The 72,089-nt window shown below is 38.1% G+C and overlaps 3 protein-coding genes across 6 annotated transcripts; 1 reads left to right on the forward strand and 2 right to left on the reverse strand.

Moving 5' to 3' along the window:
- Positions 1 to 17,095: 17,095 nt before the first annotated feature.
- Positions 17,096 to 20,810, forward strand: LOC142615837 (uncharacterized). Of its 2 annotated transcripts, none has more exons than XM_075788692.1 (3): positions 17,096 to 17,406; positions 17,572 to 19,489; positions 20,406 to 20,810. In XM_075788692.1, the coding sequence occupies exons 1-3, from the start codon at positions 17,221 to 17,223 to the stop codon at positions 20,570 to 20,572; spliced, it is 2,271 nt and encodes a 756-aa protein (XP_075644807.1). In that variant the 5' UTR covers positions 17,096 to 17,220; the 3' UTR covers positions 20,573 to 20,810. The 2 variants fall into 2 exon arrangements, with proteins under 2 accessions (XP_075644807.1, XP_075644808.1); XM_075788693.1 differs by having other exon boundaries at positions 17,581 to 19,489.
- Positions 20,811 to 21,053: 243 nt separating this feature from the next.
- LOC142615838 (protein SUPPRESSOR OF PHYA-105 1) lies at positions 21,054 to 31,591 on the reverse strand. Of its 3 annotated transcripts, none has more exons than XM_075788695.1 (8): positions 31,434 to 31,589; positions 29,021 to 30,569; positions 28,141 to 28,298; positions 26,249 to 27,101; positions 24,171 to 24,317; positions 23,287 to 23,604; positions 22,627 to 22,686; positions 21,054 to 22,001 (listed from the first exon to the last, which is right to left on the reverse strand). In XM_075788695.1, the coding sequence occupies exons 2-8, from the start codon at positions 30,533 to 30,535 to the stop codon at positions 21,810 to 21,812; spliced, it is 3,243 nt and encodes a 1,080-aa protein (XP_075644810.1). In that variant the 5' UTR covers positions 30,536 to 30,569; positions 31,434 to 31,589; the 3' UTR covers positions 21,054 to 21,809. The 3 variants fall into 3 exon arrangements, with proteins under 3 accessions (XP_075644810.1, XP_075644809.1, XP_075644811.1); XM_075788694.1 differs by having other exon boundaries at positions 31,377 to 31,557; XM_075788696.1 differs by lacking the exon at positions 24,171 to 24,317 and having other exon boundaries at positions 31,434 to 31,591.
- A 15,539-nt stretch (positions 31,592 to 47,130) lies between these two features.
- On the reverse strand, positions 47,131 to 50,463 carry LOC142616319 (uncharacterized). The gene is made up of 5 exons (XM_075789195.1): positions 50,056 to 50,463; positions 48,766 to 49,413; positions 48,139 to 48,323; positions 47,584 to 47,711; positions 47,131 to 47,465 (listed from the first exon to the last, which is right to left on the reverse strand). Exons 1-5 carry the CDS (start codon positions 50,461 to 50,463, stop codon positions 47,131 to 47,133), a joined length of 1,704 nt encoding a protein of 567 aa, XP_075645310.1.
- Positions 50,464 to 72,089: the final 21,626 nt, after the last annotated feature.

Consider the following 72,089-nt stretch of genomic DNA (forward strand, 5'->3'; position numbering starts at 1 on the left):
TCGTTTTGGGTTAGGGTTTTGAACAAGCCCCACGCACGCGTGTTATAAATATGCGTACGTAGCTTAAACTTTGCGTACGCAGGTGCTTGACCAGAAACCTTAATTCAGATATTTGCTTTGATTGGTTTGCTTGTTTCACATATTTCACCCTTGTCTAAACCCTTTTCATATGTATGCAAGTACATGAGTCTCTGTTTTGCATGCTTTATTTGTTTTTTATCCCTCATATGCTACATTAGGGTTTTCTTTCATTTTGACACCATGCCATTCATTCATATGTCCATTCATGATGCCATAGGTGCTGAGATACTACAAGGTAAGTAAGGTGAGACATGCATTCACATGAACATGCATGTTGTTTGTTTAACCTTCCTTTGGTATATGTGTATGAAGTTAAGGCCTTGTTCATAATATGATTTGCTTACTATTGATGATATGTTTGCTGCCATATTTAGGGTTGTTGCCTTATTTAGATGTATGATAGGGTTTTTACATGTTAGATGAATGCTAGGGTTTCTTATGCGTGTTTGGCTCTCTTTTGCTCTGCGGATAGATAAGTATGGTTGTTTAGGGATAAAGATACCATGTTGTATGCTAGATGCATGAATAGTGTGTGTGAATTTAGAATATAAGTGTTGAATTAGTTTTTAATAGGGTTAAGATATAAGACATAATGATGGGAGGGCAACCTTAGGGTTAGGCAATCTTGGGTACCTAACACCTTTCCAAGAGCCTACCTAAACTCCAAACCCATACTCTGGTAGTAAGATCAAAGGTCATTCCTCAAGAGGACACTATATATATGGTTTTTAGACCATTGCAAAAACTAGGTGGCGACTTCTCTCTTGTGTCCACACAAGCCAACATATCCTCATGGGGTTTACTCATGGCCTCATACAAGCACCGCTAGAATTTGGTGGACCTTTTCAATCAAATCCAAGTCCTAAAAATCACTACTTCTCAAGGTTTGAATGCTATGATTGGGTCTATAAGTACGAAGCTTACTATTTCCTACTCCGACAAAGATTTGACTAAGAAGGGGAAGTGCCATAATGACCCATTGCACATCACTGTAGATGCCAAAGGCAAGAGGATACCAATGGTCTTAATTGATGATAGAAGTGCTCTGAATGTGTGTCCTTTAAAAATTGTGAGTTGCCTAGGCTTGAGCATTGAAGATTTTGTGCAATCTGATCAGCATGTAAGAGCATATGACAACAGCAGAAGGGAGGTTTTAGGGACAGTGACACTAGAGCTCACCACAGGGCCAATGATAAAAAAAGTGGAATTTCAAATATTGAACATAGCGTCATGCTTCAACATGCTTTTTGGGCGACCATAGATTCATGATACAGAGGCTATGCCTTCATCCCTATACCAAAATGTTCGATTTCCACATGAAGGAGCTATAGTTATTATATATGTTGACATTTTAACCGTACCAAAGCCCATTTTTGGTATTGATTTTGAGAAGGAGCTAGTAACCCTAGATGGTTATAAGATTAAGAAGCTTGGTTTTGAAAGAAGGGAAGAAGAGGTTGAAAAGATACATATGGATTTCGATCTTTATAGTAATAACAATGTGGTAGTAATGATGAGGAGGATGCTTTATTTTCCAGGGATAATCCTAGGGAAGATCGTGAAAGAGGCAGTTGTTCAAGTTCCGATGATTCCCATGGCCACACCACCTTTCGAGTTAGGTTATAAACCTATGAATGATCACTGTTTCACTATCATCACTATTGCAGTCTCTACTATTATCTTCTTCACTGCTGATATCTTCATTATCATCACTAGGGGCTTCTCCCCCTTCACCATTTTCGTCATCCATTCTTTCTTTGTATGGTTCTTTAATGCATGTTGGCTAGCCTCCTAGTACTCTTCCTCTTCTATGTTGAAGATTGCATCTCCTAACAGTGTAGTCACTACATTAGGATCTATGTAATCTGACCAATCAATAGGGACCCAATTTGTATCTTTCTCCCTTAGTTCTAGAAGCTTATTGTTGCAATCAAGAAATAATTCAAATCTAGGTGGGTTTAGTTTTCTTGAGTATTGAATTGGGTGAGGAAGTTCTTAAGACTAATCTTGTAGAAGCATGGAGATGTGGAGGAGTGGACTCTAGAGAAGGAGAATTTGGACACTATGGGAAACTTCACGCCAAGGTTTCCCACAAGGATTTGCACAAATTGCAAATTCTAGGTTTGGGGAAGAAGAACAATGAAGAACATAAAATAAAATGAAATTCTGAAGAATTAGGAATTGTAAGAAAATTAAAAGAAAAAATAAAGAAAGTAAAGAAAATTGGTAAAGAAAATAAAAATATTTTTTGATGAGGGGTGAAGACGCTCAGACCGTCCCTGGATGGTCATCACCTCGGCAGCCGTCCAGGAGTTAGCATCAAGACAAGGCTAACGAGCAGGGCCGTCCTTGGGTGATAGCAAAGCTACATCCCTCATCCAAAGGATGCACACAGCCCATCCCGAGAGGACTCGTCCACGTAAAGACTCATGGACGAGGCTTTTACACTTAAGAATTATTAAGCACATTTTACCATTCCGTAATACACGCATAACTTCCGATGACCGTTGTGTGAGAAAATGCAACTATCAGGTGGTTATGGGAGTTATCCAAGAACCCCGGACCTCCTGAAGTCCAGGGGAGGTTACAATTTCAATAACTGCCCCTAGGACACTATATAAACAGCCATTCAGACCAATGGGAGGTACGTTGAACATTTTCTCAAGAAACTGGAACTCCAAAGATATAGAGAGAAAATTGACTTTACCATCGGAGGGTTCTTGGCCGATGATTCCGGTCACCTTTGATCGTTTTCCTTTGTTTTTCAGGCCATTAGAGAGCGAGTGGTCCTTTCAAATCTGGAGCATCCAGCCTACTGATTTTCCTTGCATCATCAGTTGGCGTCGTCTGTGGGGAGAGAAAGACAAAAAAAAAGAAGAGCACTGTTCACTGTTCTTTCAATCGACTGTGTTTTTTGTTGTCAAGGATTAGCCTTTCCCAGACAAATGGCTGAATGGTTCGAACGAGATCAAGGGCTACTAGCCCAGGCCACCAGGAGAGTAGGGATGCTTCTAGCAACCCTCTTCACGATCGCAGGTCAGCGCCTGTCATGCAACCGCCTTCTATTCAACATATACAATCCATGGCTGCCGCTATGGCAGAACTGACACGTCAGAATCAGGAGTTGAATAGGGAGATCAACCTCAGGAGGTAGCACTAAGATGGGCACGCGGATGGACGGACGCCGAGTCAGGAAGGTGGAGGAGAAAATGTCGAGTCCGAAAATCAGACAAGGGGTACCGCTTCAAGAAGAGTGCCACACTTGGAAAAAGAGATGGACCAGATGAGAAAAGGCATGGATGAGATAAGGGAAAACATGAGGCGGGCGAACCCAGTGGATGATATGGTTCACCGAACGGACTCCCCTTTCACGGCTTCCATCAACAGTCACCCCCTACCTCCAAAATTTAAAATGCCTTCTTTGGATTCGTATGATGGAAATCGTGACCCGTGCGATCATATTGCTACGTTCAAGACGACCATGCACCTTCAAGGGGTCCCGGACGAAATTATGTGTAGAGCTTTTCCCACCACACTTAAGGGGCTAGTGCGAGTGTGGTTCAGTAAAATACCCCCAAACTCAGTGGGATCATTTGAAGAGTTGAGTAAGTTGTTTGTCAATAATTTTATTGGAGGACAGCGCCACAAGCGTTCCTCTTCTAGTCTGCTGACTATAGAGCAAAGGGAAAATGAGAGTTTGCGATCCTTTATCACCCGGTTTAATAGGGAGGCCTTGACGGTGGATGAGATGGATGACAAGTTATTGCTGGCCGCTTTCCACAATGGGGTCAATTCTGACTTGTTCATTCATAAGCTCTACAAGCAGGAACCACAGACTATGGTCGAGCTCGTCCATTCGGCCCAGAATTTTATGAATGCTGAGGATGCTATCATAGCCAAGAAAAGAAAAAGGGCAGAATGCTCGGAAGTGGGTCACCATCGTTATGCAGATCAGGGACCTCGTCCAAAGAAAGCTCGGGTGGACGAGAGGAAAGATAAGGATGGTAAGAAGGCAAGTTCCTCCTCGAGGAATCAGCAATACACGCCCCTGACTATGCCACTAGAACAGGTTCTTATGCAGATCAAGGATGATCCGTCCTTGAAGTGGCTAGATAAAATGAAGGGAGACCCCAACAAGCGTAATAGGAGCAAGTACTGCCGCTTTCACAGAAACCACGGGCATGACATGTACGAGTGCTTTGACTTGAAGCAGCAGATAGAAAATCTCATTAGACAAGGAAAACTGAGGAACTTCCTTGGACGAAACCAAAGAGATGAGAAAATGAAAGCCAAGGTGGAAGAGTCATCACGTCCCCCACTAGGAGAAATAAGGGTGATTATAGGAGGAAACTCGACAACGCAGTCATCCAAGTCAAGGAAGACATACCTGAAGGTGGTGCAGAACATCCAGCTGTCCGGACGACCTCCTAGGACGAGGGAAGTAGACCAGCAGGCCGTTACGTTCATGGACGAGGACGCAGGACGACTTCATCACCCCCACGATGACGCGATAGTCATCACCCTACTCATCTCTGACTACATGACCAGGAAGGTGTTGATAGACAATGGCAGCTCTGCAGACATTCTCTACTACCCCGCATTCCAGCAAATGAGGCTAGGACGAGATCAGCTTTGACCAGTGAACTCGCCGTTGGTAGGATTCGGAGGAATGAAGGTGCAACCGGTGGGCACCATCACATTACCAGTGGTCGTGGGAACACATCCACAACAGATAACCAAGGAGGTAAATTTTCTTGTTGTTGATTGTGCATCGTCATATAATGCAATTATTGGAAGACCAACTTTGAATAGCTGGAAGGCGGTAACCTCTACCTACCACTTGTCCATCAAATTTCCAACTAAGCACAGAGTAGGCCAAGTACAAGGAGATCAGTTGGCCGCCAGAGAATGCTACTTAGCTATGCTGGCAATGGACGAGCACATGCAGGCAATGAGTATAGACGGGAGAAGGGTCGCGGCGAAGCCCACTGAAGTATTAGAAGACGTCCCTTTGGACGATAACCAGCCTGAGAAATTTACTAGAATTGGGGCGAGCATGGAAGAGGGGCCAAAGCACGCTTTGGTCCGGTTTCTAAAGAAAAGCCTCGATGTCTTTGCATGGAGTCATGAGGACATGCCTAGCATTGATCCGAGTGTCATTACCCATAGCCTGAACGTGTGTCCCTATTCAAAACCAGTGCGTTAGAAGAAAATGATTTTCGCTCCTGAGTGAGACAATGCCATTAAGGAAGAAGTACAGAAGTTGGTCACCGCGGAGTTCGTCCGAGAAGTTTATTATCCAGATTGGTTGGCGAATATGGTCATGGTCAAGAAAGCTAACGGCAAGTGGCGAATATGCGTTGACTTCACTGATTTAAACAAAACTTGCCCCAAGGATAGTTACCCATTGCCACGCATTGACCAGTTGGTGGACTCGACGGCAGGTCACAGAGTGCTTAGCTTCATGGATGCTTTCTCAGGTTACAACCAGATACAGATGGATGAAGCGGATCAGGAGAAGACCTCATTCATTACGAGCCAAGGGTTGTATTGCTACAAAGTAATGCCCTTTGGTTTGAAGAACGCAGGGGCGTCTTACCAAAGGCTGGTTAACCATATGTTCCGTCCTCAAATCGGGCGAAATGTGGAGATTTATGTAGACGACATGCTGGTAAAGAGCTAGCACTAGGATAAACATCTGGACGACCTTTAAGAGACTTTTGATACATTGCGTCGGTACAACATGAAATTAAATCCAAGCAAGTGTGCTTTCGGAGTTTCATCGGGGAAATTTTTGGGGTTCATGGTGTCGCACAGGGGAATTGAGGCAAATCCGGACAAAATCCAGGCGATACTGAATATGGAACCACCAAAGCATATCAAGGAAGTCCAGTCTCTTACCGGACGCGTCGCCGCCCTTAACAGGTTTGTCTTGAAAGCTACTGATAAGTGTTTGCCTTTCTTTAAAGTCCTTAGGAAGGCATTTGAATGGACGGACGAGTGTCAAAGGGCCTTCCAAGACTTGAAGACATATCTCATGACAGCGCCGCTGTTGAGTCCATCTGTACCTGGGGAAGAGTTGTATTTGTATTTGGCAGTGTCTCCACACGCAGTAAGCTCAGCGTTGGTCAAAGAAGAGGGGAGAGTCCAGAAACCGGTCTATTACACAAGCCATGCAATGAGAGGAGCAGAAGAACGATACCCGATGATGGAGAAACTAGCCTTTGCATTGATCACGGCTTCCAGGAAGCTGAGGCATTATTTCTAGGCACACATCATCAACGTCCTAACAGACCATCCCATAAAGAAGGCAATGAACAAGTTGGAAGCTGTTGGACGGCTAGTACAGTGGGCTGTTGAGCTCAACGAATTTGACATCAGATACCTCCCAAGGAGTGCGATAAAGGCGCAGGCATTAGTAGATTTCATCGCAGAGCTCACCCCCAGCCAAGACGACTTGGACAAGGATGAAGGAATTGAAAGGTGGGTGATTAATGTAGACGGATCATCTACACTGTATGCAGGAGGGATTGGAGTTATACTGAAGTCCCCTGAGGGTGACAGGCTGGAGTATGCAGCTCATCTGCAGTATCAAACTACCAACAACGAGGCGGAGTACGAGGCTCTACTCAAGGGATTGGAATTGGCTAAGTCCTTAGGGGCAGAGTCGGTAACAATCAGAGGAAATTCTCAGCTGGTCATTAACCAAGTAAATGGAATGTGTGATACTAAGGAAGATCGAATGAAGAAATACCTCAACAAAGTGAAGTGACTTGCACGAAAATTTTCAGCTATAAGTTTTGTTCAACTACCTAGGGAGGAAAATATGGAAGCAGACGCCTTGGCAAAAGCAGCTTCGGTAGGGGTTACAGACGAGTACGACAACACCGATGCAAGGAAAATCAGTAGGCTGGATGCTCCGGATTTGAAAGGACCACTCACTCTCTAATGGCCTGAAAAACAAAGGAAAACGATTAAAGGTGACCGGGATCGCCGGCCAAGAACCCTCCGATGGTAAAGTCAGTTTTCTCTCTATATCTTTGGAGTTCCAATTTCTTGGGAAAATGTTCAACGTACCTCCCATTGGTCTGAATGGCTATTTATATAGTGTCCTAGGGGTAGTTATTGAAATTGCAACCTCCCCTGGACTTCAGGAGGTCCGGGGTTTTTGGATAACTCCCATAACCACCTGATAGTTGCATTTTCTCACACAACGGTCATCGAAAGTTATGCGTGTATTACGGAATGGTAAAATGTGCTTAATAATTCTTAAGTGTAAAAGCCTCGTCCATGAGTCTTTACGTGGATGAGTCCTCTCGGGATGGGCTACATCCCTCATCCTTTGGACGAGGGATGTAGCTTTGCTATCACCCAAGGATGGCCTTGCGCGTTAGCCTTGTCTTGATGCTAACTCCTGGACGGCTGCCGAGGTGATGACCGTCCAAGGACGGTCTGAGCGTCTTCACCCCTCATTAGTTGCCCCCTTGTCCAGGGGTTATGCAGCGTATCAACAGGCTTTAGGACGAATCTTTTTTTATTATTATTATAAATTTTAGAAGCGTTCCACGTGTCACACATTCATAGGTGGTTGGTCATGTAGGTTTACTTCTTCGAGGCATATGCCACGTGTCGCTTTTTCATCGGTTCCGTCATTGCGATTACCGAGACTTTTCTACCTATAAATAGTGGTTTCCCTCTCATGCCCCTTTCACTTTTTCAAAATTTCTGCTTTGACACTCTCGTCCGTCGCTTCGTCTAAGAGTATCCTCATCGTCCTTAGTATCCTTCGTCTAGAGCCACGTACTCTCTTTACTCTAACTCAAGCTTTCCTTTTTAAGTGCTAGGACGTTCTCAATGGCCTCCTGTTCGTCTAGCGACAGTGTGGTCAGGGCCATAGACGAGGATCACGACTCCTCTAGTTATAGTACCTCTAGCGATGACAATAGTAGTAGTGGTCACACAACTGAGGAATACACATCTGGTGTTCTTGGAGTTCCTGTAGAAACCTTTCAAGAGAGTATTAGGATGAGGACAGCCTCTGGGGCTAATACCTCGACAAACATCCCATCGTCCTCTCCTTTAGACGAAGAAGAAACAGTATATAGTTGTGCCATAGAAATTCCTTCAAAGACGGACGAGAAGAGGTTAGACGCTCTTAGGAGTTGGTTCTAGATTCCAGATGATCTGAACCCTAGGTTAGCCGTCCGAGGGGAATGGTGCTGTTAACCTCGTCTTGGGATAGGTGTTTACGAAGCTTACCTGTTAGGGGGGCTTTAATTTCCTTTAAATGCCTTTACGAGGGAATTGCTTACCCGACTGGGCTTGGGGGTTTGTCAGTTTAACCCCAATGCGTGGAGACTTATTGTCTCTATGCAAGTCTTGTGGAGGGAGGTGTTTGATGGGAACCGTCCTATCACCGTGGACGAGTTCCTGTATTGTTATAAACCCTCCGAGATAGGTCAATCTCAAGGCTTCTATCAGTTTACAGCTAGGGGCAATGACTGTAGATTGATTAAGTCTTTGCTCTCGTCTGACAGAAACTGGAAGACAGAGTTTTTCTTTGTCTCCGGTTTCTGGGCGGGGCATCCTAACAAGGTTGGTAGAGATACATTCCCTCCTTATACCGGAGAATTAGGGAGCCTTAGTCAAGAAGGTATGTCGTGTTTTTCCTTCACTTTTTTATTTATTTATTGATTTTGTTGTGTTTTATCTTTAAACAATGGTCTAATCTTAATGTTCCTCTTCTTTTTACAGCTGCTAGGCGTCCTTCTTTGAGTAAGTTCCACCCTGATCGCGTCCACAGGGCTCGTCTACACCCCGAGAGAGATTTTCACTCGTTGGTGACCCTTCGACGTCTACATAGGTGGGGACTTGGCCCTGACCCGTCCATCGAAGCCCTCGCGCACGAACTAACCGTCCGTAGACGTGAGTGTTTTTATTCTTTAAAACGTGTGTATTTATTTTATTTATTTTTATTTTTATTTATTTTTTTTTTTTTTGTTGCTATAATTCATTTATTTGTTTTTATTTTTAGGAATGGCAACCATGAAGGAAAATGAGGGAAAAAAGGTGGTCGAGGAAGTGGCCAAGCCTGAAGCTCGTCCTGCTGCTGGAGACAAGAGAAAGAGCTTGTCCAAAAATTTGGATCTGGGAAGCTTGCCCAGCCGTCGGGGGAAGAAGGCCAAGCATGGGTCGTCTAGGCCCGAGGCTGCGAAGACTGAATCTCCTTCCCCCCTGCCGTCCGTTACAATCATCGACGTAGACTCGTCTACACTTGTTGGCGTTGCCCCGTCCAAGTCCTATGCTCCTGCTTCGTCCCAACCTTCTCAAAGGGTTTCTACCAATTTGTTGGAGAACGAGGATCTAGCTTGGGAGCGATTCCAAGAGGTTGTGACAGGCGAGGACGTGGCTGCGTGCTACGACATGTCTTTAAAGGAGTTTGAGCATTCCGGTGTTCATGACCTTTTTAAGGTGACATATAGCAAATAGGAGGAGGAGAAAATTGGATGAGTCCAATAATGATCTATCTCAAAGATGGAAGGCTTCCGGAAGACAAGGATGAAGCGAAAAAGTTAAGGGTCAGGGCAGCCAAGTACGTCCTCATAAATGAAGTGTTGTACAAGCGAGGTTTTTCCCAACCTTACTTAAGGTGCTTGGCTTCTGACGAGTCAAACTATGTTCTAAGGGAAGTTCACGAAGGAGCATGTGGAAATCATTAAGGAGCAAGGTCGCTAGTCCATGAGATCGTCCGTGCCGGCTACTACTGGCCTACAATGCAGGCAGACGCTAAAGCCTATGTCAAGGTATGTGACCAGTGTCAGCGCTATAGTAATGTACCTAGACAGCCGTCAGAGTACCAGACCCCAATGATGGCCCCATGGCCCTTCGCACAGTGGGGACTGGATATTCTAGGCCCTTTTCCCATGGGAACCCGGCAAATGAAGTTTTTGGTGGTAGGAATCGATTACTTTACCAAGTGGGTAGAAGCCGAGCCTCTTGCAGCAATCACCCAGCAAAACGTGAAAAATTTTGTATGGAAGAATATTCTATGTAGGTTCGGAGTACCCAGGGTATTAGTATCGGACAACGGACATCAATTCGACAACGCACCCTTTAGGGACTTTTGTAATCATTTTGGGATCAAGAATCACTATTCCTCACCCTTTCATCCATAGGCAAATGGATAAGCAGAAGTAGCGAACCGATCCCTGCTGAAAATCATCAAGACTCGGCTTGAGGGGGCAAAAGGGATATGGCCAGATGAGCTACTAGGTGTTCTTTGGGCCTATAGGACGACTGTACAAACTCCGACAAGAGAGACCCCCTTTAAACTAGCCTATGGAAGTGAAGCTGTCATACCAGCGGAAGTTCATATGGCTAGTCACCGAGTGATGGAGTACCAGGAGAAAGAGAATGGGGAACAACTTCGTCTTGACCTCGATCTTGTTGACGAGGTAAGAATGGATGCGGAGCAAAGGACAGCAAGGTACAAAAACCTTATGGCCAGACAGCGTGATGCCATGGTAAAACCTAGACAGTTCGGTGTGGGGGACCTTGTCCTCAAAAGAGTCTCCTTGGCGACTATGAACCCAGCTCATGGAAAATTGGGACCCAATTGGGAAGGACCCTACAGGGTAATCAACTGCAAGAGGCAGGGGTCTTACTACCTGGAAGCTCTGGACGGGCGGAAGTTAGAGCATCCCTGGAACGTGGAACATCTGAGGAGGTACTATCAGTGATAAGCAGGGACGAGGGAAGTTAGTGGCAAAGTTACAGCTATGATTTGCGTGTTCGCTTATATTTACTGTTGTGTTCTTACTACTATTATGGTGTGTTATGAATAAAAAATGCACTAGTTCTTAAACTTTTGCACCGCTTACAGACCAGCTTATGAAAGACGAGGTTATGTATTTTTCTTAAGTATTTTAATAAGACACTAGCTTATAAGCATGTGCCACGCTTGTGAACAATGTTCATGTAATAATATGGTTTGGATTTCTTATGTATTTGATGCATAGATCTAGTTTCCATAATAATACCCACAGAAGGGAAAAAAGTCCAAGACGAATAGAAATTTTCGGAGGCAAAAACATTCATCCAAAGCTTTCCTTTAAATAAGGATAAGGCAAAGAGAAATAAGCTAAGGCATACTCGTCCAAGCATTCCTTTAAATAAGGATAAAGCAAAGAGAAATAAGCTAAGGCATACTCGTCCAAGCATTCCTTGAAACAAGGATAAAGCAAAGAGAAATAAGCTAAGACATACTCGTCCAAGCTTTCCTTGAAATAAGGATAAAGCAAAGAGAAATAAGCTAAGGCATACTCGTCCAAGCATTCCTTGAAATAAGGATAAAGCAAAAAGAAAAGGCCAGGGCCCACTCGTCTAAGAAAGAAAGTAGGCATTAAGGCATAGCATTCTAAAGACGAGCAGCTAGTCAGGACGAGTAAAACAAACGTTATGAACTCCTTGCGAGAAGACGAGTAATAATGCCTAAAGGACAAGCAAAAGTAATGCAATCGTCATTATCGTCCTAAGTGGGTCGTCCATAAACAAATCGCGTAGACGATCATTCAACACTTAGAACATTGTAAAAAAAAAAAAAACTAGCATAAATGGTGAAAACAATGTATGATCTCGTCCATGAAACAACGGCGACAGATGAAAACAGATTCATTAAGAATTAAAGAGGGTAGATGACCACCGTCGAAAAACCCTTATAAACTACGCTTTAAAAAAGGCAATTGTCAATAAACTCGTCCAGAACACTCTGGACGAGGTAATTGTACTCTAATACATTTTAAGAAAAAAAAGAGAGGTTCGAAAACAGCGGACCAAAAGAAAAACAAGATGAACTACAACACTAATTTAAAAATTGTCAAGAAGGGGGAGCGTCAACATTGGGATCGTCCTGGGCTGGTTTGGTGGAGGCGTCGTCCTCGATATTAACATCGTCTGAACCTGTTTGGAGAAGGGAACTTGTAGTAGCGCCGAGATTAAGTTTAATGGAGCTAAAGTCAACTCCAGGAAAGTTGTCTATAGCGTCCATCCTAAAATCCTCGAACCCTGCTGCATAGTTAGTGTCCAGCAGGTCAGTAAACTCTTTCGACGCCTTGAACTCCTCCACTGCCTCGTCCTTAGCTTTCTTGAGAAGGAGACTCAGCTCGTCGTTCTTCTTTTGAAGAAAGTCAAGACGGTCGTCCTTCCTAGCAACATCAGATTTCAGCTCGTCCACCAAAATGCTCAACCCTTTAGCCTCGTCCTTGGCCTTGTTCGCCACCTTAGCCCAAGTCCTACAATCGTTCTTGATCTCTTCTATCCTCTTCTCCAGAAGGATCCTCGTCTTATCCATCTCTGTGGCCTGTCTGGACGCAGCTATGAACTTCGACATTGCCTACATAGAAGACGAGAAAGTTTAAGAGAAATGACATTAGATAACATAGCTAAAGAGGACGAACCAAAGGCGCTCACCTTAAAAAGGTCATGAACACCGGAATGCTCAAACTCCTTCAAAGACATGTCGTAGCACGCAGCCACGTCTTCGCCTGTCACAGCCTCTTGGAATCGCTCCCAAGCTAGATCCTCTTTCTCCAATAAATTTGTAGAAACCCTTTGAGAAGGTTGGGACGAAGCAGGAGCATAGGACTTGGACGGGGCAATGCCAACAGGTGTAGACGAGTCTACGTCGACGATTGTAACGGACGGCAGGGGGGAAGGAGATTCAGTCTTCGCAGCCTCGGGCCTAGACGACCCATGCTTGGCCTTCTTCCCCCGACGGCTGGGCAAGCTTCCCAGATCCAAATTTTTGGACAAGCTCTTTCTCTTGTCTCTAGCAGTAGGACGAGCTTCAGGTTTGTCCACTTCCTCGATCACCTCTTTTCCCTTATTTTCCTTCATGGTAGCCATTCCTAGAAATAAAAACAAATAAATGAATTATAGCAACAAAAAAATAAATAAATAAATAAATACACACATCTTAAAGAATAAAAACACTCACGTCTACGGACGGTTAGTTCGTGCGCGAGAGCTTTGACGGACGGGTCAGGGCCAAGTCCCCACCTATGTAGACGTTGAAGGGTCACCAACGAGTGAAAATCTCTCTCGGGGTGTAGACGAGCCCTGTGGACGCGATCAGGGTGGAACTTACTCAAAGAAGGACGCCTAGCAGCTGCAAAAAGAAGAGGAAAATTAAGATTAAACCATTTTTTAAAGATAAAACACAACAAAATCAATAAAAAAAAAAAGAGTGAAGGAAAAACGCGATATACCTTCTTGACGAAGGTTCCCTAATTCTCCGGTATAAGGAGGGAATGTATCTCTACCAACCTCGATAGGATGCGCCGCCTAGAAACCAGAGACAAAGATCTGTCTTCCAGTTTTTGTCAGACGAGGGCAAAGACTTAATCAATCTACAATCATTGCCCCTAGCTGTAAACTGATAGAAGCCTTGAGATTGACCTATCTCGGAGGGTTTATAACAATACAGGAACTCGTCCACGGTGATAGGACGGTTCCCATCAAACACCTCCCTCCACAAGACTTGCATAGAGACAATAAGTCTCCACGCATTGGGGTTAAACTGACAAACCCCCAAGCCCAGTCTGGTAAGAAATTCCCTCGTAAAGGCATTTAAAGGAAATCTAAGCCCCCCTAACAGGTAAGCTTCGTAAACACCTATCCCAAAACGGGGTTGACAGCATCATTCCCCTCGGACGGCTAACCTAGGGTTCAGATCATCTGGAATCTGGAACCAACTCCTAAGAGCGTCTAACCTCTTCTCATCCGTCTTTGAAGGAATTTCTATGGCACAACTATATACTGTTTCTTCTTCGTCTAAAGGAGAGGACGATGGGATGCTTGTCGAGGTATCAGCCCCAGAGGCTGTCCTCGTCCTAATACTCTCTTGAAAGGATTCTACAGGAACTCCAGGAACAACAGAGTGTATTCCTCAGTTGTGTGACCACTACTAATACTGTCATCGCTGGAGGTACTATAACTAGAGGAGTTGTGATACTCGTCTATGGCCCTGACCACACTGTCGCTAGACGAACAGGAGGCCATTGAGAAGGTCCTAGCACTTAAAAAGGAAAGCTTGAGTTAGAGTAAAGAGAGTACCTGGCTCTAGACGAAGGATACTAAGGACGATGAGGATACTCTTAGACGAAGCGACGGGCGAGACTGTCAAAGCAGAAAATTTGAAAAAGTGAAAGGGACATGAGAGGGAAACCACTATTTATAGGTAGAAAAGTCTCGGTAATCGCAATGACGGAACCGATGAAAAAGCGACACGTGGCATATGCCTCGAAGAAGTAAACCTACATGACCAACCCCCTATGAATGTGTGACACGTGGAATGCTTCTAAAATTTATAATAAAAAAAGGAGAGAAGAAAAAGAAGAAGAAGAGATTCGTCCTAAAGCCTGTTGATACGTTGCATAACCCCTGGACGAGGGGGCAACTGATGAGGGGTGAAGACGCTCAGACCGTCCCTGGATGGTCATCACCTTGGCAGCCGTCCAGGAGTTAGCATCAAGACACGGCTAACGCGCAGGGCCGTCCTCAGGTGATAGCAAAGCTACATCCCTCGTCCAAAGGATGTGCAAAGCCCATCCCGAGAGGACTCGTCCACGTAAAGACTCATGGATGAGGCTTTTACACTTAAGAATTATTAAGCACATTTTACCATTCCGTAATACACGCATAACTTCCGATGACCGTTGTGTGAGAAAATGCAACTATCAGGTGGTTGTGGGAGTTATCCAAGAACCCCGGACCTCCTGAAGTCCAGGGGAGATTACAATTTCAATAACTGCCCCTAGGACACTATATAAACAGCCATTCAGACCAATGGGAGGTACGTTGAACATTTTCCCAAGAAACTGGAACTCCAAAGATATAGAGAGAAAACTGACTTTACCATTGAAGGGTTCTTGGCCGGCGATCCCGGTCATCTTTGATCGTTTTCCTTTGTTTTTCAGGCCATTAGAGAGCGAGTGGTCCTTTCAAATCTGGAGCATCCAGCCTACTGATTTTCCTTGCATCATCATTTTTAAAAACTAATGTGACTTATTTTGACATCTAAGCATTAAATGACCATTAAAATTTAGACACATCAGGATCTCATTTAATTTTTTAACATTAAACATGTCAATTGTGCAAACTATTTGCCACAAAGGTATTTTCTATTAGTGAGTTAATGGTAAGGATTAAATTGACTACAAGTTGAAAATAATAGGTACCAAATTGATATCTACCAAAATGTAGGGACCAAATCGACTGACCCAATATGGTGTTTTCGCTTTTGGTTGTGTGTGTGTGGCTTCTTGGAGGGTTGGATTTGGTCATTTGGGCTTCCTTCCCTCTTGCTTGAATTTAAGATCTTGACATGGGTTTTTTTAACCTTAGTGGGTTGAATGGACCATTTAGTCTTTTGGATGAATTTTTGATGTTTCAAGACCCATTTTGTGTAAACAAGGGTTTTGCACATTAAAGAATAAGTCTACCCTTTCGGTGCTAATATTGGCTAGCCCATAGATAGACATGGAAAAACGGGTCAAAATTTTCTGATCCGACTCGACCCGTCTCGAAAAATACTTGACCCAAACTCGATTTTTTTGACCTGAAGTAAAAATGGGTTGATCATGAGCCGACCTGAACCATTTAAATTTTTTTTTTTGATAAAAAAAAATAATGAAATTAAGACAATGTTGGTTTAATTATTTGTTGTGAGCTTTAAGGAAACAATTGAGACATTTACATAATTGCATGCAAATTAATTGAAAGATGAATGATTGAGCATTCTATAATGAGTAAAGATTTTTAGATATCAAATAGCAAAATACATGCCAAGATAATCTGGTTGCAGTACAGTTAAAATCATAGATTTAAAATTGTAGACATGTGTGAGAAACATTCACTAATGTAAAAATAGTGAAGCCAAAGTGTTAAATTAACGTAAATTATGAATGCTTAGACCTATTTTTTTAACAATTTATGTCTAAAATAAACGGCTTTTTAAAGTAAATTATGATATTTCCTAGGGTGTATGTTGCTTAACAATGATATGATATTCATAAAAAAGACCATGTATAAATATGTAAACAATCAAACTTTAATTTATATCTCAAATTGAAATAAAGTGCCAACCACAATTTACAATAGATTATAAAATTAATTTTCAAGATGGTACATTTCTTATATGTTTTTATTATTTGTCAAATGAATTATCCAATAAGTCATTTGTAATTTTTTATTTATTTATTTATTATTTTGGATTGTTGATATTATGTAGAAATAAAACTTGTGTATTTGTTTTACTTATCTTTGTGGTATTTTGTTTTAGATAGCAATGTTAGAATTTGTATAATTTTAAAATTATTGAATAAGTATTAATAGGTGTAGTTCATTTTTGATATAAGTGGTGAATTCAAAGTAATACATTTTACATCAAATAATTTGTTGCATGACTTTCCAAATGGCAAATATATACTGTTTTCTTTATTAAAAAAAATTCACGTGAAAAATACGGGTCGACCCGACCCGACCCGACCCGCAACTGATTGACTTGAACCCCTCTTTTTAACCCGCTTAAAATGACCTGTAACCTGATTAACCCGACCTAAACCCAACTTGGCCCGACTGGCCCGTTTTGCCATGTCTACCCATGAAGAGTTATTTATTTAATTTCTTTTCTCAACCGTTGTCCGATAAATATTTTTCAGTTCTAGATTGATTTGGAGGAAAGTTTTTCTAACTTCTGAAATTGTTAACTAACTTCTGAAATTGGTCCAGAGGAAAACTTTGTTTTTAGTGGAAAATTTGATAAGATACATTTACCAAACGCGCAGTCAGTTAAAAATGAAAGAACAGGCGCGTAGATAATTATTAAATATCCGTTGGAACGGTTGGTCGGTTGACCGACACTTTACTATATTCAAACTAGAACATCGAATCTCGCGGAACAAACATAGGACTATCCACCACCACAAGTGTTGTTGCATCCATTACTTCCTAACAATGAAATAAGTTTTAAGAAAATTTTCATAGCTACAGTTCAGATTTTGCCTAATCTTGTTCATCAAAATCTCTTTTTTGATTACAGTGAGGTGATTTCTTTCTAGTTTCTACGGAATTTGCCAACTTATGTTCGAATTTTTTGAGGATTTAGAGGAATTTTGTCATCATCGATTAACCATTTTGGCGGTGATACCTTCACAGCTACACTTTTTCTTAGAAGGAGCTCAAATTTCTCGGCTTGCCACCGAGAAAGAATTTTGCACATTTGATTGTTGTCATCTCCATTACCATTGCACATTACGATACAAACTGGTTAGTGGTATCACCATTTAATTCGTTTCTGTCGGGTTTCATTTTTTTTTTTCCAACATTCATTGATTGCTTTGGTCTCTCCTGTGCGAATAAACCATGGGATTTCTGATAAGTACATATGATCAATCTTTGTTAACTTTGAAACCCTTTATCAAATCTGTGTAGTTTGATCAGGGGATGGAGCAATTTCGACAGATTGGGGAGGTACTAGGGAGCTTGAAAACTCTAATGGTTTTCAGAGACAATATCCAAATCAACTCGAGGCAGTGCAGTTTGTTGCTTGATATCTTCAGTTTCGCATATGAATCAATAGCAGAGGAGATGAGACAAAACTTGAGGTTTGAAGAAAAGCACATGAAATGGAAAGTCCTTGAGCGGCCTTTGAGGGAACTCCAAAAGATATTCAAGGAAGGAGAAGCCTATATTAAGCAGTGCTTGGAAATCAAGGATTGGTGGGCTAAAGCCATTACCCTCTATCAGAACACTGACTGCATTGAGTTTCACATCCACAACTTGCTTAGCTGTATTCCAATTGTCATCGAAGCAATTGAGATTGCAGGAGAGTTGTCTGGTTGGGATCAGGATGATATTCAAAGGAAGAAACTTGTGCACTCGAACAAGTACAAAGGAGAATATAAAGATTTGAAACTTTTCCAATGGAAATTCGGAAAGCAATACCTCATTGCTCATGATTTTTGCAATCGAATTGACACAGTTTGGAAGGAAGATAGATGGATGCTTCTAAACAAAATCCAGGAAAAGAAAGCTTTGGGTGCAACAAAGTACGACAAGCAACTCATTAATCTCCTTTTCAGAAACTTAGATGGATCAGAGCCTCTGAATGGAAAACTCTTGCCAACTTCAATCCTTGTAGGGTCTAAGGATTACATGGTGAGGCGGCGGTTAGGGGGTGGCAGTCAGTACAAGGAGATCCTATGGTTGGGAGAAAGCTTTGCCATAAGACACTTTTTCGGGAATATTGAACCTCATATTCCAGAGATTTCTTCATTATTGTCTCTTTCCCACCCAAATATAATGAACTATTTTTGTGGCTTTACAGACGAGGAAAAGAAAGAGTGTTTTCTGGTTATGGAACTCATGAACAAAGACCTCTCCAATTACATCAAAGAGATTTCTGGCCCAAGAAAGCGGAATCCATTTTCTCTTGCTGTTGCACTTGATCTTATGCTTCAAATTGCAAGAGGAATGGAATATCTTCACTCAAAGAAAATTTACCATGGAGATTTGAATCCTTCTAACATTCTTGTCAAAGCAAGAGCCACCTCAACAGAAGGTTTCTTTCATGCTAAGCTTTCAGGGTTTGGACTATCCTATATTAAAAATGGCATCCAAAAGAGCTCTTCAAATCAATGTGGAACTGGAACCCTCCCATTCATTTGGTACGCGCCTGAAGTTCTGGAAGAGCAAGAACAGACAGGAAGTGTTGAGAATTCCAAGTACACAGAAAAGTCTGATGTATACAGTTTTGGAATGGTTTGCTTTGAACTTTTAACCGGGAAAGTTCCTTTTGAGGATAGCCATCTTCAAGGAGACAAAATGAGTCGAAACATTAGGGCAGGGGAGAGGCCACTTTTTCCATTCTATGCACCAAAATATCTGACCAATTTGACAAAGAGATGTTGGCATACTGATCCAAATCAAAGGCCAAGCTTCTCATCCATTTGTAGGATTCTTCGCTACACAAAACGGTTCCTAGCTTTGAATCCTGATTACAATAGCCAGCCTGACCCACCAATGCCATTGGTAGATTACTGTGACATTGAGACAGGGCTTTCGAGGAAACTCTCTTTCTGGGGGAGTTCTGATCCATTGCCTATAACACAGATCCCATTTCAGATGTTTGTTTATAGAATTGAGGAGAAAAAGAGAACAAATACAAGCCTAAAAGATAATTCAGAATCAGGAAGTGATGGAGCATCAGCTTGTGGGGATGAAAATGTGACCATAATGGATGATCCAATATTCTTGCCGGCAAATGAAAGGAAGGCTTTAGCTTCACCTGATAACAAGAAAACCTTAATGTCAAGGAAATCTTTAGATTTGAAGGCAAACAAACAAGCAGGTGCTCTTCTTGTTTATTCACTCATAACTATTTCTCTAGAATAATTTAGAATAATATTAAATATTTGGAAGAGTATAATGCTTATAATTCCAGGAATCACAACAGATTTAACAATCTCTGAACAGTTATTTCTTTAAATAATACACCTTTTAAGCCCATCATTTCAAGTTCTTCATCTATGTAATATGGAATTTGACACTAGGAGAAAATGCAAAACAGTGCCAACTAATTTAGACAGACTATAAATATGCTGGCTATCCACTTTAACCTGCAGCTGAGTAAGAAAATATCGTGTAAATGTTTTTCATTACAACATATCAGATGCAAGTTGTGAAGAACTAGAATTGTTCAAAACTCTGCAACAACTACTTTTGTGAAAAAAAAAAAGTAGAAACAACTTGTACTGCTTCTAAATTGGTTTTGTGATAGATTTTCCTTGTAAAAGGTCTGGGAAGGACGAACATAGTAGTCTATGTAATTTTTTTTTTTTTTTAATGTCTTGCTCTCTGGCATACGGGTACAGAAAGCAGTGTCTAATTTTTTATCAGAGGAGTCACTTTGTTTACATGTTCTCCTATCATCACTTTATTGAACACAAAGTAAAGGAGAAAGATTCAAAGAATGCAATTCTATCAAAGATATTCTAGAATTATGCATAGAATGTATACTGAAGTTTATGTGGCACCTAGTCACTAAGTTAATCTGGCAGTCAAAATTTACTCGCATGCTAAAACGATTTTACTGCTTCAATGTTCTTGGTCCTGTTTATTACTTTGCTATGACACTAAGCAATCACATTCCAGCAGTTTTTGCAATCTGAGATTGAGTTTCAGATGCTTCAGATATTAACTTATTCTGGCACTGGAGACATTCTTTTGAAAACATTATCCATTTTCATGTGGATTTTGTTATACAGGAACACCAAAAGGACGATCAGTAAGGCCTCCACAACTTTCTCCTTGTGGGCGTAGTATGAGAATGAGTTCAGAGGGCCAGCTGATGGTGATTAGTCCAACAATGATGAGTCCAAGAATGCGTAGATCATCATCTGGTCATGCTGCCTCAGATTCCGAACTCCCATAGTCTTAAATCTCTCCAAACCATTTACCTCAGCAACAGCTTCACTCTTTTAACTGTTAGACATCACGTTAATTGTTAGATTCTCAGCCAAAAAAAAAAGTAGTGAATTGTTAGATCAGAAATGTTTGGCCGTAGAGTAGGGCATTTTTACTCAGATTATAATATTAGATTTTGAAAAGATGTACAGTTCAGTATGCCCTGAGCAACTCATTACATCTGTATTATTCTTTATTTTGTGTGAAAAGGATTTTATTTTTATTTCGGTTTTTTTATTCATTGGAGAGGGAGAGAGAGAGAGAGAGAGAGTTCAACACAAAAAACAAAAGAAACTACAATGTGGGGATTAAGTCATTGAACTGCTGTTAAGCAGAACAATTGCCAAAAATGAATGAGCAAAGTTACATATCTGCATTGACATGCTAAATTGATGTCACATTTTTGGTAAGCATGTATCATATCATACAATAATTGGCTAAATCACAAGTTAATGCGGAGCTAATTAAAATGGATATGGTATAAAAAAAACTTCCTTTATCAGGAGAGGCCACCCTAGTAAAACATTTCTCACTCCTTGAAAATTTTAATCGGAAGACTAAATATACAGTTCTGAGTAGCAATCATGGTATAACCTAAACCTTTCTTAATAATTAAAGATAATTTACATTTCTTTTCTGCTACTGGTTTGTTGGCAAGGTAACTGCTTGTGCAGGATACACGCCAATTGAAAAATTATTGATACCACAGCTTGCGAATTTTCTCCAACTCCAGCGAACCTTGTAGAGTTTTCTAAAAGATCTCTGGTAAAAATGATTGGAATCATTCATTGAAGAGTACTATGATCTTTATTCACTTAGCTTCTAATTTTTTGAGGTAGTGCAACTCAAACCCTGGTTTTGTACCAGCTATGCCCATATCTTGTCAACTTCCACTAATCTCTGATCTCAACAGTAAGGGTGTAACGTGGAGTACTCATCAAAGTGCAACAGCCAGAATCAGCAGGTTAATGGATTCCTTTGTCCTGTGCAATTCCATGTGGATGCAAGACATCTATAAAACGCAACTTAGAAGGCTCCATAACAGCTGTGTTCCCTCTCTTAGCCTTCAACCGAAGCCAATTTCTGGTCCAACTCATTTCCAACCAAAGAGGACTTTAGATTAATTGTTGTCACTGGTAAGATAAGGTGATATGTTTGAGGAACAGAACTGATTGCTATTACAAACATAGAGTGAACAATGTTTCTCACACCATCTGCAATAGTTTCATGCTTCCACTTGAGTTAGCAGCAACAACCACGTTGGACTTTTTTCCCCAACAGACACTAGAAACAAACTGTCCCTTATCATCACCAATATCATTTCCAGAAACAGGATCAGTTGATCCAAATTTGTAAGAAGTGATTGGCATTGGCAGAGATCTATAATAGCTGTATACCTGAAAAACAAAGAGGAAATAATTGCAGTTAGAAGTTGAACATAAGACCTTGATTCTTGCAAAAGAAAATAAAAACAAAAAAGGTCATGAAGGATCAATGTATCTTCTGGCTATTCACAAAGGAATGACATCTCTAATAGGAAAGTCCATTAGTATTGCTTGATGGGGTGTGTATCATCTGCTTGTGATCAGTATTATAGATCTTATACTTGGATAATATTTAATAAATTAAATGCTGGCACCTAGCCCACATCCTAGAAGCAGTTTTCTAATTCCCTTAAGAGAAAGGATCTTAGGAAAAAGGTAGCCTGTCAAACCAAACAGATTTTTAGATTTCTATTAAAAAAAAAAAAAAAAACCTGCACTCAAGCGCTGCAATTTTAATGGTAATAAATGTATCCATTCTCATAAGTAATAATTTAAGATGTTAGAATGCCAAACTCCCAAAAGACGAGGGATTTCGATAGTTCTTAGTTTATGATGACTACAAGATCAGAATTTTTTTGCAATGAGGCAATACCGCGCCTTTTTTATAGTCACTCCAATATCAGAGTGCTTACGCCACATAAAGTCCTATAATAAAATTAACATTATCAAAGTGAATTTTGACATCAAACAATTTTACCTCATTAGTTTCTGAGCCACATACTATGTATCCATCCAAAACGGACAAACCGACAAAATTCTGAGCAAGCAGTAGACAAGGAGTTAGAAATAATAATTATATAGTGAATGCTCAAAAAGAGATATAACATACAGAGACTACCTATACTGATACAGATACATACACATTCATGTTCATGTGTGCGCACTTGTGCGTGTGATTGTGTCTAATGGATAGTCTATGATGGTGCCATCCCATCCAGATTGATAAGGCCTCACTCATTTTCACCTAAAAGGGCGAGTCACTACAATATTTGGGCCATTTAATTTATCAAGGGCCTTTTATATAAGTGACAAGGTGAAAAGCATGAATCAAATACTTATTTGTCAATAATGAAATGTACTTTTTGGCCAAAACAAGTACTTCAATTCCTCTTTCAAGTATAAAGAAAGAATACTCAACTAATTCATGAATAATGAGGAAGATGCACACCTTTAAGTTTTATTTTATACACACACACACACACACACACACACACACATATATATTATTTCTATTTTTTTATTTGAATGATTTGTATATTTAAATGATCAGCTGGTATATAAGAGGAGATGGCCCAAGCACTCTTGATGGGGAAGCACCTCATCATAGATTCCATTATTATCATATAGAGAAACCAACCTTCTCATTAGTATGACCAACAAAGGTTAAGCTACAAGCAGTGGAGGACAACCCAATTGAGCTAGTTTTATTTAGATCCCAAAGCTTCAAAGTATTGTCAGTAGATGCAGAAACAAGGGTTTCTGAATCTAAAAATTTTACATAGCTGACAGCTTTCCCATGATCAGCTAATGTGCACCAAGGGATTCTTGTATGCCGAAGATCATAGCAGTAAATCTTGTAATCAGCTGATCCAAAAGCCAATAGATGAGTAGAGTAAGCCGAGAACTGAACACAGCAGACATTGGCCGGGTTCCAAATGGTGACAATAGAATCTTGCTGCACAAATAATCATATTAGAACCACTCCCCTAACTTTGTATAACAAATTCTCTCATAAAGATTATTACAGTACTTTTAAGCAATAGTATGAGTTCAAATGATAGAATAACTAGGACCCTGAGGTCAGTAAGGGAACCTCAAATTTGGCACTTAATCATACTTGATACCAATGATCAACACTGATTTGAAAGGAAATACATAATCATCAATAAGGTTCCATTGAGCGGTTACTCCAGTTGACCAACTAGACCAAAAATGTCTATCCTATGTGGGTCTAACAAATTGTGATGGATAGCCCCACATGTAAAAATGCTTGTAGAAGGCAATGAGGAGAGAAAAAACTTATTTCTTGCCCAATCTAACATAAATAGGTGGCTATGGATGTGTGTGTGTTTCTGTGTGTAACACACAACTCCTACGCTTGGGGTTCTCTTTCCCCCCTACCCTCTTTCAATTTTGAGTATTCTCAAGAAGGATAAATAATCAGCAATTGTAAATTTTAATTCATGGAAATACTAATATCAAGCAAGCTAAGCCATTATTAGATGACACGAGAGAGCGTGCCTCATTAATGCTCCACAGTTTCACAGAACAGTCATCACTTCCGCTTGCAAACTTTGTGGGGTCAGATTGAGAAAAGTCAACAGACCAAGCCCTCTTTTGGTGTTCCATGTATTGAGAGAATCCTTGACCAGTGCCTGCATCCCACATCTGGATTCCACCATGCCCATTAGATTACAAGAAAATCACCAATAGTAGTTGTTAAAGAAATTAAACTCAAATAAAAGGTCGAGGATAGAAATATTACTGGTAAAAAATAAAAAATAAAAAACTTTTGGTGACACGAAATAAAAGACAAGGATCAATATTTCCCTAAGTGAAGCATCTTTCAAATGGAAACAGATGGCAATAAATAGTTTTGGAATTGAGTTCCTCATCAATCATCATGCATATATTTCCTAATATAAAAAAACTACAGCCACATACTAGTACCCATCTTAATCAAATGTACTAATGCAGTGCGTCACTCAGTAAAGTTATGGATACAGACCTGCTCCAACATCATATTGAACTTAGGTACACTCTTAGAGACATTCTCTGACTGCAGGTAGTCACAAAAAGCACCAGGGAAATTATGATAAGGTGATCTTCTTTAATATGGCTACTCTATTACAGGGCTCCAAGGTTTCCTTACTACACTTGGTTTAGGTTTTCTTTTAACAGTACCCTCTTAAGGATTGAGAGCCTATACAATGACTACTATTGGACAGTTGTTTCACACAGTTCAATGTACAGTTTTCTCGTTATTTTGACTTGAGGCTTCATACATACTTCCACAATCAGATCACCATTCATAGAAAAATGACTAACACACTTCTAAAGCCTAGCAAATGACTCTACTCGTGATGGTGAACCGCTTGAAGATGCTACCTTCTGCCGATGGTCAGGAGTCTTTCGGAGCTTAAATTGACACATCCTGATAACTCACATGCAGTTCATATAGTCAACCAATTTATGATGGCACCTTGATCCACTCACTATGCAACAGTTCTTCACATTCTCCGATATCTCAAGGTCATTCTATTCCATTAACTTTACTTCTCCTCCCAGTCACCTCTCATGATTCACACTTACACTGAGGCAGAATGGGTGGGAGATTTTACAAACAGGCACTCTTCTATTGTCTTCTGGCTTCCTACTTAGTGATTCTATTATCTCATGGTATAGCAAAAAAGCGGACTATGGTCGCTTAGTCTAGCACTGAAGCAGAATATAGGGCATTTTCCGATACTACATCTGAACTTCTATGGTTATACTGGCTTTTACAAGATAGAAGTGTCTGTTCATCTTCTCCCACTCCTACCAACTATGGTAACAGTAATGCAATACATATAGCGCCAATGATATTCTTCCATGAGTGAACCAAACATATTTAGATTGACTACTACTTCATTTGTCATTATCTAACATTACAGCTTCACTACATTGCCTCTCATGTCTATCATCATCTACTTTAGGACATCTTAAAGTTTTGCTCCATTGCTTGTCATAATTAACTGGATGAATCTTCACCAAATCTCATCCACTGGGATGGTTTTGGGATCTAGTATCCAAACTCAAGCTAGTCCCTTGAAATCCATTTTAGAGTTTAAGGAGAGACTGTTAGAATATTAGGTTTAAATCCCTATTGGGCTCATGCCCAATTCACTATTGTACTACACTAAGTTTAGGTTTCTTGAATACACTAGGTTTAGGGCTTGTGTAGTGTACAACACTAGTTAGGATAGAGAGCCTAATATAAAGATCAGATGTAATTTAATTAGAATTTATTTGAGAAGACCAAATATAATTAATTAGAATTCATTTAGTGTCTGGGTTCTTTGTCCAACAGAACAATGGGTTCTAATTCAGTTTTTTTTTTTTATAAATGAAATATAATAATTTAGAACCCTATATAACTCTGACAATTAACAACCAGATAAAAATAATATATAGTGCAATGTTGATGTGAAAAAATTTAAACTATCAAAAGCCAAACACTTCCACTTTATTACTATTATATAACATCTATCTCACAGGTGAAAAGTGAAAACAGTATAAACATATATAACAAGTAAAAACATTGTGTGAGGAATACACACCTGAACCACACCATCATAATCTGTTGAAGCCAGATAGTTCTTGATGTAGTTGTTCCAGCAAACACAGCTAAGCTTTGATTTATTTGACATCTCAACAACAGGATAATGGATATCAACAGAGTCATCTAAAAGAGCAGAAAACTCAAAAATCTTGATTTTCTTTGATACTCCGGCTGCTGCAAGGTAGTCCTCATCACGGTCAAAACTTAAAGAGCAAGTCACATTTGCAGAGTTGAGAAGATCTCCATTTCTTAATGTCCCACAAACTTCAAACTTGCTATAGTGACAAAACTTGCATAAACCTTCAAAAAAGGCTCCAAGCCGATCAATGCTTTTCTGGTTTCTGCTTGGTTTTTCATGTTCATTTTTTACATGTGTCCACCTTTCTCGGTTATTTAGCAACTCTTTATCAGAGCGTTCTGCAATGGCATTTTCTCTAAGCTGGATTTGGGATCTCATGGAGAAGTAAGCATCCTCTAGCTGACTGATATTTCTCATCAATCTTTCTTCATTTAATTTTGAAACTGAAAACGATCTTGATGACACACCTGAATTTATAGCATCTAGAAAAAGGAACCCTGATTTCCCTACATTAGGAATTTCATCCTGTCCCCAAGAAAAAGCTGTGGATGTCCCTATTAAGTGCCTTCTCTCAGCCAATTTAATATCTTCTTCTAAGCATTCTATATCTTCAGCTAACTTGGAGGCATGATTCTGTTTCTGTTCTTTCAATGAAATTAGGAAATGAAGTAATGGCTCTGATTCACCATCCTCAACAGAACCAGATACTGAGAAATCATCCCCAGAATGCAATTCTTGGGATCCAAATATCAGTTCAGACTGGAGTATTTCCCTGTGGCACAGCAAATAAAAAAACTTCTAAATCCACCACATTAAAACATATGTAATGGACCAAGAAATACCAGGATTTATCATCAAATCAAAGACATTGCAGCAGTTGATATCCAAAATTTAACAAAATTAATCAAACAAAGTTGCAGCTTGTAAAATTATATTTTCAAGAAGTGCAGGGGAAAGTAAAATTAACAGATAGATGGTCAAATAACATGTTTTCCAGTCAAAAATGTCAGAAGCCTTCAATGGATGGTTCAGCGACTGATAAACATTTCCTCATAAGGGTCTATAGATTCACCTGGCTAGAACAGCAACTGAACATTATCCTACCCCTAAGCTGTTTTTCTTGAATCCATTCTACATCTATTATCATGAAGATTTTCCAGGTGGGACCTAGCACTTGTCTACAAATTCAGGGCCTTTGTTCTTCATCATGCTGGAACCCGACACAATAGCTCTAATATTTTCAGCCACATACACTATATAGGTTTGAGTAGGAATATTCTGCATTTAAGAATATGAATAACTATTTGGATTACAAGTTGAAACCCTCAACCACTTTAGCTGAGCATTTGAAGGTCTCCCATTAGAGGATCGTCGATGTTATAATATTAAATGAAGCTAAATGTAAAATTAACACAATATATCTGAACTACATATGAACTTAAGAGGTTAAGGACTCAAGATGCTTCGGCTTCATCATTGGTTGGCAGAAGTGCAATTATACCGCATACTAGTAGCTTGAGTTACTAAAATATTAATGACTAACAAGACCTAGATACTTTTAATCTAGAATTAGGATAGGTTGCTAAACACACCTCAAAGACAAACACAAAAAAAGGGGGGCACTCACAAGGGGGGGTGGGTTAGCAAAAATTGTAACTTCAGGTGCATATCTCTGATATTTAATGTGGTACCAATGTATTGAAATATTCATACTTCAATGATTACAACCTCTACATTTAACAAAATGTTTAGAGAAGTTTGAAATTTAATGGTAGAAGGTACAATAACTGAAATGCTGCATATAATGATACCTAGTTGTTGGACGAGATGAAGGTTCAGGATGAAGAAGCCAAAGACAAAAGCCCGCCTCCTTGGGATTTTCTGAGAGAAAATTTGGTGGAAGAATCCGATGGCGCAAATCCAACATCACTGCAGAATGTGCCTCGCTTGATTCAAAAATGCAGAGCAACTGATATAAAAAGCTGCATTAGTATTAAAATAGTATTTCAATTCAATTTTTAGGATGGAATCTTAAGAGAAAAATTAAAATTTAAGAGAACCAAGTACCAAAAAGAAAAATAGAGAACTAATGAATAGGAATATGAAGCAGTTGAGTGAATGAAGATTGATGCATTTTCATTTCTTGTGCCAAATCTATTTATAGAAATTTATATTGCATTCATACTCAAGCTAGAAATGCCTCTCCCAAAGTGCACTAATCAATCATATCCAGGAGATATTTTACTTCATCAGGGTACTTCAGGATTTAACTCATTTACATTTGAATGATATCACTGCTACTGCAGATGAAATGTGGCTTCAAATATTCAGCAGGTGCTCCCAATCCACCCCTTCTACAGGCCCCATGAATGAATATATCTTACACCATGCCAAGATACAAATAGGTATATCTTGGTACGGGTACATAATAATATCACTGTACAGATGCTATATACCAGAAAAATTCAGTCTTAAAAGGTCCTCATAACCAAAATCTCATATCAATTTTAATTTATATAATGGTTTTCGTACACAGCAAAGCAAGTTTATATTTAACATACTTGGCTTAAGCATCAAGTTTGATGCAAAAATAACTTAACAAAGAAGCAATAAGCAATACTCTAGGATTTTAATCTTATCTTTCAACAAATACGTAACTACAAAAACCAATTAAAAAAAAAAAATTCTCACCTCAAAAAAAAGGACACCAAGACCATAGATGTTTGATGAAAATGTGCAACCTCTCTCATTGAGATCCTCTGGACTAGTATACCACTTCTCTTCTGACTGAACAGTTGCAGAAACATACTGCTGTGCTGCCAGTGATTTATTTTGGTAGCTGTGAACAGTTATAGGAATAGTCTGCTGTGTAGCCAGATATTTATTTTGGCAACTGGAATTGTTTTGAGACTGAAGTTCAGTGTGTCCTGAATCTTCTGGACCAGTGATTGAAATTTCAGTCTCTTTCATTGATTTAGTACTTAAGCCACCATTAGTCATGAAGTAAGGCTGTTGTTTAATAGAATTCATTTCCTCACATATTCTTCGCTGCTTTGCACCCAAACTAAGGTAGGCACGCTCCTCTTGTTCCAATGGCCTTTTCCGAAATGATTCTTGACACATCAAACCCTCTAATTCTCTCACAGCTGTTGAGGAACCAGTGTATTTAACTCTACTTGATCGCAGTATAAAGAAACTAGATGGCCATAAGTCATTTAAGACAACTCCTTGAGAGTGTGCGAAATCCACTATCTCCACAATCTGCCTGAATATAAGCACGCTTTCAGCTTTGTTTAGTTTACTACGCCCAGGTTTAAGCCATTCCCTTAGGCTGATCCCATCATTGAACGGTTCAGGACCAGACCTATTAATTCTATGCATGGAAGACTGACCATTGTTGGCACTTAATTTTAATAAAGCACTAGAAGCTACCTTAGTTACATCATGCAACTTTTCATCGTTCTGGTCCCCAATTGCACCACCAAACCCACTGCAAGCCTCTGGGGCTCCACAGATAGATCCCTTTCCTGCCAAGGATTTCTTTACAAATAGCTGAGAAAAGCTAGATGTTGACAAGGCTTTCAATCGAGCAGGAGTAGTAGATAGTGAATTGCTTGAGATAATCTTGTCTTCACTAGCCCTCATATATGCAAAAACTCCCTTTGGTGCAGGATCAAGTAACTTGCTCGACAAAAGCTTCAGACTCCTCGGGTCAGAATTCATAGTTACTAACTCTTCTCTGACTCTCAACAATACTTGATCCTTGCCAGTAGAAGCCAAATCACCCTGTGAACCCTTACTTCTAGACCCACTTGCTAACTGATATAGATATTGCCACTGGCCCTGCTTAGCTTTGCTGGGGCTACTAACTAAATCTAAATTTTGGTTCCTATAATTTCCCACTGTTAACTCTTCCACAACAAGCCCTGTATCAATTGTAGAACTAGTAGTCAGAGGCTCAGAACCATCTAAAGAAGCTATGCATCTATTTAAATCCTTCCCCTCCAAGGCAGCCAAACAATCATTTTCTGATCTCTCCAGCCATTCACCTCTCACAGATAAGCAGGTCACTGGTGATCTCAAGAAATTTTGACCCTCTGGTTTCAGGGAAGGATCAAAATCTTTTCTTTTAAGTTCTTCATTTCCTACTGCATCATTTACAGCCATTTCCTCTGCAGCTCGTTTCATACCGTCGGAACACACCATTTAATTAATATGAATGATTTGTTGTGCAAACGACCTACTCAATGAAAATTACAAGAATTAGACAAAGGGGGGGGGAAAGATGAACTCATGGCTGAAATACAAGAATTAGAAAAAGGGGGGAAAAGATGAATTCATGACTGAAATTTAGGATGACATCCAAAAAAAGAACAACAACAACAATAACATCAGCTCCAAAAAAGAATAACCTAAAAGGGAAGAGGGGTGAATTCTAAATCAGTTGAATCAATATCAACACAAAATGAAATAATGAATTAAAACTATTCAACTAATGGAGAGAGTGAGAAGCATAAGTTGTATTTATTTACTGTGAAAGTGGAATTTTTGCAATTTAAGCAGACCCATTAAATCAAAAAGCACATTATGCTTTTGGAATGGCATAGAAATATCCATAACTGATAATACATGAATTAGTAATCACACTCCTCTTAAAGAACAAACATTTTTTTTTTTGATACTATGCAAACCAATTAAACCCCACTTTGAATTTGCTCTTCAAAGCATGAGAGAAAGCAATTCAACTACATATCCTTTTTTTTTTTTATATATATATTTTATAAATTCAAATAAAAATCACTACAACCATTCCTTGAACTTCAAATTAGAAAAATATACAAACCACATAACCAACATCATCATTACTATAAAAGAGCATCCATCCAACATGAATGCTTCAATCTTAAGAGCAGAAAATAAATCCTTACTTCCATTTTCTGTAACCAAAAAGTGTAAAAGAACAACCTTTGAAAAAAAAAAAAAAAAAACAAGCACACATAGACCAATGAATTAAACGCAATGAAATTCAAAAAAGTAAATGCAATACCATTAAAGAAAGCAGCAGCTGAGAGAGAGAGAGAGAGGGAAGCAAAGACAAACTTGCCTGAAATAGAAAAATATCTTCCAACACATAAACAAGTGAAAGAATGTTGTTTGTTGCAACAAAAGTAAAAAGAGTCTTATCGGTATCTTTAGATTTTTATTAGTTTTTGTGTGATACTTAAAAAAAAAAAAACAAAGGAGAAGGGAATTTTCTGAATTTACGTATGGTCCATATATTTTGAACAAATATTACTTCGTACCATTTTTATTATTATTATAGTAATTTAAAAGTAAATTAAAACAGCTATGCATATGCTTAGCTCAGAGAGACTTGTGTTGGATCTGATTCTGAGGCTACAAATGAAAGACCTCATTTTATTTTTTTCTCGGCTAATTCGTCTTCGCCTTACAGTCCACACGTTGGATAACAAGTTTACTGTTAATGGGTGGTAGCGTTTTATTAAATAGCACTCAGTCGGCCTTTTATTTACTGTTTATGCCATTGCTTCTTAATTTTCCCCCCCGGACCATACCTCCCGTGACGTGACAGGGCCTTTTCAAGGCGAGTTCCAATTTTATAACCACACAGACGCATCTTTTATATGGCAACTCATGTTGCTTCATTATTGATATTTTTATAATTATTTTACAATAAATTTTAGGTATTATTAAATTATTATTAATTTTTATTTGAATTCATCATTAACGTTATTTTTTTTAACCTACCTTTATGTGTTGTCACCTTTACATTTTTAACCTTTACATTGTGAAAATGAGGTGGACAACTTTATTTTTTTCGTTAATTTTATGAAGAGGTTTGTATTGTTGTACTTTTTTTCCCTCTAGTGAAAGAGAAGTAAAGGAGGGTATGGATCGGATTGAAGGATTTTTCCAATTCGACTTACCATGGTTTGGTTAAAAAAAATCTAACCCACTTGGATAGGGATGGAACCACAAGTTGGACTTTTATTTATTTTATATTGAGCAATTACCAACACAAATAAGAGCAAGCATAGCACCAAACCAACACAATTTAGTGTTTTTCTTCCTTCCATCAAACCACACCTCCCAAGTTTCAATAGCTAAAGGTCTTTCTCTCTTTGCACTTTTGGGATGTGAGTGAACAAGACTCATGCCTTTTCTTGCTTTGCCCAATGGTTTCTTGGCTGGACAACCTAGATTTTGAAATCTCTCTCTCTCTCTCTCTCTCTCTCTCTCTCTCTCTCTCTCATGGAAGGTTCTAGTGCCCATGGAAGGTTCTAGTTTCCTTTGATCCTTTTCAAATCCTTTATACATAGGGTTTGGGCCTATTTTCTATCATTCCCTTACACAGGGTCTTCACCCATCCATGGGCCCATTTATTCTCATATCCAAGTTCATTATGTAGGAGACCTCTTTTGGGCCATTTCTCTTCTTCTTATGGCATTTAGGTCACCACTAGGCCCACTATTACTCCATTCTTCTTATGGCATTTGGGTCATCCTCAAGCCTCACTTATTGCTCCATTCTAAGGCTACCTTCACTAGAGACAATTCTTAGTCTCATTCCCCATTCAAGGGAAATTGGGTCATCCTCAAGCCTCACTTATTACTCCATTCTAAGGTAATTTAAAATCTTCCGTTAAGCTTTTTTCTATATTTAGTCATTCCAACTAGGACATAGGTCCAGGTGCCGTCTCATTTAGGGCTTAGTTTGTTTGACGTTGGGCTTAATTTGATGGCCCAAAGATATATGAAATTTTTTGTATCAACATACAGTTTTACTGCCTAGATTGCTAGATTGAAAATTAGAATGCTCAAATTGGCAATTCCCCCAAGAATAAATTTGTCAATTGGAACCATGAATTATAGAAGAAAAAAAATCCGAGTTCCAGTTATTCAACCTCTTTTTTATGTGCTCAAGTGCTGAATTATTTATTTATTTACTGGGTATCGGATCCAACCCATAATGGAACTCTAATTTCTTCTAGAAGACGCATTAAAAATTAAGAGTCTATTTGGATAGGCCGTTTTAAAAAGTGCGTTTTGAAAAATAGCGTTTTGAAAACACAATTTTAAAAACTACAAATAAGCGTTTGGTAAAAAGTCCTATAAGGACACAAATTGATCCACAATCCAAAAGACTTGAACAATGGTCCAATTGGCCTACAACAATAAATTTGTTAGAGAGTGGGTTTAACACTGAACGTTCAACAAGTCAAATGAGAATCAAAATAGGTTAGTTTAGTGTTGGAATGACTAAGATGAATAAATTGAAAAGAAAAACACTCATCGATCAAGTCTGAGGATGGTATGTTCGTATATATATCTCTCAGACTTATACAAATATTCAAGTTCTTGGTTACAAAGAGGATTCTCCTTTCTTTCTCTCCGATCCCCCTTTCTGTAAGGGAATCCTTTCCCTTTTATACTCTTTCTCCTCCTTTCATCCTAGCCTTCCACTTATTGATTAAATAACTCATCTCCTAGATACTTGTCCCATCAGAACCTTCTTGAAGTCTTTTATGAGTAGCTGTAAGGCTAGAAGTCATTGTTCAAACATCACCTCCACATTAATGCAGCTAGTTGGTTAGGAGCAAAGCATTCAATGTGGTGGTAGCAGCTTTTTTCCCAGATATTTCTCAATTCTCCATTGACTTTCCTTTCTTCAAAACTTATCCTCCTTCCAAGCATGGTTGTCCACTTCCTAGTACTTGTTGGGTGGTCCGACTTCAGGCTTCCGCTCTGTTTCCCGAGGAGGTTTGTCTCCTTAGACAGCATCACTTGCTTGTCGTGATCAGCTTTTGTCCTCAGCCTGATAACCTACTCGCCTTTACTAATACTTGTTTGTCCTCAGGCTTTTTGGCATCCTTGGACACAACCTATGGCTAAATACCCTTATCTGAGCCATTTATCCCTATAATAGCCCCTCGAAACTCTATTCTTTCTTTCTCTTGAGAGAAAAATGGGGTTTTGATCTTGTGTTACTATACTTCCCACACTCATGATGTTTCCACCTTTGTGAGTGTCTTTTCACTTGCAATAAGGATGCTCTTGACGCTTTGGCATCTGGGACACTTCAACAATTACTCCACACGATGCCTTGTGCCCCACGTTCTACGATGTAATGAAAATCGTACGGTAGAGATTCCTATAGGGATTCAAGCGGGAACTTTCCCACTTACTTTCCCCTCCTATATAAAAAGCTCGAAGAATCCAAATGCCTCACTTTTTGAATCTTCAACTCTCAAGAACCAGTCCGAGGTGTTTTTTTCCTATATCTTTGTAAGTAACCTTTAGCCCACCTACTAATTATTAGGACCTTTCATTCCTCAGCCTTTTAATTTTCACCTTATTCTTCTAACATCCCCCACTCATGTCTTAAATGGGTAGATTTGCTAACTTGGTAGATATCCCTGAAGGCGTAGAGAGCTTTAAGGCCCGTTATAACATACCAGCTGGGGTTTCTATCTAGCATTGCCTTCAAAGAGAATGGCATGCCTTGAGATCAGAAGGAAAGGTGGTAATCCTATGATTGCCTTTATAGAGGGAGGGATGAGGTTCCCTTGATTGCCCACAAACTTTGCCCGACCCAATGTTCCCCAAACATGTTTAGGATACTAGGTAGTGTAGACGCCCTTAATGAAAAGATGGGTGTAAACCTCACCCATCACAATGTTAACTAGGTGTATAATTGCCAGCTCCTTAAGAGTACGGGGTATTACATTAAAACTAGGGTCCCTGAAGTCAGACACATCTAGTGTCTTCCCGAAACTAACAAGGGCATTGACCAAGATAATCTGATTGTCTCGGGTGAATGGCACGATGGACTTCATTACCTAACATGAAAGGGGAAACCAGGTGGGTTACTTAGGTTTAGGTTCCTTGTTTTAACAATGCACATTTTAAACTAACAGTTTCTTGTTCCTCTTCTTGTAATTCGTAAGCTAACTTTCCTTTATTTACTGCATTCCCTTTCTAATGACACCTTCATTTTTGGGATTTTTGCAGATAAGAACTTCACAGCCCCTAATCTCAATTTAGTCAACGAACCCAATTTGACGAGGATTCTTAAGTCCAAGATTTTTCTCCATATAGACAGGTAGTTACAAGCAGCTCATGTCATCCTTGGGTACAAGTCGATATCCACAAGCTTCCAGTCTCCCAAGTACATCATCAAGGCGAAGGATCTTCGGATTCATCAAATTAACATCATTATACTCGGTTTTCTTAGCGGCCCTCCTCCCGCGGGCACCCATCCAGTTGAATTGGCCGCTCAACAAGCTCCCGAGGAAGAAGTGACCTCTTCAAACCTAGCTCCCGAGGAAGAAGCAACCAAAGTAATAGAGGTTGTAGACTCCACCGAGGATTTCGATGAGGACTTTGGAGTTTTTGACCAGTCCTTCCTTACAGAGTCCCCCTTGCTACCTTCCCTTACTTACCTTTTACGCAAGTTAGTAGCAGTCAGGAGCCGTCCAATATCCCTGAAGCCATGGTGCTCCAACATAAGCAAAAAACTAGCCTCCTCGAGCTTTTAGAGTCACATGTTGGGGGATCTACCCCCAAAGTGGCCATTCAGACCCGACCTCCATCTCCCCTCCCCGTCCATACTTCCCTCTCTAAACCAGCATATAAGAAGAGAAAGTGGGATAAAAAGGGTAAGAGGGTGTCCGAGGAGGGCGAAGTTATCCCCTTCAAAGAGCTTGAACCCCAAAAAGAGGCAAAAATAACCAAAGGGGTGCAAAGGAAGTCCTCAACTGAAGGGTCGATCACAGAAAGGGTTTTTGACCGTTTCCCTAGGGTTCCAGTTTGGAACCCTCCCCTAGAGTTGGACAGTGCCCCTCTCCCCTTGGACTCCTCCATCCGAAATTTTCAGAAGGGGAAAGTTGGCTACATGGCTGACGCCTTGGAGCAGCCCCTACTTCTACCTCAAGATATGGCCGACTTAAGGACACTAAAGAAGCACGAGGTGTTTCTAACCTTGAAAAGGGACCTAGCCATGGTAAGCCTTTTAGCTCGTTACTTTTACTAAGTTTACATTCTCTTTACTTCTCTTAGAGGATTTATTTTAATGTTTCCTTTTTTTTTTGTAGGCAATCCAAACAACAAATATTGCCAAAGAATGGGTAGATGATGCCTATAAGCAGTGGAAGGACGAGGAGGGACAACATATAGCTACCGTCGAAATTCTTGCCATTGCTGAAAAAAGAATCAAAGACCTCAACACCAAATTAACTGAGGTAGACAAGGATAAGAAGAGTGTCAAAGCTACACTGGCTGGGGCTGAGAGGCAAGCCAAGGATCAATGCCAATAACTGCGTAGAATCGAGGATCAACTTGGCACTGCCAAAGAGCAGATACAAGCTCTAAAGAAAAAGCTAGAGAATGCAAAAGAGGCTGCCGCTCAAGCCGAGTAGGAAGGTTATGTCGTAGGTGTCAAAGAAGCGGCAGAAAATCTAAGATCCTAAGTCACTAGATTTTGCCAGGGTTACTGCCTTCAAGTATGGACTGAGGCACTAAACCTGGCCGGGGTATATGAGTCCTCATAGCTCCGAAAGATGGAGAACATTTTCTATCCCCCAGCTCTCTGCATAACTCCCCCTTTCAGCTCCCGGGTAGACATTCCCAAAACGCCTGAGTCTAACAAGCCTACCTTTGTTTATACTCCTCCAGCCACTTTGGAGACTTCTAAAAAGGCTGACCGAGCAAGCACCATGGGTAAGGGGAAGGAGCCCACCAAAGAGAAAGTACTTGAGCTAGTGAAACTCTTGCCTGCTCCCAAAGAAGCTTCCCAGGACAAGGGAGCAGCCCAAGGCCAAACACTTGGGCAAGTCAAACTCCCTTCAACGACCAAGGAGGTTCCCAAGGAGAAAGGTGCAGCTCAAGTCATAGTGCCTGAACCTTCTGCACAACCAGTAGTGAAGACTAACCCCCCTCCATCCAAATCCAACTAGGACCTTATCCCCTTTTGGATGTAATAATTCTTCTTTTTAAATTTTTTTTTTTTTTTACAGTATGTATTTCCCTTGCCTGTCCAAGGCTTTATTTAATGAAAGATGTCTATTACCTTTACATCGTTACTATTTCTATGTAAATTGTGATGGTGTTAGCTTCTAAGTACTTAGGAACTAATGTATTAAAACTTTAATGTGTATTGTTGGCAAACCATGATCAAAACAGGTGTTTAGTCTTGTTTTAGACTTGCTCAAAGTATGACATTCATGTAAAGTTGGAATCAAGTTAACTGCAGAAGTTACTGTATAAATCTGCCTAGCTCGATCAATCGAGAATTAAACTCGACCGATCGAAAGTCGTGCAGATTGTTTTTTCTGCAGAATTTCCAACTCAACCTTAAGCCCATATGACGTGTAGGGTTTTATGTTTTGCCCTAGGTATAAAAGGCAAACCCTAGTCACGTTTTTGAGGTTGCTCATATTGCTGTTTGTGTGAATCTCTTGTGAGATCTGAGAGGTGCTTGCCTTCACACAAGCTTAGGATTATCAAGAAGGAGATTGCTTCAAGAACTTGATGATCATTCAGTTGCTGCCATAAGAGCTTAAAGATACACAAGTGGGAGTGCTTGTACTTGCTGGAGAATCCAAGAAAGAAGGAGTCTATGGTCTCGGAGCTTACATGTGGTTGTGTCAGTAAGTTTCTATTGGTGGGTAGCAATAGGATGTTAGTGGTTTAAGTCGCTATTGTACAACTTCGATTCTTTCATAGTGGATTCAGGTTTACCTTGAGGATAGCTAGGTTAAATCCTCCCTAGGTTTTTTACCGGTTTGGTTTTCTTAGGTCATCATATCTTTGTGTTTTTATATTCCGCACGTTGCATTGATATGATTATTTGATTGTGTTAACCTAGATTTGGAATTTGGATTAAGTAATAACTTGGCTTGTTAACTAGGTTAATCCAATTGTGATTTAAGGGGTCTAAATAAACTATACAAGTGGTATCAGAGCGGGTAGCTCTTGTGTGTAGATCTTTTGATCTCTGAGTTGATCCTTGACCCTTGTTGTCATGGAACACAGACACTTTCTTGTTATTCCTCCTCACTTTGATGGGACCAATTATGCTTACTGGAAAGTAAGGATGAAAGCTTTCCTGAAATCCATTGATGAGAGAGTCTGGAACTCCGTTGAATATCGATGGGAGAAGCCCACTACTCCTGTGAGTGAATGGCAGACTTCTCAGAAAGAAGCAGCAGCCTTCAATAGCAAAGCTATGAATGCTATCTTTAATGCTGTTTCTATGGAGGAATTTAAGAGAATCTCTAATGTTAAGGTTGCTCACACTGTTTGGAATATCCTCCAGACTGTGCATGAAGGCACAAAGGCAGTTAAGATCAATAAGTTGCAACAATTAACAACTAGATTTGAAAGCATTAGGATGTCTGATGATGAATCTTTTGATGAATTCTATGCTAAACTAAATGACATTGTTAATTCTTCTTACAACTTGGGTGAAATCTATGATCAACCTAAAATTGTTAGGAAGATTCTTAGATCTTTAATTGAAGATTTTAGACCCAAAGTGACTGCCATCACTGAGAGCAAGGACGTGGACTCCATCCTTGTTGATGAACTTGTAGAATCTCTTCAGTCTTGAAAGTTGAACCTACCCAAAACTAGCAAATCCAAATCAATGGCTCTTAAGTCTGTTGATGATATTGAGGTTGGTGGATTTGATGATGAACTCTCTGCTACAGAGATTACTTATCTTGCCAAGAACTTTAGGAATTTCCTCAGAAATAGCAACAGAAGGGCAAAAGGTAAAAACACTGATGAACCTAGAAATTTTAGGAAAAATGATTCCACTAAGGTTAACAAAATTGATAAACCTAGAGAAAAAGTAGGTCAATCTTCTAATAATTCTATGGGTCCTCAATGTTTTGGATGTCAAGGGTATGGTCATATGAAATCTGAATGTCCAACATTCTTGAGGTCTAAGGGTAAGGCTATGGCTGTAACCTTTAGTAATGATAAAGTTTCTGATGATGAGTCTGGCTATGATGAGGATGGAAACTTCATTGCTTTCACTGCTACTGCTGTAGTCAATGAGAGTGTGACTGTTGAAGAGAACCCTTCTGATGTGGAGCTCTCTGAGGATGCAGATCTTCAAGAAGCCTACAATGAACTTTGCAAAGTTGCTACAAAGGATGCCATGAATGTTGAATTAGGCTTAAAGAAAATTGCATCTCTTGAGCTTGATAAGAAAAATTTGCTTGTGAATTTGTTTGATGCTACTGAACTTTTGAATAATGTGAAGACTGAGAATATGCTTTTGCTTGATAAAGTTAAATGTTTGGAACATGAACAATCTATTGCTAGAGAACAAACGAATAGGTCTGCTAGTTCCAAACTTGATCAGATGTTGAATGTTCAAAAGTCTCATTTTGACAAAACTGGTTTAGGTTTTGTAGAAAGCATCAATGTGTTTGCATCTAATTCCACAATCTTTGTTCCTTCATCTTCTTCTGAACGCCCTATGAGTGAGGTTGTTAGTGAAGTTGTCAAACCCATAGAAGTTACTCCTCTTAAGAAGATTAGGGTTGATCTGAAAGAGTCTAGACCTCAGAAGTCTACCTTTTCTAAGAACAAGACACATGATAAGTCTGCATGGGTTTGTCATTTTTGTGGAAAGTCTAGGCACATTCATCCAAACTGTTACAAGCTTCAAGCAGCTAAGAGAGCAAACAAACCAAAAGTACATGTGCCTCAAGCACAAGATCCTATGGTACTTATTGGTGAGTTGTTAAGGCTCTAAACCTTTATTCCAATTTTGGAGTTGGAAATCATTCTAATATGACTAAGAACTCCAATGCTCAAGGTGCATCTAAAAGACTTTGGATGAAAAAGGTTCAATCTAAGTGAGTCTTTTTGACATGGTCCTTGTGCTTCATTGCTCTACTCTCTATGACAATTTTTTTCTAGGATTTGCATTGCATAACACTCATGCATTTCATTCTAGGTTTTTTTTTAAAAAAAAAAAGAAAAAGAAAAAAAAAGAAAGGAGAAAGCAAAATGTGTTTTGCATTTATTTTCTTGGTTTTGAAAACAAGGTTGGTCAATTTATTTACACATAACATGTTTATGTACCATGTTTAGCTTGAATGAGCTTATTTCTTGCACTTTACTAGTTAAAGCTTTATAGTGCATGTTGTGTGGGAAGATGTTTGTAGTTATTGACTACTTTGTCGTGATCTTGAAGTCACCAGTCTTTGACTGTCGGACTTGAACCTTTTGAGAAAGACATAAATAACCATCTCACCACTGTTCACTAGCCAATCATGAACACCTTAGTGCATATCGTAAGATTCTGTGCTCAAGAAAGTGTAGCACATGCACAAAAAGAACATAAGGTGTAGCCTCGGTTTAAATGCTTAAAATTGGTGTGTACATTATTGGACTTAATGCTAAATCAAATAAATAAAATTGGTGTGTACATTATCCCGGCTTTTATTTAATAAGTTTCTGAAAAACTTAAAAATTGTGTGTACATTATGAGGCAAACTCAAGAAACTTACACGATTGCAAGCTTATGATCTAGGAGATGTGGGAGTTATATGATGTAACTCTTTAGGTGATAGTCTCTTTCAAATTCTTTGTGATGAATTTTGAAGACTTTGTGGTTGATTTCCACTTACATATCATCTCACCTGTATCTCAAATTTTTTGCTAGTTGCACACACTACACAAGTTAGTCTTTGCTAAAATTTGTACATGTTATTGTGTGTGTTTTTGGTTTGACCAACCAAGTTTGAAATGTCGTGAGTATTTTGCAAAATCGTTTTGATGCTTGAGAATTCAAGGAAAATGTTTGGAAAATCTTAATTTTGGGAAACTGGGTTCAAAACTTGTGTTTTTAAAAAGCATTTTATCTCATACTCATGCATTTTATTAATACTTTTCAATGCTTTGAGGAGTTTTTGCATCAAATTGCTCTTTTTTTTTTTTTTTTTCTTTTAAAAAACAGTGTTTTCCAAAATTTCAACCGGTTGAATCTGTTTTTCGATCGATTGAAATTGCGATTAAATTTTTGGTTAGCCTCTGTCTATTTCAATCGGTACTCAATTGGTTTTCGATCAATTGAAGCATTTTCGACCGATCGAAAATCGTGTAGAGACTTTTTAAAAAGGATTTCTTTTCACGTGTTCTTTTCACTTTTCAAAAAGTTTTTCAAACTCTCTCTCTTTATACGATCCGGTCAAGGCTTCAATCAAATTTTTGTCATTTTCCTCCGTTTTTTTTTGCAAGGTTTTTCTCTCCAAAGGCCGGTAAGACCTTTATACCCTTTCTTTTGCATTTTATTTCATGTTTCATGCATAAATTCATGCATTTAAGAGGAATTTTCGGACCTAAGCATATTTTGGGGTTTTTGATGATTCAAGCCATATTTTCTGAAATTGATCAATGGGTTTTTGTCATACAATGCTATCTTCATGATTTATGGTGTTTAATTTGATCAATATGGTGTTTTGTGAAGAATTGAAAATTCTAGGGCTTGTTTTGATCCGAATTGGGGATTTTGTTCAAATTGAGTTTAATTGATGAAATTGGCTTGTTGGTTTGATGTAATTGATCATTCTAAACTGTTATCTAACCTGCGTGATGATCAATTGGTAAATTAAGTAAAATTTCAACAAGTGGTTTTTCAAAATTTTGGAGTTTTTGTTTTAAACTCTTTGCTCAAGCCAATTTTGTGATTCTGAACTTAAAAATTTGAACTTGTTGTCATTGCATTAGTGCATGCATCATGACATTTATTTGTTCATGCATCATGTAGATATTTTTTTGTTGTGCTAACTTGCAGTCTGCCCTTGTGTTTTTTTTTTTTTGTTTTTTTTGTTTTTTTGTTTTTTTGTTTTTGCTCTTTCTCGTGTGTCTCTGTTTCTTACTCTAGCACCATGCCTAGGAAGACTAGAGCCAATAGGTCATCCACCTCTATTTATGATCCTTCCTTTGAGAGTGATAGGTTCTTGAGTGAGAAGCACCAAGCGACTTTTGAGACCCTTAACACTAAGAGAAAGATTTAGGCTGAGCGTAGGGTTCTGTTAGATGAGATTGATCCTGCCATTAGGGCAAACTTTGAGTGTCGAGGCTGGTTGTCTTTTTTGGATTTTGATTCTCCTCCTCCAGCCATCTTGATTAGAGAGTTCTATTCGAACCTCTTTGTTCACCCCTATGATTTCGGCACTCTTGTGAGGAGTTGGATTCGTGGTGATGAGTACACCATTACCCCTTCGATAGTGGCTGATGCTCCTGGGGTGCCTCTTGTTTAGCATCCTGTTTACCCCTATGATGTGTCTCCTCCCCTAGACGATATCATGTCATACATCACTAGTACTTCTATTCGGTGGGGTTCTGATCCTCAAATCACTTCTGCTGAGCTCACTGAGTCTACCTATCTTTTCTTTAGGATAGCATGTCATTCCTTGTGGCCTATTTCGCATCTGCACACCATTCCTTTGGAGCGATGTGCATTTTTGTATGTTCTTGTTACGGATGCTCCTATTAGTTTTCCTCATTTGTTTCTTCGTTCTTTGAAAGAAGTTTATAGGAGTTCTTCTACGGCTCATGCTCTTTTTCATCCTATTATCATTCATAGGATTTTGTTGTTTTTAGGTTTGTCTGACTTCCCCGTTTCTGAGCCCGTCTATGTTATTGCTCCTATAGGTGCCACTTTTCTTAGGCAGAGGGCTGATCAGATGAGAGAGCGCTCTAAACGTCCTAGAGTTGAGTCTTCTGGTACCGTACCCCCTTCTTCTTCTACAGGTGTTCCTTCTGGTGAGGAGTCTGTTGATCCTGTAGGAGATGTTGCTGCTGATGTTCCTCTACCATCGGCTTCGGATGACTTTGACATTCGTCGTACGTTGGAGTCTGTCGTGACCATTCAGGTGGCTCATGGTTAGATTTTGGTGGACATTCTGGACGAGATCCGTGCTTTGCGAGCAGACTTGGCACTTCTTAGACATTCGTCTTCGCCACCTCCTTTTGATGATGGATTCTGATTTGTCCTTTGGCATTCTATAACAAAAAGGGGGAGTAGATTGTATATCTTGTTAGGGGGAGTTTTGGAGATTTGGAGAGGTTAGGACTTTGTTCTTTGAGAGCCTGTGGAGATTAGATTGTATCTAGGTGCTTCATTGTGTAGTTATTATTTTTTGGCTCTTGTAGTATTCTTGTTAGGGGGAGTTTCATTTTATTTTCGGATATGATTCTTGTTTCACTGTTTATAGACTTATGCTTATGAGTTATTCATTGATATTTTTCTATATCTTGTGTTTTGTGAAATCAAGATTTTTATGTTTATTTACTTGTATTTTCCACACATACGTTTATGCATTTTGTTTAGTGTTTCAGGAAATATATAGGTTGATTCAATTGAGCTGTTGTCTACACTTGCAACTGATGGATAGTAGTTAGGATTGGATTTGTTAAAATGGGCATATTTTTGTAAAGGGCTTTTCTTTGTAAACTTTGAGCTTTTATTTGTGTTTTGTCATAGATTGCCAAAGGGGGAGTTTGTTAGGTTCTAAGTACTTAGGAACTAATGTATTAGAGCTCTAATGTGTATTGTTGGCAAACCATGATCAAAATAGGTGTTTAGTCTTGTTTTAGACTTGCTCAAAGTATGACATTCATATAAAGTTAGAATCAAGTTAACTGCAGAAGTTACTGTGTAAATCTGCCTGGCTCGATCGATCGAGAATTAGACTTGACCGATCGAAAGTCGTGCAGATTTTTTTTTTTTTTGCAGAATTTCCAACTCAGCCCTAAGCCCATATGACGTGTAGGGTTTTATGTTTTGCCCTAAGTATAAATGGCAAACCCTAGTCACATTTTTGAGGTTGCTCATATTGCTGTTTGTGTGAATCTCTTGTGAAATCTGAGAGGTGCTTGCCTTCACACAAGCTTAGGATTATCAAGAAGGAGATTGCTTTAAGAACTTGATGATCATTTAGTTGCTGCCATAAGAGCATAAAGATACACAAGCGGGAGTGCTTGTACTTGCTGGAGAATCCAAGAAAGAAGGAGTCCATGGTCTTAGAGCTTGCACGTGGTTGTGTTAGTAAGTTTCTACTGGTGGGTAGCAATAGGATGTTAGTGGTCTAAGTCGCTATTGTACAACTTCAATTCTTTCATAGTGGATTCAGGTTTACCTTGAGGATAGCTAGGTTAAATCCTCCCCAGATTTTTTACCGGTTTGGTTTTCCTGGGTCATCATATCTTTGTGTTTTTATATTCCGCACTTTGCATTGATATGGTTATTTGATTGTGTTAACTTAGATCTGGAATTTGGACTAAGTAATAACTTGGCTTATTAACTAGGTTAATCCAATTGTGGTTTGAGGGGTCTAAATAAACTCTATAGATGGTATTTGTTTATTATTAAACTAGTATAACTGTTTAATTGCAAGGCCAAATCATGAATTTTTCCCATTAAAGCATGACATTGCCCTTTGCATGGACAAGCACCTATGTAAATAACAATCAAATAACTTAACTTTTAAATAGGATCAATGTACCTTTAGTGTTCAGTTTAAGAGACTATATATGATTAAGGCTCCACTCATGACTTCAAACAGATGTGAGGCACTAGTTAGGGAAATCAAACACGGCTAAGGTTTGGTTCACCACTTAGCCATTTAAAAAGCATTAATTTACCCAAGGTATGTGGTCTGAGGTACCCAACATGATCAAGATTCTGTTTAACACTTAAATGAATAAGAAGCATTAATTTACCCAAAAATGTGGTCCGAAGAGCCAGGTATGACCGAGGTTCTTTTTAATACTTAGATGAATAAGAAGTATTAATTTACCCAAGATATGTGGTCTAAGGAACTAGGCATGACTGAGATTCTATTTAACAGTTAGATGAATAAGAATAAAACACACAATAGTAGAAACAAAAAAGGGCAAGACTGTCTTTCATTAATAATAGTACATTCGTAGATTATTTACATTCCACGGACGTGGTACAACATTTTCGTCTAAGTCTTCCAAAAAGTAAGCTCCTATACCAGCCACCGAGGTGATGTGATAGGGCCCCTCCTAATTGGGCTCCAGTTTTCCCCAAGATGGGTTCTTTGCAGTACCTAGTACTTTTCTTAACACCAAGTCACTTGGTGCCAATGGTCTTGTCTTTACACCTGTATCATACCCCTGTTTAAGTTTCTGCTGATAATGCGCTAGTTGTACCATAGCTGCTTCTCTTCATTAATCAACTAAATCCAAACTTCTCTCCCATATGTCATTGAAAAGGGTGTTTCCCCGGTTGACCGACGAGGTGTGGTCCGATATGTCTAAAGAACGTGTGGTAGCTTTTCCACTCATCTTGTTAGGATTAGTGCTCTTAAATCCTATTGTATGATGCTATGTATGATATTATGTATGACATTATGTATGACATGATGTATGACTTAATATTGTGGTTGATAAAGTTATTTTATTATTATCTAAAATAATGGTAACATGAATTTGGGACATTATCATATAGTCCATGAGATGCATTGTATGTGATTTATGTGAAAAGTCACAGAAGATGTAAATCACAAGTTCTTTGTAAACTCGAATTTATAGTTCGTAGTCGGTGATGAAATTGGGCATTTCATCTCGCGAAGACTATAACGTGTCAACTAAGATGATTTGTCTTGATCATGGAAGTGGAAACTTCTAGTTGATATGTTGATATGTTTTAAGAGTTAAAATATATTGAACAGACCGCCGTGAGATTTATTATTTTCCTAATGACTCGTCAAATGAATAATAAATCTCACGACTTCTATTTGCATGAACTCTTAATCCCGAGAGAATAATGGACCCGATCATGAAGTGTAGGTTGCTTTGATATATCGGAGTGAGACTTGAAGTGACGGTCAAAACCTCGCATGTTGGGCAGCCACATTTAGTGTTGATGGAACATATATTCTCAATATGGAATTCATAGTCTCTTGATGGAGATATAAAATATTCCCTTGAGATAAGTTTAATGGTTTCATTATTCGAGAGTTAGGCCTAACCACTTTAGTAAGAAATTACTAAAGTATATATTTATGAAATTGGATTTCATAAATATATAATGAATAAATTTAAAGAATTAAACCGGGTACTCAAGGATAAGATGTAGTAATTTACAAAGTGGCAGTCTACGTTTATGACTTTGTGTTACTACGAATATTTTATGAAAGGGTTACGTGTTTAATAAAGTCTTGGGATATAATTTATTAATAAGGCCTAGAGTGCAATTATATTTATATAGTGGTATTAAATATAATTAATGGTAACTTTGGACTTGTCAAGAGTTGACGGAAAAGCCTAAGGCCCATTGGAGCTAGTGTCTTATTGGTCCCTTTTTGGTCCCACTCCAAGCCACACATTAAAGCCCAATTAGAAAGGCCCAATAGGCCAGCCCAATTAGATAATCAGTTAGTTATAAAGGAGAAACATACAGAATTTTTATTTTGAAGAGATTAGAGAAGAAAAGAAATGGTGTGTGAGAAAGTGTGAGACACACTTTCATTCTCCCTTTGAAAAACCGATTGAGAGACCACACATCTTTGGGCGTAAAGTGGAATTGGAGTGAAGATTAAGAGTGTTCCCAAGTGCTTCTAATCTTTGTTTTTAATTTCTCCACACCAAGGTACGCTATCTTGTTCTTAAATTCTGAAATTTACATAGTGCACGTTATCAATCATGAATGAAATAGATCCTAGTTCGTCGCTTCCGCTGTGGGTTTTGCATGAGATGCAAAACCAGAATTTTTCCTTCACATCTACCCTATGCTTCATCTAACCTCTTCTTAAGCCCATTGACTATGATTTTGTTAACTACTTTAGCTTGCCCATTTCCTTGCAAATAGACTGGAGTTGAATATTTGTTCCTAATAACAAATTCACAGCAGTATCTCCTGAAGGCTTTACTATTAAACTGGAGCTTGTTGTCCAAGATGAGGGCGTGAGGAATCCCAAATCGAGTAACAATATTCTTCCAAACAAACTTTTTTGCATCTATGTCCCTAATATTGGATAATGGCTTAGCCTCCACCCATTTCGTGAAGTAATCAGTTCTGACTAGAAGCCATATTCGGTTTCCCATAGCCTTGGGAAATGGTCCTACAATATCCATGCCCCATTAAGCGAATGACCATGAACTAGACAGAGGATTGAGTACACCCAAGGATGATGAATGTTTGGAGCAAATCTCTGGCATTGATCACACTTTTTAACATACTCTTACGCCTCTTTTTGCATACTGGGCCACCAACACCCTTAGGCAAAAGCCCTATGTGATAACGATCTGCCCCTCGTATGACTTCCACATATTCCCTCGTGCAACTCTTCCAAAAGTGGTTCCACTGCCTCGAGATGAACACAAACCAAGTATGGTTCAGAGAAAGAGCATTTGTATAATTTTTGCTCCTTGGACAATAAAAAACGGGGAGCTTTCCTTTGTATCTTTTCTGTGTCCCTACTCTCGTGAGGCAAAACACCTTCCTTCAAAAATAGAACTATGAGATCCATCCAACTTGGTCCAACCCTGATCTGGTGCACCTGGACTTTCCCCCTCTCTTCCTCGGCATGCCTATCAAGATCCTTAACAAGTATGACCTGAGGAAGATCTTGTCTAGAAGAGATTGCCAAAGTTGCCAAAGAATTTGCATGTGTATTTCTATTTCTTGGGATTTGTTGTATGGTGAAAAACTCAAAACCTAATTGCAAATGCCGAGCTTAACTCAAAGACCCTTGCATTCTCAAATCCTTAGCTTCCAACTCTCCCTTCACCTACCTAATGACCAGCCTTGAATCTGAAAATATTTCAACAGTTTTTCCTCCCATCTTCTTAACCATAGGTACCCCAACTAGTAAAGCCTTATACTCTGCCTCATTATTCATGGCCGAGAAGCCCAACATCAATGATTTCTCAATGGTAATTCTGTCTGGAGACACTATCACCAACCCCACCCCAGACCCCTTTCAATTTGCCACACCATCTACATATAGCTTCCAGGGTGAGGGCCCATGTAGAAAGATTGCTAAAACTTTTTTTTCCTTCAAATCTAAGCTCCTTGACCTTTACCTGTGTTGGAGATTTAGTAAATTCTACCACCAAATCCACAAGAACTTGCCCTTCAATTGAGGTACAAGGCATGTACTTTATGTCAAATGCAATCAAAATCGTCCCTTATTTAGCAATTTTCCCTATATAATTAACCTTTCACAGCAGCAACTACAAAGGGAGTTGAGTCAGAACTACGACTGTGTATGCTTGGAAGTAATGGGGAAGCTTCCGCGTAGCATGCACCACAGCCAAAATGGCATTTTCTAAAGGCAAGTAACGAACTTCAGCTTCTTGTAGCGATTTACTCACATAATAGACTGGCTTCTACACTCCATTTTCTACCTTCACCAATACCAGGCTAATTGCATGAGAGGCCACAACAATGTAGGCAAAAAGGATCTCTTCCTTTTTGGGTCTAGACATAATGGGTGGCCGAGAAAGGTAATCCTTCAATTGCTGGAAAGCAAGGGCACACTCTTCATTCCATTCAAACCCTTTCCACTTATGCAAGAGGTGGAAAAATGGTTTGCATTTATCTGCCGAACAAGAAATAAATCTGTTCAAGGCAGCAGTCATTCCAGTTAACTTCTGCACTTCTTTGGGATTCCGAGGAGGTTGTAAATCATTGATTGCTTTAATCTGACCAGGGTTAACTTCAATCCCACGATGGGTAACCATGTAACCCAAAAACTTACCTGAGCTAACACTAAAGGAGCATTTAGAAGCATTGAGGTGCAACTTATACTTTCTTAACACCTCAAAGACACTTCCAAAATCGCTCAAATGCTCTGCCACTATTTTTCTCTTTACCACCATATCATCAATATAGACCTCAATATTCTTGCCAAGTTGGGATTCGAACATTTTAGTCATCATCCTCTGGTAGATAGATCCCGCATTCTTCAATCTAAAATGCATTACCTTATAATGATAATTCCCAGTGGGCGTTACAAAAGCATTCTTCTCATGGTCGGCCAGAGCTAATGGTATCTGATTGTACCCCTGAATGCATCCAAAAAGCTCATCTAAGGATGTTTGACCATCGCATCACTAACTGGTCTATTCTAGGTATTAGAAGGCAAGCTTTGTTTAAACTCGTGAAATCCATATAAATTTTCCATTTCCTATTCTTCTTCTTCTTCTTCACTAATACTGTGTTGGCCAACCATTCTGGGTAAAGAAACTTCTTTTATTGCTCCCGCACGCTTAAGCTTAATCACCTTTTCTTTAATAGCCTTGGCATGTTCTTTAGATGAGCGCCGAGGTGGTTGCTTCTTTGGAACAATGTTTGGATTGACATTCAAATGATAACATATGAAATCCAGATCCATTCTAGGAGCTTCATAGGCGCTCCAAGCAAAAACATCCACATTCTTTCACAGGAAAGCTAACAGTTCCTCTTTCTCTTGAAGATATCTGGACCCCAATTTGAAAAAACTTATCTTAATCAGCATCTATAGTAACCTACTCTAACCCTTCACATTTCACTACTTCATCCATGGCATTTGAGGATACTTCCACTTCCATTAATTGACATCAAGGATTTGTTTTCGGACTGGTGTTTGACAGCAGTAACCAAGCATTGCCTTGCCATAGCCTGGCTTCCAACTAGTTCCTCAACACGGTCCCAGAGGGATATTTTACCTTCAAATGTAGAGTCGAAGATACATCTTCCATAGTGTGAACCCACGGTTTCGCCAAAATGGCAGTATAAGGTGAATAAGCATCCACCACAATGAAATTGACCTCTACTACTCTAGAGCCCACCTGAACGGGCAGTTTAATCATACCCTTTGGGACAATAGTCTTCCCATCAAGACAATAGTCTTCAGGCTTTAGCTCAAGTCCCATATATAGATTAGGATACATGATCTTTGCACCACTACCTTGATCTAAAGTGATGTGGTTGATGGGTTCCGACCTTATCATCATTAGAAAACTCAGAACTAGTCGGGCTTGCATCTTCACTCGCTTAATCATAGGGGCTGGATCTTCTACATGTGAATTTGACACAAACATCACCATTAAACTTATCTCAAGGGGATATTTCATGTCTTTACAAAAAGAGATTATGGATTCCATCTTGAGAATATGTGTTCCCTCAACACTACGTATGGTTGCCCAACATACTGAGGTTTTTGACCGTGAATATTAGATCTCACTCCTGATATATCAAAGTAACCTACATTTCATGACTAGGTCCACTACCCTCTTAGGATTGAGAGTCTATGAAATTAAAAGTCGTGAGATTAATTATTCAGGTTACAGTTGTTGATTGAATAATTAATCTCACAGTGGTCTAGTTCTTAACTCTTAAGACATAGCAACACATCAACTAGAAGTCTTCACTTCCATGATCACCATGATTAAGACAAATCATCGTAGTTGATGTGTTATAGTCTTCGCAGATGAAACGCCCAATTTCATCACCAAATACGAACTACATTTTGAGTTTACAAGGAACTTGTGATTTACATCTTCTGTGACTAAATCACATAAATCACATACAATGCATCTCATGGACTATGATAATGTCCCATTAGTTCATTTATAAATAGTCTCATATAATTAAACAATTTAATTATTTATGACATGCCAATAAATTGGATTTTAGGGCACAAACCCTAACAATCTCCCACTTGCCCTCAAAGACAATTTATCATATATCCAACACTTATTTCCTTTTAGAGTAATTCATAATCACTCTAAGGCAAGGTTTGAAAATGTCACGCCCTAAACCCAAGTGAGAGCTAGGCACGTGACAACGGCCACACACTTATAAAGTTTACACCCTACAAGTATGTAAGGCCCTCATAACAATTAAAGAGTTATCCTCAAAGAAAATTTCATCAAGTCCATAAATTTGAAAATATCCTCAATAATGCAATTCTCAAAAGATCTTCAAATAATAATCTTTCAACATCAAAAAAAAAAAAAAAAAACTAAACCCTTTAAATCTAAGGGTCCACACAAAATGGTAATCTTAAACATAAAAATTCAAATCTTATTCCATTGATTTCCTAAACTTCACTCATGCACACATCCTAGTGGATGCCCAGACATATGCTACTCTTCCTGATCAAAATCTGAAAGGAGAAAGAGGGGGGTGAGTGACAACTCAATAAGTAACCAAAATCCTATGAAGTTCTATCAAGTAATAGATCCATAAAGTATAAGATGTAATATGTGTTTTCAAAAGTTATAATATACTATGTGTTTTCAAATTAATTGAAGAAGTTTCATAGTCTTAAAATAATAGGTTGCACATAGATCACATACTTTACTCTTACAAGTATATCATAGATGGTTTAGAAATAGTCAGTTTCTCATATATCCAGAAGCCATAACTTACAATACGTTTCAAAACTCATAAGCAGTGTTTGTGTCTCAAAATAGTTCCAATACTCAAACATTTCCATAATCATATATGTAGTTTAAGGACTCAAAATAATTCAAATATTCAATGCAATTCATATTTCTTAATAATCTTATGACTATGGTCATGCTATATCCCCGTGACTGGGCATCAGAGTACCAATGAATAACCCCCATTGGTTTGGGTATCAGAGTACCAATGAATAACCTCCATTGGCTGGATATCAGAATACCAATGAATAACCCCCATTGGCTGGGTATTAGAGTACCAATGAATAACCCCCATTGGTTTGGGTATCAGAGTACCAATGAATAACCCCCATTGGTTTGGGTATCAGAGTACCAATGAATAACCCCCATTGGTTTGGGTATCAATTCATAGTCAGACTGTCTATAATCATATACAGGAAATCATAATTTCTAACAAAATATATCTTATTCAATTGCATATACATATAATCATATATTCAATATTTTCAATACATTTGTGATATTTCTATATTTCTTACTTTAAATCAATATAGCTAAAAAAAAAAATTAAATAAAATAAATCTTATATTCAATGCTCATATATATTTGTGGAAATTCTTTATTCTTTACTTTGAATCAGTATGGCTAAAAACAATTAAACAAAACACACCATATATTCAGTAACCAGATATATTTGTGATAATTCTTTACTTTGAAATTAGTGATACAATAGAAATAAAATTGTAACAATTATAAACAAATTTTCAGTATTAAAAATACATTAACATAAGCAAAATAAAACCCAATTAGGATAAGGTTACTTACCTCAGTTAGCTCACCACAAAGAACTTCTCCCTAACACTTTCTCTAAAATCCTTAGATATCACCTAACAATTTTAAGCATTATTTACTTAATAATCAAATAATAAGAATAACTTGCAAGATATTTGACCAAAGGAGAAACTTCTAAAATACCCAATAATTTCTCACTATTAACTCTCCTATATGGCTATATTCCACATTCTATCATTTGCATTGAAAATTTGTTTTACGTAAAAAAAAAAAATCCAAAGCACTGTGACATATAACTCTCCTCACATGATCATTTGGGTTGAAAAGTCAAAGCATATATATAACTATATAAGTAATCAATGCTCTATAAAGCTGAGTTCAACTTCAACAAAAAAATCTCTACATCTTATCTCCATAAACTCTAAAGTCTAAAAGGCTATTGGACTATTGGTGGTCTAACCTATAGTCCACTGGTTTCTTATAATAAATGTCTAAATAACATAGTATGCGCCCAGAGAAATTTCATGACCAGCAAAGCACCTGAATAAAGCATATTACAGAGAAGACGTGTAGTGAAAAAAAAAAAAAAAGATTCATCGCCCAAATTCCAACCCTTCTCTGTTCACACTTACGCATAAATTTTTTTTGATAATTTCACTAGTGTCCAAAATACCAACATAAAATATATTCTAATTCCAAGTAACACTTAGATTTGACCAGAGAGATTCTTAGACTCTTACCTTAATTGTGCAGTCAAATCTTCTCTACTTGAGTATTTTGGCTAGTCTCCTCCCTCAAAACATCTGTCAGTATACGCTGACTTAAATTAGACTATATAAACTAGGGTTTCAACCTTATTTTCTAAAAACCCCTTAGTAATTTTAATCATAACAATTGACCCCATAAACAAATTTACTTAAATACCCCTCCTTTTAATTTTTTTTTCTTTCTTTTCGGGTATTACAGGAAACAAGTTTCAGCCAGATCTATTGCATAAATTATCTTTTCTACTACTATAAATCACGTACTCATATCTCTCTAATGTGACAATACTTACGCTTAATGTGTATCTTCACCACCTAGGAAGAACACATATCTTGAAGTCCAACTTCATGAATTACAATCAAACTACAAGACAGTATTTGTACAACCAGTAACCATCAAATTCTCACTTTGGTGGACAAACATATAATCCCTCATTCTCCTAACATATTTGAGTATATGCTTTACTCCCACTAAATTAAGTGATCTTAGATTCAATTGATATTTTCTTACCATACCCACCGCAAAATAGATATGTAACCTAGTATATATATAGCATAGCATAAAGCCTTCCTATTGATATGGTATAAGGAACCGTCTTAATATGCTCTTCCTTCTATATGTCTTAGGACTATAGTCCTTTATAAAGGAACTTCAAACTTAAAAGGAAAGAATCATTTCTTGAAGTATTACATGCTATACTTGGCTAAAATCTAATCTATTTAAGCAGCTTGAGATAGACCCAACATCCTAATTTCTGAATTTTAATGGAGTTTAATTCTTAGGATGTGACTAGTCTTTCCCAAGTACTTTATATTAAACTAGACTAGACAACAAATAACTTCATTTATGACAATAATGCTACATCATTCTAAATGATTAGAATGTCATCAACATACATTAAGAAAATTATTATTCTATATAGCTTTTACACACATAAGGCCTTTGAATACTTGATCAAAATCAAACAACTTGATTGCTTGATCAAAAATGATATTTTATGATTCACATGCTTACTTTAGTCCATAAATGGACTTTAAGCAACTTGCATACTAAACACTATTGGTTCTTTGCTATGTGTAAGTCTAGTACATCATATAGATGTCTTCCTTAAGATTGCCACTAAAAGAAGCTTTCTTGATATCCATTGCCATATTTCATCCAAATGAAATATAATGAATAAGAGAATCTAGATAGAGTCAAACTTAACTATTGGTGAAAAAATCTTTTCATAGTTGAACCATTTCTTCCTGAATAAATTTTTTCACCGCTAGTCTTGACTTTGAAGGTTTGCACCTTCAAATCTATCAATCTCATTTCTTGTAGACCTATTTGAAAACAATAGGCTTAATGCCACTAGGCGCCTCTACAAGTTTTAGACTTTAAATAGAATCTAATTCTATTCACATAACCTTGATCCAGCAATCCATATTCATATCATCTATTGCCTTTACGTAGGACCAATGATCAAATTCATATCCTTGTGGAATGACTTCAAAAGTTTATTCCAAAGTATGAATTTATTTGGTAATTGATAATCCTCCCACTACAACATTGTACCGGTGTAATAGTTATCTACAAAATAATGTCTTATGGTGTATCTAATACAACCATCTCAATTCAAAATGTATTTTATAGTTGTCCTACAACAGATTCTGACATTTTTCTTCTAGAACATTCTACCTTTAAAAGAGCCCTATTCCTCCTTTATGTATGCATTGACTTAAAGAAGTCATTGGAACTTCATTCCTTTACGAAAAGGAGCCCTAGATCTTATTGTCCTCTAAATAGAATTCATAGATTAGGAATATAATAAAATAATGGTTCTAAAAGCCCATCTTTCACCAATCTTGAATACCATTTAGATTAATAAGATCTAGACATAAGTGCCAAAACATACAATTACAAAGGATGAAAACTTTCTCTTTAAAAAGTAAAACATGTAAATTTCTATCTAGAAGACAATCATGGACAATGCTTAGCTTTACCAAAATGGAAACACTTTCATTTTGGTTATACTTTTAAGTCTAATTTCTTTTTGGCAACTACTAGGGCAGCTAGCTTGTCCAACTGTTTGGTATTATAATTCCTCTTCTTACCACCCTTACCTTTCAGTTCAAGCTAAGAATTTGAATTGAATAATATCGATCATTGTGTTCGCTTTTAGGATGTCTTCCTTTGCGTAGAACTCAGTCATCAATTCAGATAATATAAAAAGAATTTATTTTCAAAAGCAATCTAAATTGATCAAATGATTCTAACAAGGACTTTTGGATCATATCCAAATGAGATTAACAATTAATCTCTACATCCAAGAATTCCAGTTCATTTAAAAATAAAATAGTTCCATAAAATGATATAGAATTGGAACTCCTTAAGCCTTTCTTAGCACTCAATATGATTCATACCAAACATCTCATTTAGACTTAATATAAAGTCTAAGTTTAGTACTAACTCTTGCATCTCATGCTGTAGCACAATTAAGATAGACGCCAATGTAACATTTTAGCATTTTAATGGAGACTATGATCACATCATTAGCTATCTTCCATAAATGCATCATGTATAGGAAATTATGACAATGCTGAATCGAAACATAAATATGTACTTCAACTCCTTTAAGCACGATGTCCAAAATTATTTCTTAGTTAATGTGATTCAATTAAAATAGTAATTAGAGAACACATATTTATGACAACTTTATTTTGAGACAATGAACGTAATTACAAGGACATTATATTTTGCATCCTTAACCATATAATATGGAACTTGAAAACCATACTATACTAGGTGCAACGACAACCTAATCTCACAATTAATATTCCTCAGCACAGAGTGAATACCAACCAGTATGATCAGGCGAGAATTACTCTCATTATTAATGTTATCATGGTAACTCTTACCAAACAAAAATAATTTGCCGCTCTTCCTTTAGCCTCTAAGTAATAATAGCAAGAACTCAGTATAGAGGATGCTATCAAACTTAGTCTAGTGTACACCATTGCCTAGACCCATGTGTAGCCACATAACTCTACCCTTGTAAGGTTTAATCTTATGGTACCATGATGCAAAACACCCTCTGCATGGAACGCAAGGCTCGAGGCCAAGACAAGGTCCTTGCCCCACACCACTATAAATCGGGAAGTTCAATCTTGTAGTACCATGAAATAAACACCCTCCGCATGGAACGCAAGGCTTGAGGCCAAGACAAGGTGTTTACCCCACACCACTATGAACTGACAATGGAGGCCATGAGATCCAATCCTTGAATCTCTCTCCCACTAGAAATTTTAGAACAAGTGGATTGTATTGAAATCATTGTGATCTTATCACAATTTTAACCCTACACATTAAATATGTTTAATTTCTTAAATTCAATGTGATGTTACTAAGTCATGTCACAATAGCGTAACGAACATTTGCACAATCACAAAGAAGTTTAATCATGTAATCCATGAAGTAAATACCCTCCACTTGGAATGCAAGACTCGAAGTCAAGACAAGGTATCTATTCACATTACAATAAACTTAACAAAAGAGTTATTTCAGCACTCCCACTCGTTATTTGGGTTTTTCTTTAAATAATTGTGATCCCATCACAACTAATAACCTTGCACTTGTTGAAGACTCTAATCTCATTAGAATCACTAACTAAAATGGAAGTCCTAAACTATTTAGGATTCCTTAAACACTAATGAATCAAAAATTAGTTATATAAATTTCTATCCTTAATTTACTAAATAAAACATTCTAATCTCATTAGAAACTATATACCTTTTAATTAGAACTTTAATCTCATTAAAAACCTCTAATTAAAATAAATTAAGGACTTTTAATCATAAAACAATTTAGGACTAAGAGTTCTATTTAACTAACATCTTTGATCTCATTAGGTCTTTTAGTTAGATAATGATTAATGTATGTCCTTAACTTTTAAGGACTATAACATTAATCACATAGCTTTGCTTTTTATCAAAGTTTTGACACTTAGTCAAAAATAAGTGAAAATTCAAAATTCAGTGCTTTCAATCGGTCGAACCTTTTTCTCAATCAATCGAAAAAATGAAGAAATTCATCACAAAGCTTCTGCCTCGTTCGATTGATTCTTGATTCCTATTCGATTGATCAAAATTAATATTCGATCGGTCGAAAGGAATTCTTGATCGATTGAGACAATGAAGAATTTCATCATAGAGTTTTTGCCTGACTCGATCGATTCTCGATTCCTCTTTCATCAATTGAAAAGTACATTCGATTGAAACTCGCATAACTGAATTTTTTCAGAATTTTCCAGCAACCGTTTTTGACATCTTCATTGTTCTTTCATCAAAAACACCTTTTGATTTTATGAATAAAGATTCACAGATCAAACACTAAGGTTTTCAATATTATTATCAAGAACCCTGATAATGCTAGAAACCCTTGAAAACATAATCCTAATCTCATTAGCAATAAATTTCACAATCCTAGCATTAACTTGATAACATGTATATTAGCAATCTTGATGAAATATAAATTTATGTGTTCATTGATAATATGAAGATTACCATAACACGACATCGTAACTAAGAGATATGATCATATGCAACTTGTAATAACATATATATATATATATATATATATATATATATATATATATATATATATATATATATATATATATAGACACACACACACATACTATGATATCATGGATACAATCTCATCCTAATGAAGTCGGACCATCAATCCTTTATGAACATTAACGGTGTACCTCACTAATTCAAAAAACTAGTAAAGACGGCACCGTAGCTAAAAGATATACCATGGTCCACTTATAAAACTGAATCCAACATATATATCTCATATATATAAATCATGGCATATGAATTCTAACGCTAATAACATAGAAAGCAAATTGTGCAATCGATTATAGTGTTAACTCAATAGATTCGCTCCTTGAAACTTAAGGACACTGTCTATCTATCTTGCACAGTGACTTGAGTTTCACAAATTTTGATGAAAGAAATACGTAAATTCTTGAAACATGATTATCAAACCATGTCTACACAAAAGAACACGATCACGGACACAATTATGCAGAAAATTTATTGTAGAAAAATAAAAAAACACCAAGAAAACTATTTTCTTTAATTCTAAAACTCAATCACATGTTATACAAGCATGTTATTGAAGACTGTGCTCTGATACCAATCGTTGAAAAATCTAGTTTTGCATTTCATACAAAACACACAGCGGAAGCAACAATCACGGATCTACTTCATTCATGAGAGCTAACATGTAGCCTTGAATTCTAGAACAAAGAATAGAAAGCGTACCTTGATGTAGTGAAATTCAAAACCAAGACTTGAGAATACCTTTAATCTTCATCTCAATTCCACATGGTGCCCGAGAAGAGTGGTCTCTCAATCTGTCTTTATATACATTGATTCTCAAAGAAAAATCCTTCTTCTTCTCCTTGTAGAGAAAAACTGTTTTCCATCATACGTACTTTTTAACTACCTTAGTAGTTACTTTATTTAATAACTCATATTAAATAAAAATTAATTATGTAATTATATAAATATAATTGCACTCTAGGCCTTATTAATAAATTATATCCGAAGACTCTCATGAAATCATTTGACCCCTCCATGAAATATCCATAGTGAACAAAGTCATAATAAATTGTCACTTTGTAAACAACTATTTTATCTTTGAGTACCCGATTTAATCTTTTAGTTATTCACATTTATTGAAATCCAATTTCAATAAATATCAGCTTTAGTAACTCCTTACTAAAGTGGGTGTCTTGAATAACCAGTTCCCATTAAACTTATCTCAATGGGATATTTCGTGTCTCTACAAAAAGAGATTATGGATTCCATCTTGAGAATATGTGTTCCCTTAACATTACATGTGGTTACCTAACATACTGAGGTTTTTGACCGTGAATATTATATCTCACTCTTGATGTATTAAAGTAACCTACATTTCATGATTAAGTTCACTACCCTCTCAAGATTGAGAGTCTATAAAATTAGAAGTCTTGAGATTAATTATTCAGGTGACAGTTGTTGATTGAATAATTAATCTCACAGCGGTCCAGTTCAATATGTCTTGACTCTTAAGACACATCAACACATCAACTAGAAGTCTCCACTTCCATGATCAATATAAATCATCTTAGTTGATGTGTTATAGTCTTCGTAGATGAAATGCTCAATTTCATCACCGATTACGAACTACATTTTGAGTTTACATGGAACTTGTGATTTATATCTTTTGTGACTAAATCACATAAATTATATACAGTGCATCTCATGGACTATGATAATGTCCCATTAGTTCATTTATAAATAGTCTTATATAATTAAACAATTTAATTATTTATGACATGCCAATAAATTAGATTTTAGGGCACAAACCCTAACAATTAAAACCCTGAACTCTCATGAGATCAATTCATTCACAAAGAAAACCCTTAGAATCAAAATCAATCGTGTAGAATTTATTCAAATCCCAATTACATTCATGGATTTCAAGTATCAATGCAAATGTGGTTGATGGACCACTTGTCTTTGTTGTCTTCTTCAACCATGATGAACTATGGGCCAAAACATCAATAGAGACCGAAAATTCTCAACCCTTGTTGCCAATATGAGAGGGATTAGTTTTCCTACTTGGTGAATCAAAAGTATAGACACCTCCCTTTTTTTTATGAGATAGTTTCAACCCATGGGCATGAACTTGGTGGGGTTACACTAATATGATGTTTCGGTCATCTGGGTGAGACCATATCTTCTTTGTGGGACTCATGAGGACATCATTCTATTTGTACATTATTTTCATACAGAAAGATAGAGATTGGAAAGTACTTAACAAATATAAAATTTGGTGCTAGAACCTTGTGAATTGCGTGAAAGTAAGATACTCCAAATTCGGGAGTCCAAGAGTTTTATAAAACGTTCTTGATGGAAAAAAATGTGAATGAAAGATCCCACTGAATTGAATTGGGTCCATGAATCTAAGAAATAGTGAGAATTCGTGATCTCTCTCAATATCCCTCTAAATTCGAAAATCCAGGATTTGAATTGATGTCCTTTCATTGAGTCCTCCTAAATTGCATTGATTTATCCTAAGGATTTCATTTCAATTGGAATTTGGTTACTCACCATGTAAGAGGATCCCCACTAAGCATCCATGGCTGAATGGTTAAAGCGCCCAACTCATAATTGGCGAATTCATAGGTTCAATTCCTACTAGATGCACGCCAATGGGACCCTCCAATAAGTCTATTGGAATTGGCTCTAGTATCTTGTGTAAAAATGACATCTCAATGACTTTTATTACTCTTTTCATACCATTCAAGTAAACAACTTGCACGACCAGCTATGGTCCAATGCTTCTCAAGGCAATAATCATATCTTAAGACACCCATCTTATATAATCGAAGAATGCCATTCCTGTTGATGTAAATGCAATGTCGGAAACTTTTTATAATACATTTTTTAACGTCGAGTCCTTCTAGCATTTTTTTGCATTTTTCAAAGTGTTCATTAATGCACATAAAAAAGGGTTCTTCTTGAACATTATCAAGTTTAGAGGGAAAAGGATCTAGGATTAGAAGTGAAATGGAATTAAATGAACTAGAAGTGTGGTCATTAGCTTTCACTTCAGTAAGAATAAGAATAACCAAATCTATCATTACAACTAGAATGTTTCTCATAAATTTTCTAGCCATTAAATTAATGCAAGCCCAATGTATTTTGAAAAATTTCTTTCTCACAAAAAACTTAGTTGAGCTTGTATTTGAAACGAGCCATGAAATTTAGAAGTCCACATCTTTTCTTTTCCTTTTTTTTTTTACTGATTTTTTTATTTTTCTTTAAGAAGAAAAAGTGGCCAAGTTTTATCTCAACCCATCAAAATCTTTTTTTTTTCCCAATACAAAGCTCATCTGGAATTAGGCAAAATATGTGTTAAAATCAAAGACCAGGATGTCTAAATTCCAATGAAATAAACCTCATTCAAAAATTATTTGTGTATCAAAAGTTATGGTCAAAATAGTGAGCAAATGTCATTTTTCAGCATCGTTTTTAAAGTGATTTGAGCACTTTTGAATTGTGATTACTTCCAAACTATCAAAATAACTTCAATTACTTTTTGTAGACATTTCAAGCTTATCATTGGGACTAAGGACTAAAATTTATTAACCAAGTATAAAATGAGGTGTCTACACCTTCACATTTAACTAAGATGTGCATGTCCAAAATATGATCATTTCCCTCTAGGGGTAGCTGATCATCTAAAAAAGCAACTTGGTTTGTGGCCAACCCCAACGATACCATACTCTTAAAAATTGGAATGCATAATACAGTAGGAACATGTGCCTCCTTTAACACCTTCAAAAGAGCTTCACGGTAGACCTCAGAAGATAACTATAAAGCTAAGATAGAGATATGAACCGAAGACTTGTTCAATTGTTGAATCACACTATAATCGTCCTTTAGAATAGTCTTCAAGAATTCCTTGGCCTCTTTTATAGTGACCTTATTCCTGACTGGCTTAGCTATACCCTTGCTAATCTCTTTCCTTCTCTTCTCAAACTCCTCAAGAGTATAACATCGACCATTCCTAGTGAGTCCGGCTAAATCCAAAGAGACATTCGAACAAACTTCTTCCTTCCCGGTATGGGTAGAGATCATTCTTATATCATACTTCCATGGAACACTTTGTTCATCGTTATAAGGGAAAGGCTTCGGCATATGAATGATTAAACCCTTTTGAGTCTATAGATTAGGTGCCAAAGAAAAATTGATATCAACCGGACTAGGTAGAGAGGCCTCTAAGACCTTCTAGCCAGATACCTTGAAGCTTCATTGAATAGACCTCGGCAAAACTAGAGGAGCAAAACCTCGAATAAGGGAACAATTTGGGCTTCTTTCTAGAAAAACTTTGGAAACGGCTTTAGGATCTCTTGAATAAAAACTAAGGATGGTGTAATCACCTCCTTCTGGTCCAATACCTAGGCCTCCCTATGAATGGGCAATGATAAGATCAGTGGGGAGAAATCCTTAATGGCTGACACAGCCTATTCCTTCTTCGGAGTTGACACTTCCGAATCTGGAGACGATTCCACTATCTCTTCAATAACAATCAAAGTCGGGGGAGATAGTGTCCATAGGGGGACCTTGAAAACATGTTCTTTCAATTACTCATCCCAATCTTTCCTAGAAACCACGGACATAGCACTATGGCTAGTTCCTTCTTGTCATCAAGGAGGGCATAGACTAGTCGCCATGTAATCAATCCTGCGTATGACCTTCCTTTCTATCCAAATAATACCACGGCTGGCTAGACTCTGAACCTATGCTCTATGCACCTTGCAATTTAATAGGGCATGCTTATTCCCACTATCACAAAATGAGCAGACTTCCTAATCAAATCTTGGGGCTCCTAGATTTTCCAAAGCAATATGGCTTTCTTAGGCTAAAGCCCACAACATGGCTTTCCAAGGGAATGAGGGGGATGAGAAATCGGAGACCCTTTCTTCCACTGGAGAGATAGCATTCACATTCCCTTCTGCATAAGAGGGCAAGGGATTGGTGATAACATTCGGCCTTAGAATGTCCTCAAATTGCAGCAACTTGTTGTCAATGAGATCTTAGATTCGAGATCTCAAAGGTATATGTTCCTCCAAGGTGTGCCTTTCAGCCTTGAAATGGTGCTTACACTTCTTAGATGGATCAAAACCAGGGGGAGGAGGACCATCCCAAGGCTTCATAAACATAGGAGTCACCAACTTCTTTTCCAACAAATAAGGATAAAGCTCTAACATGGGCATTGGCAATAGAGGACAATTTTGTGGCTCTCTTATAGGATACTAGGGTTGATTTGACCTACTCTAATTAAACACTCAGTGAGGCGCCTGAGCTGGCTGAACCTGCTATTGATAAGGCTAAACAATTGGAGCAGCATAAGTAGAAGTAGAACCCCTTGGCCTCTCGGGTGTCCTTGCAATCATATGGACATCGGCTGCCTTCTCTTTATGGCTAGTTGCCTTCTTTACCCGTTGTTCTATCATAAAATGCAAAGAATCATGATCGGCCATCTTCTTACTCCTAATAACCTCATCAATATGCTCTCCAATGAGAATTAGGTTTACAAAATGAGTAACTTGAGCACTGATCATCTTCTCATAATACGGAGTCTTAAGGTTATCAATGAACCACTTGATCATCTCCTCTTCCATCATAGGAGGAAGCACCTACGCGGCTAATTCATGCCACCTTTGGGAATAATTATGGAAAGATTCCCCACTTTTCTTTTTTGCTCTTTAAAGGGTTGTACAGTCAAGAGCTATCTCTGTATTGAAACGGTAATAATCCAGAAAGGCATTGGCCATCTCTCTCAAGCTAGAGGTCTTTTCCAATCTCAAATACCATGTGACTATAGAGCCAGTTAAGCTATTAGGGAAAACTTAATAGAGCAAAGTTTGGTTGTCCCCATAGGGTAACATCTTTCTATTGAACATGCGCAAATGGGCATAAGGATCTCTGAAGCCATCTGACAAACTCAGGTGACTTAAACTTGGGAGGAATGATAACCTGGGGGAAATTGGACAAATTGTCAAGATCAATGCTTCCCAAAAAGCTTGAACTCTCCATAACGCGCATCTTTTTTGTCAAGGTTTCCAGTTGGTTCTTAACATGATTGTAGCTGGACTTCGAGGTCTTATCCTTAGAAGGATCCACTTCCTTGTTACCTCCCTGTGGGCCAATGGGCGGTTTGGTTCGATCATTGTTTGGATTTGGCGGCGATGTCTTGCCTTTGGGCTGAAGCACGGAATCTTGCACTTCCAGAGTGGGACTAGATGAGGTACGCCCACCTCCTACAACTAACTGTTGCATCATGCGCATCATTTCTGCCATCTGTTCTTTCATTTGAATGAACTCAACGACCCTCACCTCGGTAAGCAGGGTATTACTAGTAGACATCTTTCTAGCACAAGACCTAATGGTAATGGGATCACGATGTGATGGTATCTTTGACTGTTTCCTGTAAGCAATCTTTTCTCTTTATAATCCTAGAAAGAATAAAAGAATAAAAGAATGGGTTTTTATTTAAAATGCACTAACACAAAGTCAGTTTAGGTCCTTACTTATTTAAAATGCACCTATCATTTTCAAAAAGTGGTTGGAACCCTTGGCTGGGTTTTTATTATGTTGAGTTTCTGAAGTGATGCGGAATTAATCCATAAGGTTGGCAAGTCACTGGAACTTTCACATCATGCTTGAAAATGTCTCACTTTTTATTACATAACATCAAAAGAATGCTTTTACAAAACTTGGCCTTTTACAATGCCCCCAAAACTGGGCTTGTTACAAGGGCTCCAAAAACTGGACTTTTTACAATGCCTTAAGGCGGATACAAAGAATTTCAATTTTACAAAATGCAAAGGCTTCATTGATGGCCCAGCTTTCTTGAAAAGATCTTGGACTTTTGGCAATATCCTCCTTGATGCGGAGTTCCAGCTACTTGCCACCAATTTTATCTATTCACATTTAAATGATGGAATCATTAATGTATGCATGCATGCCCTTGTAGGGTTGGAAACCCTTAAGGTCTGGGTATAATCTGTTGGGTTAAAATGAATTAACCCCTTGAAATTAATTAATTACTCAAGTTAATTAATTAGTCAAATTACCTGCAATAACGTGGCAGCACAAACAAATCACCAAATTATCTAAATGCAGCGGAAAATAAATTTGACACAAATAATTTGTTTACAAATGGGGAAAACCACTAAGGCAAAACCCCACAGGGTGAATTTAAGGTCACCACTCTCGACAATCCACTATTATCAATCACAAGTGGTTACAAGTATAAAGAATCTGATAGGCCAAAAATGTATTGACTCCTTGTGATGATTAATTGATTAATTAGCCAAGTTGAATTAATTAATCAATTTAACATGCAAACACGTGGTAGCACAAACAAATCACCAATAAACTAAAGTGCAGTGGAAAATAAATTAATACGGTGATTTGTTTACGAATGGGAAAAACCTCCAAGGCAAAAACCCCATCGGGTGATTTTAAGGTCACCACTCTCGAGAATCCACTATTATCAAAACAAGCGGTTACAAGTAAAGGAATCCCAGTACCTTATACCAACCTACAGTTGAACCCTTACCCCAATACCCAATTAAACTTGTTTTGTAGTGACTGTTGGAAAATCTGGTTTTGTATCTCATACAAAACACACAGCGGAAGCAACAAACATGGATCTATTTCATTCATGATTGACAACATGCACAATGTAAATTTTAGAATTTAAGAACAAGATAGAAAGCGTACCTTGGTGTGGTGAAATTCAAAACAAAAGATTAAGAGTGTTCCTTAAGAACACTTTTAATCTTTACTCCAATTACACTTTATGCCTAAGAAGTGTGGTCTCTAAATCAGTTTTCAAGGGAGAATACTTGAGTGGCTTCACTTACACACACACACACACACACACACACACACACCATTTTACAATGATGTCTCTCTTTTTTCTAATAAAAAATTCTGTATGTTTCTCCCTTTATAACTAACTAATTATCTAATTGGGCTAGCTTATTGGGCTTTTCCAATTGGGCTTTAGTGTGTGGCTTGGAGTGGGCCAAAAGGGAGCAATAAGATACTAGCTTCAATGGGCCTTGGACTTTTTTGTCAACTCTTGACAAGTCCAAAGTTACCATTAATTATATTTAATACCACTATATAAATATAATTGCACTCTAGGCCTTATTAATATCCCAAGACTCTAATAACATCATTTGACCCTTCCATGAAATATCCATAGTGAACAAAGTCATAATAAACTGTCATTTTGTAAACAACTATTTTATCCTTGAGTACCTGGTTTAATATTTTAGTTATTCACATTTATTGAAATCTAATTTCAATAAATATAAGCTTTAGTAACTCCTTACTAAAGTGGGGGCCCTGAATAACCATTTCCCATTAGACTTATCTCAAGGGGATATTTTGTGTCTCTACTAAAAGAGATTATGGATTCCATCTTGAGAATATGTGTTCCCTTAACACTACGTGTGGTTACCCAACATACTGAGGTTTTGACCGTGAATATTAGATCTCACTCCTGATATATCAAAGTAATCTACATTTCATGATTAGGTCCACTACCCTCTCAGGATTAAGAGTCTATGAAATTAGAAGTCGTGAGATTTATTATTCTTGTGACAGTTGTTGATTGAATAATTAATCTCACAGTGGTCCAGTTCAATATGTCTTAACTCTTAAGATACATCAACACATCAACTAGAAGTGTCCACTTCTATGATCAAGACAAATCATCTTAGTTGATGTGTTATAGTCTTCGCAGATAAAACGCCCAATTTCATCACCAACTACAAACTACATTTGAGTTTACAAGAAACTTGTGATTTACATCTTCTGTGACTTTTCACATAAATTACATACAATGCATATCATGGACTATGATAATGTCCCATTAATTCATTTATAAATAGTCTTATATAATTAAACAATTTAATTATTTATAACATGCCAATAAATTGGATTTTAGGGCACAAACCCTAACAATGACAATCTCTCATTTTGATGCATGGCTCCCAGTACGTGACTAACTAATTGCGTGGATCCCAGTACGCGATTTCAATCAGCAACTAGAGAAAGATGTTGGCTACAAAGTTCTTCTTCTCTTCAATAGATGAAGATTGTGAAGTTGCTTGGTCACAAAACCCTACGGTATACAAACACAGCAGCTTCTTCAAGAACTAGGGCAAAGCTAGGTTTCCGGTCACACCTGTGGAATTATGCTCTTGTGCAATTGGGCTCTCAGCTGTGTAATCAAATACGGCCCTTAAAATAATCTTTATATATGTCTAGGGTTATGAGAAAAGAAGTCCCAAAGACATCTTCACGGATTGGAATCAAAACAGATCTGAAATTTTTTTTTTTCATAAACCTCGACAGATGCTTATTTGTCAAGCTGCTGTCAAGCCACGGGCTTCAACAACTCCACATATCTCGATAGATGTTAGCTGTCGAGCTTTAATGAACAACACTTTCTCAACTTGAATTTCGGACAGACTTGCATGACTTCAGTACTTGGACTTGAACTTTTGTTCCTTGAAGTAGAGGTGTGCAGAAAACCCACCAACCCGCCAAACCTGACCCGACCCAACCCAACCTACCGGATTGGGTCGATTTTTAGGGCTTGGTGGGTTGGATTGGGTTATAAATTTTTTTTTTGGTAGCGGGTCGGGTTGGGTTTGGGTCATAAAATTACAAACCCGCCAAACCCAACCGTACCCACCCATATTTTAATATATATTTAGAATATATTATATATTTAATAAATATTTTTTTAAAGTTAAAACCCAGCTGTAGAGCACTTCATCAATTCCTACAAACATATATAATATAAAATCCTATTACTTTCTTTAATATATATTTAAATATATTATATAATTAGAAAAAATATATGGGTTCAATTTAATAATAAAAAAAAATGTCCAACCCATGGGTTCAACCTGACCCATGTGGGTTGGATTGGGTTGGGTTAGACATATGTGATGGGTTGGGTTGGGTCGAATATTTTTTGACCCACCATGGTGGGTTGGGTCAAAAAATTCCCTCAACCCGACCAAACCCGACCTATGCACACCCCTACCTTGAAGTATTAAACACATCATAGATCTACCCAAATACAAGCAAAATGCATTTGACATAAAATGTTGACATATGTTTCTAACAACTAATCACATATGTCCTAACAATCTCCCCCTTTGGCAATCCGTGCCAAAACCACAATGAACAAATGAACATATGAGAGAAATCATAAATCACTCAACTCATACTCACTTGTTAAGTATAATAAAATCTATCCTGACACAAACTCTTGAAAAAGTTTGCAAGAAGAGAGTTTATGACAAGTAGACTTTGACAACCTGTATTTTAGAAACACTTTAAACAAAACACATCAAGGCATCTTTGTGTGAAGCAGAAATAATAGATTGCATACAAAAGAAAGAAACATGTGTATAAAGAGAGAAAAGAAACAACACATGTAGAGATAGGTGAATAAAACATACATCATCACATATATATCTGAGATAAGCACAATGTATGTAAACATGGTCACAAGACCTAAAGTACAAGAACAATGTATCTCTAAAAGAAAGAAACGAAAAAAATACAAGTAATTCTCACTACATCCCTCAAAACAACACTCCCCCTAACAAAAATCTCCTATATCCTAACTCTTCCCCTAAGCATGACTACTCTCATAACCAAAACTACTCCCCCTTTTTGTCACGAGTGATAAAGGGTAAGAGTGTCAAGTAGACATGTCATCAGAGCTGGAAGAGCTAGCATCTCCATCCTCATCATCATCATCGCCGGAACCATCATCATCAGATGTCTCGGATGCCTCAGGAGGAGGAGAGGGAGACTCCACAAAACCACCCAGGTGAGCCTGCCGTTTAGCAACCAATACAGGTGTTCACCTGACATAACTCGGTAGAAAGTGTATCGAGGCGAGCATCCATGCATTGAAGCTATGCTATGATTGCATCCAAAGTCACACCTCCCGCTGAAGTAGAGGGAGCGGAGGTAGAAGGAGCTGAAGGAGTGGGAGGAGCTACCAAATTGGACCGCCTCGAATGAAACTGCGCCTCGCTCTGTTTAACGGTAGCATAGTCAATGGCACACATAACGAAGGAGTGGTCGGATGAGGGAAAAGGAACAGAAAAATGACATAAAATCCGCGTGATACCTGAAGGAAAGATGAGCTTATCACAGGTTGCCATATCCCTATACATATCTATGATAGAAATAATGAAATGTGAAGGAAAATCTATAGTGAGATCCTCAAGAAGGGACAACAGAAATTGAGCACGGGGCTTTGTGATAGAGTTATAGTGAGAGAGAGGGACAAAACAAAAGTCATCCCTATGTTCATGAATCTAGGCCCTTTAGCAAAGGTCGAACATGGTGTAAACTGACGATCGCCCCAAACAGCTGGGCGCTCACAGAAAGCAGAGATCATCTCGTCTTTGGACACAGTCCTCAGATGCTCACAACTAGGGTAGTCAGGATGCGCAACCCTCGGGACACGAAGTACATCGAATACCAACTCCGGTGTGACCATTATGCGCGTACCTCAAACGCGAGTATGAAAGAGAGGTAGTGAAGTATCAATTCCATGCAGGTTGGAGTAGAACTCCTAGATTAGCATGGAAGGACATATGACCAGGACGTCACATAGTGACTCCCATTCTTGACTGTAAAAGACATTAGGAAGGTCAGTGTCGGCGAAATCTGACAAAATAACTTGGCGTTCCGAATGAACACCTCGTTTAGAGAAGTTCTCCGAGAAGTCCTTTTGGGCTTTCTTATCATGGAACCGAACAAAATAGGGGGTAGGATCAGAAGACGAAGAGGCCCTAGAACGAAGTGGGTTCTGGGACGGAGTAGACTTACATTTTGGTGCCATTGACGCACTAATGTAAACTAGAGAGAGAGGGGGAAGAAAGAAACACTTAGAAAAGTCCCAAGTTGATCAAATATACAGAAATATATATTGAATGTAAAGGACTTATGCATGAGAATGGATGAACATGTGACGTGCAATAGTAATATCATCATGGGCTTAGCCCAATCCAAACCTACCAGCACATAAATAGATTAACTGATATAACACATATCTAAATGCATGAAAATATAGTTATAATGCACATAATGTTGGGAAATTTAGACCCCCGTTGATAGAATTAACAAGTTTTAAACCCAAGTTGTTAATTAGATTTATTATGACTAAAATTTGTTAAAACAAACAAACATCAATATCATGTCACAAATAATATGCAGCAGAAAAATAAATAAGACAAGATATGATGACCCAGGAAAACCAATGAAACCAACTAGTTTCACAGTAAAAAACCTAGGGGGAAACCTTCCCGTAAAGTAATTCACTATAGTAAAGATATGTTTCAAATCTAGTACAAAAATTTTGTCCCTAGACTCTACAATCCTCGTAGATGAACTCAAAGCAGAAACCTTCTACCGCTTCAGAACCTCTAAACTCTTCAATATATGAACGCCACCCTTTTGATGCATAGATCCCAGTACGTGACTCACTCCTTTGCACGAATCCTAGTACGGGACTCACTCACCAACTTGAGAAAGAAGAATGTTGGTTGCAAAATTCTTCACTTCATCAACAATGAAGATCAAGAAGCACTTGGTTACAAAACCCTAAGGCGCAAATGCGCAGTAGCTTCTTTTAGAGAGAATAAGGCTTCGGTCACCTTTTGCATATATTCTCCTTGTATTCTCTCATGTGACTGCCTCTAAAATAAGCCTTATATATGTCTAGGGTTGTGAGAAAAGAAACCCTACACAAATACATAAACTTGGGCCGAAAATCAAATCTGAAAATTCTGATTTCCGTAACCTTGATAGATACCTCGATAGATAGCAGGTGTCGAGCCTCAATAAACCTCGATAGATAGCTATCTGTCGAGTAGCTGTCAAGTAGTTGTCCACAGGTGTCCGCAGGTGTCGAGCTATCTGTCCAGCTTTAGTGAACACCTTTTCTTCACTTGTTTCTTGGTCCAATCTTCATGGCTTTATTACTAGACTTGAACAACATGTTCTTTGAAGTATTAAACACATCCTAGATCTACCCAAATACAAGTAAAGTGCGTTTTGTCAAAGGATTAGCCAACTGCATAAAATATGTCCTTAACACATAAGATGCAATGCATGAAGTTTGTAAGATTAAATCTACAAAACCCATCCCAAAAGTTTTACAAAAACTCAACATTTTGAAAAATCCCCAAAAATTTTCAAAAACTCAAAACCTAGATATGAATGCAGGAAAAGATCATGAAGAAGGAGAGAAAGAGAGATCATACCAAGTGATTTGAAGCAAGAAAAGGCCGAAAATCACGTGGGTTGAAGGTTTTGAGAGAGAACAGAGTGTTTGGGAGGTGAACAGACGCAGATAGATCGAGAGAGATTTAGATAATGAGTATCAAATCGTGCTGAAACCTATATATAGGTGTTTAGTAAATCTCGACAGATAGAGGTGTTGAGAGGTGTCGAGATATAAAGGCTTAGACAGATGCAGCTATAGAGAGGTGTCCAGAGATGTCCACAACAAAAGCTTGATGGATCGAGGAGGTATCAAGGAGCTATCGAGGGGACAGGAGATTTCTCAATTGATCCACCTAACTGTCGAGAGGTATCGAGATTGCGATAAGAATCAACTAAAGAGCTCGATAGATAAGCCAGGTAGCGAGAGGTGTCGAGGAGCTGTCGAGATTGCTTAAAAACAGTTTTTCAAGAAGAGAAAAACATAGATATAAATGCAATCAAGCATGCAACTCAGCCAAGGATCCAAGCAACATTTTAATATCTCAAAATCATCTCTCAACAACAAATTTTAAGCACATAGATCCCAAAAGCACACACACACACACACACACACAAAACAAGTCTAACTGATTTTGTATTTCAAAAAACAAGTTAAGACAGTTTAGTGAGTATACATTAACACATGTAAACCTTGTGATGGCCAAATCACATTTTACTTGCACATGTATCAAGAGTAGCAAAGAATATTGCGTGTTGTGTGTGAAAAACATCGCAAGATTGCATAAGTGTTTCTATGTTATGACGATTTGAGATATGAGAAAATCACTTTAACTCACACACAATCATAACTGTTTGATGGGGACTATTACCTTTAAGGTATAT

This window comes from Castanea sativa, chromosome 11 (genome assembly GCF_040712315.1).
Source record: "Castanea sativa cultivar Marrone di Chiusa Pesio chromosome 11, ASM4071231v1".
Lineage (NCBI taxonomy): Eukaryota > Viridiplantae > Streptophyta > Magnoliopsida > Fagales > Fagaceae > Castanea > Castanea sativa.

What these genes read in the sequence shown, in the direction of transcription:
- LOC142615837 (XM_075788692.1), top strand. Translation starts at nt 17,221, where the DNA reads ATGTTCGAATTTTTTGAGGATTTAGAGGAATTTTGTCATCATCGATTA. An exon ending in GCACATTACGATACAAACTG is followed by an intron (nt 17,407 to 17,571) that starts GTTAGTGGTATC and finishes AAATCTGTGTAG; the next exon opens with TTTGATCAGGGGATGGAGCA. An exon ending in GAAGGCAAACAAACAAGCAG is followed by an intron (nt 19,490 to 20,405) that starts GTGCTCTTCTTG and finishes TTTGTTATACAG; the next exon opens with GAACACCAAAAGGACGATCA.
- LOC142615838 (XM_075788695.1), bottom strand. Translation starts at nt 30,535, where the DNA reads ATGGTGTGTTCCGACGGTATGAAACGAGCTGCAGAGGAAATGGCTGTA. An exon ending in TCATCTCGTCCAACAACTAG is followed by an intron (nt 27,102 to 28,140) that starts GTATCATTATAT and finishes GCTGTGCCACAG; the next exon opens with GGAAATACTCCAGTCTGAAC. An exon ending in AACTGTGGAGCATTAATGAG is followed by an intron (nt 23,605 to 24,170) that starts GCACGCTCTCTC and finishes TTATTTGTGCAG; the next exon opens with CAAGATTCTATTGTCACCAT.
- LOC142616319 (XM_075789195.1), bottom strand. Translation starts at nt 50,463, where the DNA reads ATGAAATATCCCCTTGAGATAAGTTTAATGGTGATGTTTGTGTCAAAT. An exon ending in CTTCGACTCTACATTTGAAG is followed by an intron (nt 49,414 to 50,055) that starts GTAAAATATCCC and finishes GGATGCATTCAG; the next exon opens with GGGTACAATCAGATACCATT. An exon ending in ATGCAAAAAGAGGCGTAAGA is followed by an intron (nt 47,466 to 47,583) that starts GTATGTTAAAAA and finishes TGGATATTGTAG; the next exon opens with GACCATTTCCCAAGGCTATG.